At 37.0% G+C, this 72,089-nt stretch overlaps 3 protein-coding genes across 3 annotated transcripts; all 3 read right to left on the bottom strand.

The window, feature by feature from the left end:
- Positions 1–2,013: 2,013 nt before the first annotated feature.
- LOC108665368 lies at positions 2,014–8,095 on the bottom strand. Its single transcript, XM_018152117.1, has 5 exons — positions 8,010–8,095; positions 7,254–7,333; positions 6,672–6,803; positions 4,114–5,859; positions 2,014–3,428 (listed from the first exon to the last, which is right to left on the bottom strand). Exons 1-5 carry the CDS (start codon positions 8,023–8,025, stop codon positions 3,045–3,047), a joined length of 2,358 nt encoding a protein of 785 aa, XP_018007606.1. The 5' UTR covers positions 8,026–8,095; the 3' UTR covers positions 2,014–3,044.
- Positions 8,096–45,999: 37,904 nt separating this feature from the next.
- Positions 46,000–60,500, bottom strand: LOC108665367 (putative uncharacterized protein DDB_G0271606). Its single transcript, XM_018152116.2, has 9 exons — positions 59,349–60,500; positions 58,819–58,973; positions 57,805–57,896; positions 56,631–56,727; positions 55,523–55,635; positions 54,554–54,773; positions 53,510–53,755; positions 53,080–53,183; positions 46,000–50,076 (listed from the first exon to the last, which is right to left on the bottom strand). Exons 1-9 carry the CDS (start codon positions 60,352–60,354, stop codon positions 49,989–49,991), a joined length of 2,121 nt encoding a protein of 706 aa, XP_018007605.1. The 5' UTR covers positions 60,355–60,500; the 3' UTR covers positions 46,000–49,988.
- Positions 60,501–65,411: 4,911 nt separating this feature from the next.
- On the bottom strand, positions 65,412–71,185 carry LOC108665366 (vacuolar protein sorting-associated protein 4; the record flags this gene model as incomplete). Its single annotated transcript, XM_018152115.2, is given in 6 exon segments — positions 65,412–67,155; positions 68,057–68,285; positions 68,614–68,827; positions 69,229–69,373; positions 69,674–70,164; positions 71,074–71,185. Coding segments are annotated over 6 exon segments (1,293 nt in total), but the record flags the coding sequence as incomplete, so codon positions are not given.
- Positions 71,186–72,089: the final 904 nt, after the last annotated feature.

The raw sequence follows: 72,089 nt of genomic DNA, 5'->3' as shown, positions 1-72,089 counted from the left end.
ATATGAGTTGTAGAAGTCACGCAAAAAATATCTACCCTGCCCAGTGGGTAATTAAAAGATATGTGGCTGAACTATTCATTTTTATTTGATAAATTACAAGCACCTATAGGGGTCATTGTTTATAAGAACGCAATTAATTTCGCCAAAATGCAATGAGAGTTATTCCAGAATGCAATTCGTATACTACTATTTTAAATATTGAATGGATTATTCATCAGATTCAAATTACGTTGCAAAATAATTAAGGGCATGCGAGGAGACATTTCGATTAACATTTATATATTGCGATATTTTCGTGTGCTTTATTTGGTAATAAAATCACAGTATAAGTTTTACAGTCTACGGTAAAAATAGCGATACAAATCTTTTTGTAAAAGTCCGCTTAAATATGGACGATTATGTGAGTGTTTATACAGATCGTGTAGATGAGATAATAATTAGGTAGTAGAAATATGAATGAAATGCTATTATTTTACGGCGAACAAACTTGATGAGTGATGAAAAGGATTCCAACTTTTAATTAATAGTGTATTAAATCCTAACTGATATAATTATGATTTTGTCAATTTTTAATAAAGAGGTATACAAAATTTTTTCTTTTTCAAATCACTATATTAACCATTTTAATGGCATTATGGAGCATTGAGTATTTTAAATTCAAAACCTGGATATGTAAAAATATAATATTGTACAATGCCTAGGTGGTTGATCAGACAGTAGGGAACTAATTTCTAGGAGATAATCCTACAATTCTTCTAACGGCATCCGGACAGTTGGAAATTATCGGGCGTGCAAGGCCCATTTAACAATTTAAACAACTGTTGTGGAGCTATCGCAACTCGAGACTTGGCAAACACACATAACTAACATTATATAACGTACCCAATGTATGAACACCGTGCGCTTCTTCGAAACTATTGCGTCAATGTTCAAGTTTTCTCATCTTAATCAAAAATTTTGGATATTTATTTAATTTTGATTATTCATAAACTAGCGAATTTACAGCAAATACTTATGTTCCAAATTGCAAGCAGATCCGTTACGTATTGAAGGAGTTATGAGTGTTTCGGTGGATCAAAAAATACGTTTATTAGTTTTAATTAAAAACTAATTTATGAAAAAATCTGTAATAATTCCTGCCGCAGCGTATCGATAATAACTACTCATATTCCAAAATTCGAGCAAATCCGTTCAGTATTGTAGGAGTTATGAGTCCTTCGGTTGCATAAAAAATATGTTTATTAGTTTTAATTGAAAACTAATTTATGTAAAAATCTGAAATAATTCCTGCCGCAGCGTATTGATAATAACTACTTATATTCCAAAATTCAAGCAAATCAGTTCAGTATTTTAGAAGTTATGAGTCCTTCGGTTGATTAAAAAATACGTTTATTAATTTTAATTGAAAACTAATTTATGTAAAAATTTATAATAATTCCTGCCGCAGCGTATCAATAATAACTACTTATATTCCAAAATTCAAGCAAATCCGTTTAGTATTGTAGGAGTTATGAGTCCTTCGGTTGAGCTGAGTCCGCAGGCGAGTTCGCAGGCGAGTCCGCAAAAGTGTCGATTCAGTCAGCAGACATAGGATTATTTGGGCACGAATGTTGAAAACACTTGACCTATCGATAAGAGTTGCGAACTCAAATTCCATTCGAAACATGGAGGAACCGAAATGGCCTATTACGCATCTATTATAAAAAGATCGACATGACATTAACTTGCATTTGCATTGCGATATAGTATGATGTCATGCTGAAGATCTTAAAGCTTTGAACTATTAAACAAAATTTCAAGTAGATAAGAAAAATCGAAAAATAAACTGGAAACGATGACGGATTTAAATATTTACCTTAAGCCATGTTACGAAAATTGAAACTAAATCAGAAGTTCGTAATTTCATTTTTACATTTCCGAGCGGAAATGAAAACACGAAGACATGGTATTGCACGTCTCGTAAGCCTGCAGGAAACTGAGTCACCACACAAATCAAAGGAGGAAAAAGTCGCATGCAAAGAACATTTATTTAGAAAAAACGCCTACTTACGACTTATGCAAATATACAAATGAATGTTAAAGCCTCACTTCACTTTACATTTCAAGATGATTAAATTGTTCCAAGAAAAATCCGTGTAATAAGCTCTTCGGTGTTCATGAATTTTTCCAAGTGTCGTGTTCCTAAAATGGAAAAACTTCATTGACAATGTTTTAATTATTTACAGTAATTTTAGTTATCATATATTGGTTTAACGCAAATCGAAACTACTAAATTTCCAATGAAGTTCTGGACCTGATGGTTTCCAGCTCGACCGTGAAGGCAATGTTAGGTCACAGTAATAAATGAGTTACGAATAACTAGAAACTACACGTGACGTTTGCGGTTTCCTTAATTAAAGCTCCATAAATACTGTAATATATTGATATATATACATATGAAAATGAAACTTGCCACGGTAATAATATCTAAGTCAGAAATTATTTCAGTATGAGCGAACGTAAGTCAAAATTCAATACCGAAGAATCACAAGCAAAAATGCATTCATAGAATACACAACCAACACAAAATTTTGAATTTTCAAAATCAACAAAAACACTCAGGATTTAGCAAAGGTAAATATGCTACCCGAAAATACATGCTTCAAAAGGGAATGTTAACTATATACATGAAAATCAACTTCATCAGTTGGCAGACAACAAAATTTTAAGATCATATTTACAAGACCTTAATATAAAACCAGAAATTGACATCAGCCACGAGTCCAAAAGAAAGCTCTGCCAGCTGCACTGTTTCATATCTCAAGTTCGTATCATTTTAGTTTCTCCTCAACGTTTTCAATGCAAAAGTAATTTCCGCTACCAACTTGAACAGGACGAAAGATACCAGGCCTGAACTGACACACGCCAAGCCTCGACACAAAAATTTTGCTTCACAAATTTCAGAGATTCTGTGCAATATATCTTGACGTACTGGACGAAGGGTGCAGCGAACATAATCACAAGTTCATTTCACAACATCAGAAATCAAGGTAAAATCTAAGCCTTCACAGTAATTTATTGGTCACGATTTCGTAGACCATCCTACGTCTGAAGTAAGGCATGTGGTCTTGAGTGAATGTGATAGGTTTTCTCCTCGATAGATACTCAGAAAATTTGCAGGCGAACATTCCACAATCAGAACCGTTCATTTGCTGAGGAATATCCTTTGGAGTTTCATATTTCCAGCCACTGAGATCAATGGCGGATTTCTTTTTATCCATGCTCTCGTCGGCGAGATATTTCCTGAGTTCATGTAGACACTGGGGGTTGTCACCCAACATGGAGTCGTAGTAGCAGATGACGCGTTGTTGTGTGTCGATGGTCGCCAGACACCAGTGCATGCCAAGATGTACGGGCACCAACAGCAGGTCGTAGCTGAAGATATCAATCTGCAAGACGATGCAATAGATATTTAAAGCATACGCGACAATTATATCATCTAATAGTGAAAAAATAATTGGCAAATAGCCTGCCTATATCTAAAAATATCTACTTATCTAATAAAATGAACAGGTTAAACACCATGCCTAGTCATGGTCAACTTAAAACAAGTCAAAATCTTTCAACTCGAATTTGCGTGCTCATAAATGGTTCTAGGGATAGGAAACTTTATGATTACATTAAAGTTTAACGTGTATTTATTATAATAATGGTGGTGTCAGCGTTTATTTAGGCCACGTTAGCTTGTAATCGGCTCTTAACAGCCCTGCAACCTTAATGATTTTTCCTAGAATTTCCACAACCGACAGTGGTTTTCAAACCTCCACTCGCGGCTGCAATCTTAATGATCCGAACCACTCGGACAACCCACTCACTGACTGATTTGTTCTCTTTAAATTATAGTTATGGTTACATTAAATTTCAACATAGATTTTCCTCACTGACATTACCCAGATTGACCAATATTCTATGTTGTAATGCAAGAAGAAATTCCCTCTTTTCCTCGTGCACTGAAAATTTTTGTGAAAAATGCTTACGTCTAATCTGATATATTCCATAAGGTCTAATTATAAACGAAACAAGACACCTCGTACAACACCAAATCCTTTTAACTTTATTTGATGAGTTACTGACCTTTTTAGTCCAGCGCTTCACACCAGAAAATCCCATCTTGATGAGTTTTGGGTAGAAGAAAGTATTGAAAGCGTAGACTGATGGAAGCTTCTCACTCTGACTTCGTTCCATGATCAAGTTCATGTAGAAATTGACGACCTCATCGTTTAGCCAGTTGAGCCCGTCAAGCGTTGCTATGTCCCGTCTCGTGATCTGGATGTTAAATTTTTCAGTCAGGACTTCGCCAGGTGGATGTTTGCGTAAGGCATTGGAGATCACATTCTCCATTTTAGGAGTTAATTCCACCAAGACATCCTCTTCTTTAAGCTCAATCCTAGCAGCAGGATGACGCATATCAAGCATCTGAAAACGTCGGTTTACGACGTCTTCAATGGAGGGCGTTTTCCTCCGCCTCTCGAATCCTAGTTTCAAGGTTTCTTGCGACTCCCGAAGAGGTCTTTCAAGTTCTGCTTCCTTTTGCAAACGGCGACTTTTAACATCTTGAATCCAACCTTCATTAAACTTTTTGAAGATACTAAACTTGGAATGTTGTTCAAAAGAGTTCAGGCGAACTACTTTCTTGATGTTCTCTTTGGTTATTATGAGGTCATCGTCCTGACCTTCTGCGACTAAGTCAACCTCCTTATCTGCTGATTTATTCTTCACATTTTTCTCCGTTTGTAAAACAAACGCTTTTGGTTTAACATCGTCACGAACGCTGTCCACTCCACTTAATTTCATGCTCTCCTGGTCGTCTGTCCACAAAGAAATTTCATTGAGTGCAGTTTTTTTCCTTTGCCCAGCGTTCTCTTCGATTTCAAGTGCTTTTCTTCGTGACCAGTCGGCCCCCATGATGGTTTTGGTCACAGGAACTGATGAAACACTGCTCGTGCTGAACCCACTAGTGCTACTGCCATAAAAAGTGCTGCCTAAAGCTGCAACTTGCTTCACCAGCTCCAGGTATTGCTGCTTGTCAGCAGGCTTGTAGCAATCTCTGGCTGAGGAAAAATAGGCTTCTGGGAGTCCCATTCTGCTTAAACCTTTCTTAGCAAAGATGCCTGGTCGTCCAGAAGGCATGCAAGAACTAAATTGTGAGCTCCTGGGTCGAGAAAACGGGTTGCTTACACCTCGGAGCGGCTCTAGCGCAAGTCGGGCGGAAATTCTGCCGTTCCGACGAAGCAAAGAACCATTGGCAGCAGATCTACTACTCTTCAATTGGAACTTGTTCTCCTTGCGAGTTAGTCCCTTGCTCATCTTGCGTTCAGTCGTAGATGTTATTGTGGGGTGAAACTGAAACTTAGACAAACTTGGCGACTTGAAATTGTCCACAATTTCAACAGATCCAACCAAATCCCTGCCATCGCAGTTATCGTTTTCAATTCCATCCATAACTTCATCATCAGAGTCAGTGAGGCCGTCATTTCCACCCACTTTAATTTGAGGAGTGTTGCTTTGTTGTGATTTTGCATGTGAAGAATGTTCATCAAAAGTCAATCGGCTCTTGCTAATAGCTGGTGTGAAGTGATTTTTTCTGTGTCGTTGGGCAGCGATGGCCATTTCTCCTATGTCCTTTGTCTTAAACCCAGCAGGAGTTGGTAGGACGTGGATGTCAGCGTTGTCTTCCGAGTCAAGGTCCAGCAGAACAGGAGAGGATTTTCCTGACTGGAGGCCATCTCTTCGGTTGATGGAAGCCCTTGGATGAGGTGTGCCATAGTATCTCTGAGTGCCAGCAGCACGGCGCGGTGACTGTCTCGTCAGAGCAGCAGACTGAAAACGAAAGAATGTTGAGGGAAAGAAAAATTATTTTTTTTTGTCAAAGTTGAGAGAAAATACTAGGAACATATTACACATCAACCCTTTTTGACACATCATATTTGGCTTAGTTACGTATATATATATATATATACTAAAACTTGGAGCCTGAAAACAAGTCAATCAGGAAGAACAGGGCGAATTTATAAAATTTAAAGGTTAATGATGTGAGGCACATATTTAAAATGATCAAATTCTTAGCTTAGGTAGATAATATTTGAAATTTATTAAGGAAAAACATGCAACACTTAATTTGAAATTGATTTTCAGTAGACTTCTTTGTCTTAGATTCTAATGAATTCATTAACCAATTCTGCAAGATTTATGAAACTGGCATTAAAATTCATATTTAAGTGCAACTGTAGGCAGTAATTTTAGCACTTTCTTTTACAACTATCCAGAGTAATTTTTTAAAAATAACAACATAGAAAAATTTTAGCAGTGAAAGTTAATGCAGTTTAAAGTTAATACAGTTTAAGTATTAATTGCTCGTGCAATTAAATTCAATTGGTTATAAAACCATAATAAGATACTGAACTTCATCAGCAAATTCTGGGCTAGAAAAAGTAGAATAAAGAGCAAACCTAAAATAAAATTACCTCAGATGCAATAAAAAAATTAGCATCTTTATTATTAACTTGAATAGGAAACTTATTCTAACTTTCCAATTTGGAATTTTTTTCACAAAATTTCACATTGAAATACATTTTATTTCACAGTACCCGGAATTCATGCATTGGAAAGAAGTTTATATCATATAATCTTACAGAAGATGTTTTGAGGACTGATCGCCGTGGCAGGGTGGACACAGATGGCATTATTTCCACGCCTCCCACCTCATAAAGTTCATCAGACACAACATCCAAGTCCAATAAGGATTGAGGGCGAGCTGGTAGATTCTGGAAGTTGAACAAACCTATTATTACATCTGAAAGTTGACTGCAACATATTAATTCAAATATTAAAATGCAAAAGGCACTTGAAAGTCTTGTGAAATGAAAATCACAAAGAATTTAAAGGTAGGTACTTGATGTAAATTTGGGCAAATTCAGCAGAAACTTGTACTATAAGCACTTAAAATAATCTATTATATATTTATTATTGTGTTCCAATGCAGAGAGATTATTGCTACAGGAGAAAATTAGTATTCTGACTCAAGATTTCGGCCCAAGCAACACTATCCTAATTCAGATCAGGACACTCCATTCAGTGTTAAAATATGAATAATAATATATAGTTGCTATGGCAGTGGGCGAGATTCATAGTTAAACACTTTTCACACAGAGTAAAAGAAATTTTAAAACAGATGAATGCAAATAAATATATATTGTATGAAGTATGAAGATTACCTGAGAAGGAAGTACTGACTGAGTCAGATACGAGATGAAGCTGGTCAATTTAGGCCATTTTGACTGGAGAAAACCCAAGTCTGAAACATAGTTTACTAAAATAAAACCAGCAAATTGTACAGAGTAAAATAATAATGAAAATAAATAAATAAAATTGCATAACAGGGGAACAAGATTGGAAAGGACTTATGCATATGGAAAATAAATAAAGGATATGTATATATCCAATAAATTTATGAAAATATGAGCTGATATATACGACAAAGTTTCAGAATGAAAATTAATTTCAGGATAACATGAAAATAGGTCAAATGATTAACTACATTTATACTATTTTATGCTCCTAGTAATAGCAAGAAAATGAACAATTATAAATACCTACCTATATATACTGTAGGTCAGAGCAACCAGCAAAATCTTGGCAGACTCACAGGCTATATGCAAAGAAAAATTCTCCTATTTTGAGCAACATAAAAGTTCAGTAAGAATGCAAGCTCAAGATACAAAAAGGCAAACAAAATTAAAACAATTTCAATTAATTCAATAGTGATCTATTGGACTTCAAATTTTATCTTTGAAACTTGTAAGGCAACAAACATTGACACCCTCATTACTATCATTCTAAATTCAAGCTATTATCATTGCAAAATGGACTTCTAGGAATAGATTCTGATCAAATTCTAGTTTTAGTTCCTCAAAGATAAGTTTCTACAACCAAGCCAATATTGGAAACTGCCAATTTATATATATTCTTACCTTCCCTTTCCTCCATACTGCTAAAGTAAAATTTAAATTATTTGGTGATAGTCAATTTCAAAACTCAATCCTGGACAAATATTCCTCTGGAACAAAAAAAAAATACCATCACAAAACAGAATAACATTTATTCAAAGTAAAAAAATAGGTACAAATGCAGTGCCTGTTGACTGTGCTATCAGTTACCTATCTGTTATGTGACTCTTCAATGTTTAGAAGATCAGCATTCCTGAAGTGTTGTTGTATATTGAAGCCAGTTAAATGGTCAATATTTAGCTCAATAACTTCCTCCATACAAACTTTACAAAGCTAATGTATGACTTTTCAATAATTGTTTACCCAAAAGTCCTAAAATGGTAAACACCACCTTGGCCATTCTTGGAGGCAATACCGTAACTGCCCTTTTTAGTCATCCATATACCGTCAAACAAGGTAAAAAGGGACGGACATGGTAAAGTGGGACGCGCGTCCCACATTTTGTAGAAATGTTGTAGCAGCTAAACTAATCAAAATATTGCAAAACTAAAAATAGTGGCGTAAACTTCAACATTTTACCACGTTTTTCTTGACTTTGTTTCGTGTGTGTCTGTCATCAAAAATTCAAACCTTAATTTAGAGCACTTCTAACGATCCTAGTAAGCTGAAATTTGGCATGCATGTTTATGCTGCCTAACAATTCAAGACTTGATCATCAGAAATAATAACTTTAAAATTTTTTTTAAACAAATTAAAAAAAAAACACTAAAAATTCACGGTTTGGAATTGAGTTTTTTCTCAAACATCCACACTTGCCAACCCTGGAAATTGACTTGAATTGCTAAAATTGCTAAATAAAAAGTAGAAAATAAATAAATATAAAAATATTTTTAAAAACCATGTTTTTCTGGTTTTTACAAGACTAAAAATAGTGAAATAAAATAAATAAAAAAACTTTTAAAAACCACGTTTTCTTAACGGAGAAAAAAGAAAAACATTTACTCTTACATAACATTACATAACTTAAATGTTATGTAAGAGTAAATGTTTTCCTTTTTTCTCCATTAAGAAAATGTGGTTTTTAAAAGTTTTTTTTATTTATTTTATTTCACTATTTTTAGTCTTGTAAAACCAGAAAAATGTGGTTTTTAAAAATATTTTTATATTTATTTATTTACTATCTACCATGTATAAAGCTAGTGAAGAAATCAAACATTTACTATCTTTAAAAAATTGCTAAAAAATGTGTGATTTTGGAAAAGTACCTCTGCAAAGGTCTGGAGCAAAAAATATATTCACCGTATTAAAAAATTTTCCTTACATAAAAGTTGCACCCGGGTGTTGGCTTGAAAACATGATTGACGGAACTTTGCCTATCTCATTAAAAAAATGGCAGCCATGTACGCGCGATGGGGTAAAAAGGGACACTCCTCTAAGAGTAATTGGGAACAACCTTAATAATGCATTTACAGTAGAACCTCAGTTAGCAAAGGCTCCAGTTAACAAAAAAATTGATTACCAACAACAAATTTTGATTACATTTACCTCGCTCAGCAAAAAAAATTCACTTATCAAAAAATTAGTGCATCATCGGTCATCACAAAATTGTACATAGAATGCTATATATGTTTCAGGTATGTTTTTCATGATCTTTTTTTGCAGTAACTTTGCTCAACCCAATTAAAATGGTGTGAAAATACAAGCCATCCTGTAAGCTTACAGATACAGAAGAAATGCTATAAGGCTGCTGATATGAAGCTTGCAGTGGACAAGGTCGTTGTAAATGCTCAATGGCATGTCCATGGATACGGTAATATCACATCAATAATACAGTAATTAATGAATATGGTAATATCATATCAATAATAGAAAAACAAGTAAAAATCACAGAAAATTTCATTTATTTTACATATACATCATCTACTATGAAAGAGGACTTCAGAGTACTGTTAGTAATGAATGAGTACACTCTGCATGCTTCAAACGTTTTAAAATTAACTTTTATAGCAAGTGTTCCAGATTACCCCATTACCAGGGGTAAATCGAGACGGTTTTATTTTGCATCTAGCACCTCACGAATAGCATATGGAATTTTTTGGAAGTTGCCATTCGATAGCCCTCGCAAAGAGCTATAAAATGAGCCTAAACTTTTTTCTGAAATGTTTCATGGTAAGAAGTCATTAACAAAAAACGCTCAAAACTGTCCCTTTTTACCCTGTTTGACGGTACTGTTATTGTTAGTAGGCTAATTGCAATATAAAAAATAACATTTAAAAAAGACAAATAAGCTGAAAAAATCAAATATATAAAAAAATCATGTAAAAATGAAAAAAATTATTGATTTTTATTGTTTAGATTTAAAAAAAAATTAAAAATATAAAACTCAGTACCGTCAAATGGGGTAACTTAGACCACTTTTTTTATAAATGATGCCATTTTTTTACTAGCTTAATTAAACTTGAATTGAAACATGCAAAATACAGGTCTATACTCTAGCTTCACTCACCATAAATTGCTGGCTCCTGCCTCTCATAGTCTTTATGTAATTTCAAAAAAGTGATGGTCTTTGTTACCCCAGATCTTGGGGTATCCTAGACTGGGCGGTAAAATCAATTATATTTTTTGGTAAAATAACTCCAAATAACTCCAGGTTTTGGTGCATTGAACAAAAACTCATATAGTTACATATGCAAATGACAAACTTGAGGAAAGTGTCATAGTTTGCAAATGGGGGGCGCTGCCCCACAATGAGGGAAATGTGACTACCTAATGGCAGCCCTTATAAAGAAAAAACATAAATAGGCTGTCAAACATAAAAATATGTTATATATGGTAATTTTATATTAACTTCCAAGCCGGTCTATGTTACCCCGTTAGGGCTGACATTAGGTGGTCTAAGTTCCCCCATTTGGGGGTGGCGCCCCCCATTTGCAAACTATGACTTTTCCTAAAATTTGTCATTTGCATATGTAACTAGAAGAGTTCTACTACAATGCATCAAAATCTGGAGTTATTTAACCAAAAAATAAAAAAATTGGAGGGGGTACTCTGACAGGCTTTAAATAATAGCTTTTTTTTATTGGGTCAGATTTTTAATTTTTTAACCTATTAGATATGCAAACTTTTTAAATCTTTCTATTGTGTTATGTAGCCTCAGTATTAGGCCTTTAATGCCCATTGACAAAATTTTTCTGTCAAATAGTTTTTGAGTTTTGGGGTTTTTTGTTAAAAAAACAAAAAGTGGTCTAAGTTACCCCGCCGGTCTAAGTTACACCATTTTACGGTACTCACCGCAGTGAGTGACAGGGAGCACGGCCTCGGCCCTACATCATAACCTGGTCCGTTGGCTGTGCTGCTACCTTAGAGGCAGGCTGACGTCCTGCCTCTATCTCAACGCAGTCGCCTTTCAGGGCTGTTCACTTCGGAGTGCCCCAGGGCTCGGTCATCTCGCCGGCCCATTTCAACCACTTCATTTCCGATATCCCACTTCCGACCCCCAACATTGCCTCATATGCGGACAATCTGACCATCTTTGTGTCGTCCCCAAGGCTCGACGCTGCTGAGGCTTAGCTCGCTGGGCTCCTTCGGAACGTATCGGATTGGTCGGCGGCCAAGAAACTGAGCGTGGCCCCTGGCAAATCCTCGGTCACGCTATTCACACCAGACACCCACCAATCTCGATCCCACCCTGCAGCCACTATCTGCAACGGCATCACCCCCTGGATAAAAACCCTAAAATCCTGGGTGTCACCTGGGATACGCACTTCACATTCTCCCCTCATGCAAGAGCCATTGCCACAAAAGCAACGGGTCCTCTTTGCATCCTAAAAGCCCTAGCTGATACCAACTGGGGCTTCTCCAAGGAGGACATTATTGCCACCTACCGAGCCATCACGCGCCCAATCCTCAACTATGCGGCCCCCATCTGGTACCCTGTTGCCTCAAGCACAGCAGTTGCCAGCCTGCAGATAATTCAAAACACTGCATTGAGACTAGCCACCGGCTGCCTCAAAATGGCCCCGATCTCCAACCTTCACCAGAAGACTGGCGTCATCCCATTAGCCACGCATCTGGACCTGGCTTGTGCCCAGTTCCTCGCCAGCGCCCTCCAGCCCTCCATCCAGTCAAGGTTCGGTCGCCTGGTCACACCATTCTTGGATAATGGCATGATGCCTGTGGGTGCCTACGGAGAGACCAAACGGGCCCTCCGCAGAGAGATTGCCTCCCGCATTGTGGCGACTGACGCCATAAACGCCGTACTTGCGGCCCCGCCACCGCCGACCGCAAGTACGGCGTTTATGGCATCATCCCCCGCCCCTACCGCTCAGTGCTATCCCAGCTCCGCTCGGGATACTGCAGCTCCCTGGCATCCTATTCCGCCAGGATCGGACGCTCCCCCAGCTCCGCTTGCCCGGAGTGCAGGTATCCCCTCCAGTCGGTCCAGCATCTCTTTGTCTGCCCCGCCTTCCCCACGTCTCTCAGTGTCTCCTCACTGTGGGACAACCCTGTGGAGGCAGCGGCTTTCCTGGCCACTCTCCCTGCCTTCGCCCATCTCCCCCCTCTTCTCCACCACCAGAGCCTCCCCCCGGCAAGCGTGACGGTCGCAATGAACAACAACAACAACAACAACCGGGAGCGCATTTTCTTGTCGACAAAAATGTGAAGTAACGGACAGACGGACGGACAGACAGACGGATACGGCTGCTGTTGAATGAGAAAACATCAGGCTCAAACTAACCCTAATCAGCACAAACCGAGGTGTTGAGTTTTCACTGTGTGGCGGCATGATAGTCTCACGGTTGTGGGATTGAATGAAAGCTAAGTCTTCTGCTAAGGTTTACTTCAACACCGAAAGAAAGAGCAACCTGCTCGAGCCAAAGACCAGAAGCTAGAGAGCAATAGGAGAAGCAGGTGCTTCCTCTTACAGGGAAATAAGGCAAGAGACATAAAAGTTACGCTAGAATCCGACAACTTGCAGTACATGTTGCATATAGGTGATATGTTTATTCTAACACAAGGGAAGCACGTTTTTACTAACATGATACTCAGCAGGTTGGCTGATACTGGTAGCCTTGGTTAGGCAATAGGCATACTCCATAAAAACATGTAGGCACCAGCAAAGTTTATTTTTAAGTTGTTAAGTTATGTGCAAACATTACTGTATGAAAAGGAAGTTTTTCTACCTGTTTTGAAAGTTTATGTTACAAAATGGAAAAAATAGTTTTCATTAGTGAAAAATGGATTTATCATTTATATGTATAGCAATAAAGGAAAATTGGGAACAAATTACTGAAAACATCTTTTATTTTACATCTACATCATCAACAAATGAAGAAGAGGACTTCAGAGTACTTTTTGTAATGGGTGAGTACACTCTGCAAGTCTGCATGCTTTAAAAGTTATAAAATGAAGTTTTATTCCAAGTGTCCCAACAGTCGCGATGAGTAGCCCCATTCGACAGGGCTACTTGGGACACTCTTTTTTTGCTTCTGGCACCTTACGAATAGCATATGGAATTTTTTTTGGAGAAGCCATGTGATAGCCCTTGCAAAGAGCATTGAAATGAGCCTAAACTTGTATATGGAATGTTTCATGGTAAGAAGCTATGAATGAAAAATGTTCGAAATCGTCCCGAGTAGCCCAGGTTGACGGTAGGGTAAACACACCATATTCCGACACATTAAGGACGTAGCAAGAAATGAATGGTATAAAAATATCACCGTATGCACAACTCGAGTTCTGATTGCTTTACGTCACTCTCAAAATACCACACTACTCGCCAGCACAAACTGTTGCCATATTTATTTAAAAGCCTTAAGAATTCAAACCTACAAAATCCCTAAATTCCGACGCTGTGAATGACTAAATTTGGCATATTGTGAAACTAATTCTGCCAGCGCTTCAAACTCTATTAATTTGTAATTCCGACGCTTTGTGTTGGAATTCCGATGCCCTGTTTGAGCTGTATCAGAATACGACATAGCTCTGAACGAGCTTAATTAAAAAATTTAAATTTTTTAATTAAGCCTTTAATTAGGAGCTATTAAGCTTTTAATTAAGAATTAGTTTATATGTGTCTAAAACCGTCGCTTAACTTAATCATCTAGTAATTTATTTACCACTTAAAATCAGCATATACAAGTATACTTAAAGGATTCCTAATATATTTACAGACTTATTTAAAAGTCTCAAACCATAATATTCTTTCTACACAAACAGTTCATCACTATTTGGTAAAGCAAGGTCAACTATCAGCTTTGACACGTGTTTCGATGTTCTCACCAGGTGACGTGCACTGTCTCTCTGAGGATCTCGACATTTTCTCGCCAGTTTGCCCAGTGTGCATATTGCCCAGTGTTTTGGCAATACGCAATAGTAATATAGAATGGTGTGCAATACTGGCAATAGTATGACATCACTATTTCAACCATCAACCAATGCGTGGAACTAAGACACAGCTTAATATAAAGGAAAAAGTTGAGAAGTGTCGGTCATTGGAATTACCCACAATGTCGGAATATGGTGCATTTACTTTACCCTACTCAAGATTTGAACCGATTCCTTATGTATGATAATGCTGGTATCCATGATAATTTACTGGTCTACACATAGGACTCAAAAACGAACTTGAGGGAGAGGCTAAAAACTCTCTGCTTTGCCACTATGTCAGACAGGTGAGTTGCCATCTTACGGCGAGGAAGGAGTTGCATCTCTTCCGCCATTACCGTCAATAATCTCAGCTTCACAGAAATGTCTCAGTTGCAAATCGGATTGTCAGCTCTGATGCGTTTGGTGTCGGTGAAGCACCAGGATCAATTAGATCTTGACCGTCAGATGAATTGATCATTGAGGGATTGTTTATCACTGTCACAAATATAAGGAAACAGAGATGTTTGCTGGAACGTCCTCTTTCGGCAACGCCTTGATTCGCTCTCCCCTATAAAACTTTGTGTCAGCAAAAAATATACCGTAGTATACTTCTTCTTCTTGTTACTTCTTATAGGAGCACTGGAAACTGGTCCATTTAGCCCCTTGCCTAAACAGTTTTTGGTTTGCACCTAACTTTCATATAGTAACAATCTAAGTATCTAATAGTCTGAAACAATCTACAAGAAATAAAAAAGAAAAAAAAAAAAAGAAAAAAAAGAAAAAAGAAAAAACAAAGTAATAAATAATTTTAAAAATAAAAATCAAAATAATAATAATAATACAAAAATAAATAGATCAATAAATTAAAATACAAATAAAACAATAATAAAACCAAAAATAAATCAATAAAAATACAAGAAAAGGAAGAGAAAAAAGAAAGAGAATGGGAAATGAGAAAGAAAAGGGGAAAGAAAGAGAAAAAGCAAAGGCAGAACAAAGGACATAAAAGCATCATAGGGCATAGTACATGCCAGGAATAACCTGAGATTGAGGGTCGAAAGAATATAGACATAAAATAATAGAGGAAGGGATAACAGTAGAGTATATCGCAGGCATGGCACATGTTTCCCCCCTCCCACATGCAGGAGGACGGACACAAGGGCCGCCACGGGAAGGCAACACATAAGACTGCTCTCTCATTAATCTAACAAAGTCTACACAAAATAATTTATTGTCCTTATTCAGTTAATCCACATAATAACCATCAGTAAAGTCAGGTTTCTAATGCATTTCAACTACCCAAGGTTAGTAACTAGGTCATGCCCTACACTGTGCCTCACATGAGTATCCCTGTCTCTTATACACATCTAGATGTGTATAAGAGACAGGGGCATAGTACATGTCAGGAATAATCAGAGATTGAGGGTTGAAAGAATATAGACATAAAATAATAGAGGAAGGGATAACAGTAGAGTATATCGCAGGCACGGCACATGTTTCCCCCCTCCCACATGCAGGAGGACGGACACACGGGCAGCCGCGGGAAGGCAACACATAAAACTGCTCTCCCATTAATCTAACGAAGTCTACACAAAATAATTCATTGTCCTTATTCAATTAATCCACATAACCATCAGTAAAGTCCGGTTTCTAATGCATTTCAACTACCCAAGGTTAGTAACTAGGTCATGCCCTACACTGTGCCTCACATGAGTAACCTGATACTATGCAAAGGTCCAGCCTTGAGCTTTCTTACTGCCAAAGCAGCAAAAAAATAGGATTTACTTTATTAATCAATAAGTGTCAAACAAGGAACTCCTGTGGGCAGGGTTGTGAAGGAATTAGGGGGTCATGATATGAAAGGTTGGAATCAGCAGCATTCCTTACGTGAGGCAGACACACAGAACAAAAATACCTAGGAAAGCTGCTGAGAATGCTGCTGGTTGCCAGGGACTGCAAAAATGGCAGTCTGAGAGGGAAATATGAATTGATCTAGGTTAGTTCCAACATATGTTAGTGTTAATTTGTCTACGGTAGTAACTACATTTACCATAATGTTAATATATGAATGGTTATCAGATTGAGTTTATTGCAGAGCAGAGGAATGAGGCTAGAGCTTCAACAATTGCTGACTGTGTTGGCAGCAGGAAGGGGCCTCCTCCCAGGAGATTTTTCAAGTTGGGGGTGACATTAAGTACTGCCAGCTTATGTAACATTTGAGTGCGGGCCACAGAATGATTTGTGCATTCAGAAATAAGGTGGTAGATGGTTTCAACAGGGCCACAGGAGCAGAGTGGATTAGGAGCCAAGCCAAAACGAGCCAGGTGTGATCGGACACCAGCATGACCCGTACGTAGGCGAGCTACAGCTGTTTCAATTGCCCGATTTGGGTGTGAGGCCCATGGCCATGTGCCTAGATTGTCCTTAACCTGAGCAATGAAGTGCCCCTTTTCAGATCTCCTCATTTTCTGATGCCATGATGTGCACCAACTAACAGAGATCGCATCATCTATCGATCTCACCAACTCCTCCTTACTCGGAGTGGTCAATGTATGATATGGGAGGGTGTGTGCTTCTCGGGCAGCAAGATCTGCTGCTTCGTTTCCAAGTATTCCACAGTGGCTGGGAATAAACTAGAGCATTGTTGCATGGGCAGAGTTCAGCGACAACAGTTTGGCTTGAATTTTAAAAACAAGCGGCAAGTAGTGTTCAGGTTTCCTATCTTTAATCAGAAACAGTGAACTTTGTGAATCAGTAAAAATAACAAATTTTTCATCCAAAAGAAGGTTATTTTGGGCCCAAGTGAGAGCCTCCCGTATAGCAACTAGTTCTGATTCCAATACTTGCACTTCTGGGCGGAGCTTCCAGTTGAGAGAAACTCCCCTGGATGGGACTACCACAGCAGCAGATGTGGAGCATGTGGGTTCTTCTACTCGTGACCCGTCCGTGTAGGCAGCCACACAGTTTGCATACGTATTTTGGGAAAGATCATGAAACATTTGCATGATGGCAGCAGGCGAGAGGGATGACTTTGGGATGCTGTTAAAATTGGTAAAAATATAATTGTAAACATTGAACCATGGAGGCAGAGGTGAAATCAAGGGGGATGCAATGAAGCATGGACAAGAGAGGCCAATGCTGCTGAATATTGCCCTGGTATGGGGAACAAAGGAGCAGGGTACATTTTCTGGACAGAAGTGCCTGGCAAGGATGAGCTCGTTGGTGGCTGGGCGCCGCAGCCTGGAATAATATCTGCACATTAATTGATCTCTGTGGATTTTAAGGGGGGGAATATTTGTTTCAATTTCTAAAGTAGGTACCGTAGTGATTGGAGTAGTTTTTCTACAGCCTGTAGCAATTCTGAGGCTACTGTTTTGGAGCATGTTCAGTTTGGATAGGTGCGATTGCGCTGCTGATGCATAGAATGGAGAGGCGTAATCAAGCTTGCTATGGAGTAAGACCTTGTAGAGCTTTATAAGTGTCTGACGATCAGCACCCCAATGCCTGTGGGATATGGATTTCAGAAGATTGAGTACTGGCAAGCAGGGTTGGCGATTTTTTTTATTTTTTTTTTCAATCAAAAAAATCAAAAATCCACGATTTTTTTATTTTTTCATGATTTTTTTTTATTTATTTGATTTTTTTGATTTTTTTAATTTTTTCAATTTTTTTGTCTTTTTGAAGTGTTATTTTTTATGTTGCAATTAGCCTACTAACAATAACAGTTTATGGATCATAATGGATGGCTAAAAAGGGCACTTATTGCCTTCAATAATGGCCAACAGGCCATGGTGGTGTTTACCACTTAGGGATTTTTGGGTAAACTATTATTGGTAAGTCTATTCATTAGCTTTGTAAAGTTTGTATGGAGCAAGGTAATGAGTTAAATATTGACCAATTAACTTTGATGCCTCTGTACCAAAAACATTCAATTTATTGGAACCTAATACACACTAAAGGCAACAAGTTTATATACCAATTTGTCATTCATAGTACATTTATACTAAATCATGAATAACAATACCTCAATATAAATTAAAGACTGCCACTCAATATATTCAAATATATGAAAAAATCAAAAAAATCGAAAAAATAAAAAAATCATGATTTTTTATAAAAAAATCAAGTGATTTAATCACATGATTCAATCATTTTGATTTAATCATTGCCAACCCTGCTGGCAAGCATGAAGTTTTCAGCATTTCTATGTGAGGCTTCCATCTGAGGCAAGGTGCATCCAGCACAATACCAAGGTACCTGTGTTGCTGAACAAATTCTAGATTGTGTCCATTGGCTTGGATGGGAAGAGTGCAAACTTTTTTGGTGGTGAAGCACATAATTTTGGTTTTTTCTTGATTTAATTTCAAGCCCCATCTGAGTGTCCAGTCTACAAATGAATCAATTTGTGCTTGAAGTAAATTAGTGGCTACTTGGATGTTTGGGTGACCAACAAAAAATGTGATGTCATCAGCATAGGTACTCAGCAACTGAGACTCTATGAGTAGAGGGCATGTCGTTCATCATCACATTGAACAAAGTTGGGGAAAGTATTGCACCTTGAGGTGTTATGGGCCGTCACTCTTACTGCTGGAGAGTGGTGGTTACCTTGCTCCCACTTGGGGAAGTAACGCTCCCCCAGTTCTGAGTTAATGTAGTTGTTTTTAGAATCTTGAAATTCATGGTAAACATCAATATTTGTGTTATCAGTGCTCTCCATCTCATTCTCTTTGCCCTTTTTGCAGACCATTATTTTATGTGTCAATGGTGATTGATTAAAGTTCCAAATCTCCTATCCGCCATTATACTGTACTCACACTACTGCCTGAAGTTGGTGAGTAGTAGTTGCCAAGATATACCTTTTTTAAACACTGCTCATATATTCATTGATGAAGATTTTAATGTCGTGTTTTTGAGAATACCGTTATAGATGAGAAATATATTTATCTGTTATCCTGCTTGATAGTTTACTGTGTATATATGTTTTGAAGTTTGTATTGATGTTGTGTTTAATAATAGTGTGTTAGGTGTTGATAATGTAAATATTTTACAGAAGCACCTTCAAGTACTTCACATAAGCGACCCATGCCCCGTTTGTCCGGTTGTCTGGTAGCCCGTTTGCCTGGTAGTCTGGTTGTACCGTTTGTAGGGTTGTACAGTTGCCCAGCTTACTGTTTGCCCGGTTGTCTGGTAGTCTGTTTGTCCAGTTGCCTAGTTGTACAGTTGCCCAGTTGTCAGGTTTCCCCGTTGTACGGTTATCTGGTTACCCAGTTCCCCAGTTAATGGTTAAACAGTCATCCAATAGTTGGTTAGGTTTTTGATTTAGCACTCTCTTAATTTAAATTTTTAGTTCCTTTATAATGAAGTTTTGTATTAGAATTAAATAAAGTTGAACAAAAAAGAGAAAAACACCTGGTGGACAGGGATGGCTATAAGGGGAGTTGGGAGGCCATCTTTTATTTAACCCTTTAGATTTTAAAGAACCTTGAATACCTTCCATTGCTTAACTAATAAAGATGACCCATTACAGAGGTACCCCAGATTTGATAGGTCTAGACTCTAGAGGAAGAGTATTCTCCTTCAAAGAAGACTTTAAAGGTCCTTTCACTCAAATAGGCATGAAACCATCTCAAAAGTGAGCCTTGTACTCCACAGCAACTGAGTTTATAAAGGAGGCCTGTATGCCACACCCTATCAAAAGCACTGCTAAGATCTACAAAACAGACCAGCAATGCAGACCTTGTGTGGAGAGCACGATGGATAGCAGCTTCCAGTCTGGCTACCTGATCAATTGCCGACATATGGAAACGAAATCCCCCTGGGAAGCGCGCAGGGCCTGCTTCTGTTCAAGGAAGTAGGTGAGACGTTTGTTTATCATTGACTCCATTAGCTTTCCAATGCACAACAGAAGGGAAATAGGTCTGTAGGAGGAAGTGCATGTGAGTGGTTTGCCAGGTTTAGGTATGGGGATGACCACTGCTTAGTGCTTCCTTCCAAATTTGTGGAACAGAGCCAGTTTCCAAACTTTGATTGAAAATCCCTATCAGCCAGATGCGGAAATCTAGAGGGAGATGAACAAGGTGTTGGTTGTGCATCTGATCAGAGCCAGGGGATGTGCTCCTCAGTGAATGTAGGCAAGAATCCATTTCGTGCAGCTGAAATGGAGCATTTAGGAGGGAATTAACTTCCTCATTCAGGGCTATTGCTAGTGGAAGGGTTACAAATCTTGGATAATGAGCTGGCACAGGCAATGATAGCACTTCTTCATAATGGGAGGCTAGTGCATTAGCTTTGGATGGGGAATCAGAAATTATTGAGGAGTCTGACAAAATGAAGGGCTGTGTTTTTCTTTGGAAAGGTGTTTGTAGTAGCTTTATTTTATGCCATATTTCTGAAATGGGGGTATCTGAGGTTATGGAGCTGCAGTACTTAGTCCAGGAAGCTTTTTTAGCAAGCTTGACCTCCCTCTTGACCACTGCCTCACAGCGCTTGAAGTTAATTAAGTTTGCTTGAGATGGAATTGCAATCAGGGCACGCTTAGCAGCTTGTTTGGCCTCCACTGCATCAGCACACGCTTGATTCCACCAGGGTTTGTTAAAGCGTGGAGTGATGATCTCTTTCGTCTTAGGAAAAGACTGCAAGCTTGCTGAAATTATTGCATGAGTAATGTTGTGATTGCTTGCCTCTATGTTGTTGTCTGATTGTACCTATGCCTTGTTGAGCGAGAGCAGCAGGCCAGGCAGCCCAAGACCCATCACCAAACATCCAGGAGGGACGAGTCCAGTATTGCACAGTGGAGGCTTCAATTCCAATGCAGGTGACCACTGGATAGTGGTCACTACCCATGTCATCCTCAGTGTAAATTGTTGATAAAGGGACAAGGTCAGCTGCTATGAAGGTTAGATCCAGTGTTGAGAAGGAGTTGTGATAAATGCTGAAGTAGGTAGGCAGAGATGGAGTCAATAGAGCTATGGATGGTTTTGCAAGAACTGACTCAAATAAATTTCGACCTGTTGCATTAGCTACCTTGCCAGGCTCCCAATGGGGGTTATGAGCATTGAAGTCACCAACAATGACAAAAGAGGGTGCCAGTTGATCAAAGTAGTGTGTGAATTCTTGGTGGGACACAGTTTCATTTGGGTTGTAGATGTTGAGAACTGACATGGGTTTATTTCCTTGCAGAAAAACAGTTAGCCCTAAAAATTCTAGTTTACCTTGGTTAAAGGGATTTATTGCAAGGCCAGTAAAATGTTGCTACAGTCCTACAACATGGACGGGCTCCCAGCACAGGCGATGGCTGAAACAGGGCTTCAGTCACTGCCTCATCTGCTGAGCTGAGGGGGAGATCCAATAGTGGTACCTCATCCAAGCTATGGTAGGGTCCATGACTAGATTTCTGAGTAGAATCCAGCACTGTCTGGATGCCAGAGGGTTGTTCAAGGTGGAGGGTATCTCTGGTGAGTTTGGTCGCAACTGAAAGAAAGTCAGTATTGTCATTTGGTTTACATAAGGACAGCAACTTGGAGAGTAGTTCAATAAAGTAGTTCACTGGGACATTCTGTAGGGTTGGCCATATCTGCACATCTGAGGTCTGTGTAGCCACAGAACAGGTGGCAGGACCAGTGACTGCTCCAGAGTTTTACATGTTGATTTGCAAGGGTGGAGGACTTGTTGAGTGTCCCTGAGGCTGACAAACCTGGCTGCTGAATTGAGTTTAGTGGAGCAGAAGCTTTGACCAGTTTCAAGGCATCTCTGTAAGACATATTAGAGCATGAGCGAGTTTTTTCCACCTGCTTTGCCTGTTTCATCCAAGGGCAGCCACCATAGTTGGCTGTGTGTGGACCACCACAGTTACAGCAGCGTGGGCTCTCGCTGTGGTGGCAATCCTTTACGCTATGGCCTATGGGCGCCACTACAAGCTACACATCGTGGAGGGCCTTTGCAGCTAGTGGCATTGTGCCCAAAGTTCTGACACTTGTAGCACTGCCATGGGTCAGCTACAAAAGGGTTAACTTTGAACCACTGATATCCAACATAGAGGTATGCAGGTAAAGTGCTAGAGAGGAAATTGATCTTGAACATGGAAGTCCGAATTTGTTGTTTTCCTTTCAGTATTTGCTCTGCGCAGGATGGAATTCTAATTTTGAAGGTTCATATATTATTTGATCCACCACGACCACTTTTTCTACCCAACATCGTTATTTGAGGCATAAAATGAACTTCTTAAAGGCTTAAAACACGTACGCTAACTTGCTCAGTTTCTATAAAGTACCTAATCACTTGGAAGTTGTAAGCCTGCACCTTTCACTCAATAATTAAAATTAGACTTATAAAAAGTATTAGTTAGTTGAAAATTTGTCTCTTAAGTTGACCACAATGAACTAAACTTCATTAAGTAATTATAACTACGCTGCAAAGCAGAGTTTTCCACCATGCACACGAGCAGACATAACATAGTTCAGACGAGCAGAACTACATATCACGTGGACTAACATGCGACTGAATTAAATACCTAGCTTCTTTCCCGCATTCCGCTCCCTGCATAATCTAGCGGGATGATCAATGCGGACGGTAACTGAGTCCAACTAATCATTCGTACTTAGTGCAAGAGAACAAGAGAATGAATAATTATGTTGTTTCTGATCAAATGAACAAAAACTTTTCTGTTTCTGATCAAACGAACAAAAACTTTTTCTGTTTCTGATCAAACGAATGAAAACTTTTTCTGTTTCTGATCAAACGAATGAAAACTTCTGATCAAACGAACAAAAACGTCTGATCAAATGAACGAAAACTTCTGATCAAACGAACAAAAACTTCTGATCAAACGAATGAAAATAAACTTGTTGAAGATAATTCTGAAATCGTAATGTCTATTGAATTCTAATACGGATCGTTACGTTTAACATTGTATTTCCAAAAATCAAGTATTGCATTTCTTTTAATTGAAAAACATTCTTTTACATCAAGAACAATGAATTTTTTCTTACAGCTCCTCACGAATGATGAATGAATGCTCCTCATATTAATGAATGACGATCTTACTCTTATAGCTAAAAATTTTAAATTGAACTATTTCGTCATTTCAAAGACTCCATTGATTACAGAACTTTAGTTTTCGGAAGTGTATTCAAGAAATTTTTTTGAAATAGTAGGAACATTTCCATTATCATTCTGAAATAGAAGCGTCATTTCCATTCTTATATATAAACAGGATTAATAAAATACCTATCAAATCCATCCAACGTCATTCAATTTGTGATGTATGAACGACAGTTTTACTTTGATTTCAATGATGCTCATTTTTACCGGTTGAAGCTGTAGAATTAAATTAAATTTAAAAATTAATTATAATTAAATTTTACTAAATCAAATTTGATTATTTAATACACTAGATGGTACATGCTGTAGAATAAAATTCTATTACAAAAATGTTGAATTAAAAAATCTGATTATATTTTTTAAATTAAAAATTAATTTTTATTAAATTAAATTGGATTATTAATGCACTATATGATACGTGCTCTATGTTTTATATAATGAAATAGATTCCCATGTTAAACAACGAAAATTTTCTAAAAGACACAAAACGTGCAAAAACACGGGATGGCAGACGAAATCATTCAGAATTTGAAGTGAATTTTTCAAGATAAATTCAACATAATAGGGCAAAAAATGGGAAAAATTCAAATCTGGAACGTATAAATGGGTTTTTATAATTTAAAAAAACTTTCAATCATTTAAATCTCGGTATGGAATGTGAATCAAATCTATTTATTGTAAAATCAAATTAGACGCAACCAAAACAAAAGCACGTGTGACACCATCTTCTCATAGGTAAACATAGAACGCACGATGTGTATGTACACAGTGAAAAAACGGCAGATTATCTCATAATTTTGTGTGATATTGAAAACTTTTTTTGGTATTGTCCAATCGTGAGAATTTTTTGCAAGTGTGGATGTGTTTTTTTTTTTAGAACGTATTCATTGCAAAAACTTGTCCGCTAGCCTACAGATAAATGACTAGTTAAGTTGTTGAGGCGTTGCCAACATGGGATTGGATGTCAAACCACGCGCGATTTTGGAAGTGCAGCAGTTTCTAATGAGTTCAGTTTATCAATTTTCACTGCAGTGGAAGGTGGTGTAACGTGGTAGGGTAGGTTTTTTGATACATTTTCTCATGTTAACATGAGAATATATTACCTATACAGAATTAGAATTCCACACTGGCTCAGCCAGACTCAGCCTCTGCGCTCACATCCTTGTGCCCTGCTTCCTTGAGAGCAGCTGTTAGTTCCTCATCAGATATGTCCTCTCCAAATGGCCCAATTAGGCCTACTCCAGAACACATTGTCTGGTTCAAGACATTTTTGTAACTGACAGGCTTCCTGGTGTTTTCATGCAGTAAAGTCTTCCCGTTAAAACTTCAAAGGAAGACAACACTTCACATTCCATGAGCCAAGTTTATTTACACATAGAAGTTGATTCAGATCATTAGGGGCATACTCTTTCACAGTCACCACAAGGAGCTGGCATCTGGAGCAGGAGTTCTTAGTAAAGTGGCTAATGCCCACTTGACCAAATGGTGATTTAGCCAGAGCTGTGCTAATAGCAATATCATTAGAGAAGAACTTACTCAATGGGCAAGTGCCAGGGCCATCAGGATCTGCAACAGGTTCTATCAACTTCTATGATAATTACTTTATTGTTGGAGTCAGGATGATTTGGGATTGGCATGGATGCGTGTTGCTGAGATTCAAATTGATCATGGCTTCATTGGCGTTCAGAAGGTTGTTGTTATAGCTTTCCAGCCCAGGTTGAGGTAGGAATAGTGGCAAAGCAGAGAGTTTTTTAGACTCTCCCACAAGTTCAATTTTGATTACTATAAGTAGACCAGTAAACTCGAGTAAAGTATCATGGATATCTTTACAAAGTTTATGCACGTGTTACCCCAAATCTCTAATTTTACCCTTAAACAGTCAAACGGCAACAATAAAATTTGTCTCTACTGTAAGTTCAGCACGTGTTAATATACAGTCTGACCGCTTTGACATGACCGCAACTATGCGCGATCTTCACCAAACGTTTTGTTTATTTGTTTACATTACGATGTTTATGTTTTTTCTGCAAGATATTTTTGGCGAAAACGGTAAAGCAATGCGGATTGCGGAAGTTGAAAATTTTATGAAATGACATGTTTGCGAAGTGCAAACCGCGATTTTTTAATCAAACAAAAATTTATGACATTCGAGCCGCGAGATTTCATACCTACTGAAATTATATGATATTAGAGCCGCGATATTTCAGACAAAAATAGGACTTTTCCAGACTAAATTAGAGCCGCGATATTTCAGACAAAAATAGGACTTTTCCAGACTAGATGGATATTGGATACCACTCATACCAGCATTATCATACATAAAAAATTGGTTTAAATATTGAGTAATTGAAGAAATTAAAAATGCACTGATTCTAAAAAATCTCTGATTTGCCACTATGGTAGCCTGGTAGGAACTAGGAAGCCCTCAAATGTATCTGTGTCGTTAACATGTAAGTTGTCCATGTAATGTAGTAAATGTACCTCAACCTCTGCACTAGGTAGGACAGTGTCATTGACTATTGAGGCTGAGAGGCGGCATTTGAGACCAGGTCGGTATTGCACTTGCAGAGAGAGTAGGCTTAGAGACTAGAGAGTGATGCAGATTGAGAGTTGGTCTCGGAGCAGTCAGATGATACTGAACTGAAGCAGTAGGCTATGATCTGGCTATCCCCTTGTAGGCTTGTTCCTGCGTTTGGGCATTTTATCCGTTTTTTGTGTAATTTGACGGATTCAACTATTAATGCATTGAAAAATTCAACTATCAATGCAATAATCTCAATTAACTATTCGTCGTCAGACGTCGATAAATGGGCAGAAAAACTTACACACATCCGTTGTCGTCCGTAGCTTCCGAGTCTATAGTATACTTAAGCCAAGGATTGTACATTAGACTTAGTTGCTTCATCTAATATTGAGATTCCGGTTCGCTCATAAGACGGATTTTTGTTACACCGAAGTGATCATGCAATGATTTTGTTTAGCGTCCATCCCATTCTGATCATCAACTGTACTTGATACCTTACTGAATTATGAAGGAAGCTTTAACAATTGCACATAGTAAACCAATTTTATGATAATAATTCGTGTCTGCAGATGTTTTTTCAGAGAATTGTAATAACTTTGCATAATTCAATCCCAAAAATTTCTTACTTTGCGTACATTGACTCTCCTCTTACGGCCAATTTAGGAAGATTAGGGTTTTTCTCACTACTCTCCACGAGCTTGTAATTTGGTCTTCATCGAATTATTCCTTAGTTTCAGTATGGAGTGCGTATTTCGATGTTATGATAATTCATATGTTTTTCGACTGTTAATCCTTAGAATGTACTGTGGTACATGAGCTTACGCAAATTAACTTGATATATATACAATATTCCGCTAGATGACCAAAATTAAGCACAACCCTGCTGCTTGTTTTGCTATTCACCTGATGACAGGTTTTTGTTTATTATCGCGAGGGACAGTTTAACACGTTATAATTAAATATCCCATTACCAAGCCCCCTCGTTTCCAGCTGCCTACCGATTCCAGTCTGCATAAGGCCAAATTTACTAAACCAAAGGAGACATCTTGAGATTACAGAAAGTTACTTAGTACAATTGAATAATTCAAAAGGTACAAACTTGGTACGCATTGAATGATGCCAGTTATGAGTACTCTCAATCAGCATGCTGACGAAATGCTTCAGCTGATCTACTGTACACTGATTAATATTCTGCGAAGATGCCTTCAACTATCATGGAAACTCCAGCTATTTGGTCACTTTAGGCTTTAGGGCAACATGTGAGACAGACACTACCTAACACATAATCTTAATGGGTTTGATAAATGAAACACACATTCAACGATGTATTTATTGCATAACGAATAAAAACATTGTCTATTAACCAGAAGACATTAACATAAGAATTTTAACGAGATTTATAAAATGATTGGTGATAATTTGTTTTTGGGAGTGGGAATTTTCACTCTGAAAAAAGAGGCATGTTGTCTAGGAGGTGGAACACTTTCTTGCTTAAAGCTCGAACATAGAGCAAACGTACGTCCATCTGACCTTTAAACGTTCCAAACTGGGACAGGGTGACAAAAAGCCCATCGCTATTTGAACAAATTCTCACTTATTTCTGTCAATATATCATTATATAATACATTATATAATACGAAATGTATGTACAACCTAGATAATTCCTCTTAATCAACATTATTCGGCGATATTCCCACCTTTCTGTTTATTCCACTACATTTAACTCCTAAGCACACGTGGCGGCCTAGGTACATGGAGCGACTAAAGTACACGTACCGGCCTAGGTACACGGAGCGACCAAAGTACACGTGGTGGCCTAGGTACACGGAGGGACCAAAGTACACGTGGTGGCCTAGGTACACGGAGCGACCAAAGTACACGTACCGGCCTAGGTACACGGAGCGACCAAAGTACACGTACCGGCCTATGTACACGGAGCGACCAAAGTACACGTGGCGGCCTAGGTACACGAAGCGACCAAAGTACACGTACCGGTCTATGTACACGGAGCGACCAAAGTTCACGTGGCGGCCTAAGTTCACAAAGCAGGCGATATCTCATCTGTGGTTGGCGGAATTGCTAGAAAAGCCTTCAGTGATTGGATGATGGCGTCACAAACTATTTAACTATTTATCACAGTATGCTCCTGATCGCTGATACCACTGCAAGTGGAGGATGTAGAATCGGAAGAATCATAGGGAGACTCAATTGGATGCTCAGTATACGCTACGAATACGACTTCTTCAACTGTGTTGTTGAAGTATACGCTTCTAGTTGCGTTCCTGACATCGGGATGTTCTTGTAAACTACCACATGATGGTGTTCTTGAACTTCTGTTCCTTGCTGCCAATGAGCAGCTCTCCGAGAATGTTCGCAAGTTTGGGTTGGCGGTTGAGTTAATTTTGAACACAAGGTCGTACCCAACGTGGGTTGCTTCTGATGATATTTTACCCGCCGGCTTTGGAGAGTGAATAAGATTCATATCATATAATGGAAATATTTTCGGAAATTCATTTTTCTTGGACTCGTGCATTTTTGATGGGATCAACGGCGCTGAAGGTAGAGGTGACCTCAAGTCCCCAACATCGAGTGAGCTGCATTGTTCTGGACAACTCAGCGATAAAGACGAGAAATGGAAACTGGACGGTAGAACTGCTTTTCTTTGGAGCGGCTGCAAGGAACTGAATCGTGAAAACTGCCTTCGTTTGAGTAACGGAATCGCTTCAGGTAGTGAACCAATATTCAGTCGCTGGACCTCTAAGATTAATTCGTTGTTTTTCCCCATTTCAAGAACTCCTTGAGTGACAGACATTTTCTTGGGTGAATACAAGCCTATAAGACTCGTTTTCATGGATGAATCACTTGTATCTTTTTTCATATTTTGTTCGTCGACTTTCAAGTTCTCTTCGCCTGAACCTTCTGCCTGTTGGCGGTCGCTCTCAATAACTTGTTTCTCCACCATAACTTCATTTAATTGACGCTCATGCGGCGTTCCACACTTTTGATCTTCTAAAACTCCATCATGACGACACGAAAAAGACATTTTACTGCGACTACGAAGTTGTTTCACGTCATTCAGACCTGCCGCTGGTTTAGTTCTAGACACGTTGTTATGTAGCGCTGCCTCTACATCAACTCCAGTCGCATTCTGGGACCCATTGGACTTCATCACTGCGGACTTTCTTGTTATGAACGAACTGCTCTTGTAACGAACGGGGGTCACCTGCGACAGAGGGCGAGGGAAAAATGAGATCTATATTTGGAAGAATTATTCTTTGAATATTTTCAATAATTTCATTAAACTGAGATCTTTGCCAAGCGACAATAAATCTAAATTATTCATTTCAAAATATGATCGAAATAGGGATAAAAAAACAGCAGTAATAACGCAGGAAGCTGAATGTAATATCCCTAATGTATTAAGTAATAAATTTAAGAAAACAATATGATTGTTTGCGAGATGAAAATTTCGCATTATTTTAAGAAACCTTATTCATTATTTAAACATTAAAGAAACATTATTTAAATATTATTTTAAGAAATGAAATAAAACGCAGGGTTTACGCACCCTGGGGACCACGATGCGTGAGGCGGTGCCTCTCTGTACGCAATTCGCCGCCAGCATCTCCTGGTACTGAGATGTGACGCACAAGATCGCGTAAACCTGAGCGTAATTACAAGCGTAAATAAAGGCGTAAACAAGGACGTAATCAAGGGCGTAAAAATGCTCGTAAACAAGGACTTAGAATAATTTTCTGCAGGACTATAAAGCAAGAAACCTTTTTGAACAGGAGCGTAAACCTACGCGTAAACAAGAGCGTAAACCTACGTGCAAACAAGAGCGTGAACCTACGTGCAAAAAAATACTTAAAAAAAAATTTTTTTTAAACCACGTTTTTCTTGTGGACTAAAAAGTAGAAAATAAATTATGGCTCGCCCTAAAAAACGTGTGTCGTGCAGATTTATGATTAAAGCGAAAATCCGCACGTCATACTATATTATATATATACTATATATATATATATACTTTACTCAATTAAGCTAATTTAGGTCTCTAATTGCTAGTTTTTATGATTGTATCTGAAATTGTTAGGCGAAAATAGCCTGCATGCCGAATTTCAGAGCTCTGGAGCAATCAGAAGTGGGTTAATTTTCGTTGTCAATGTTAACAACAAACAAACAAACAAACAAACAAACGCGAAGATAAGCTAAGAAAAACGTGTTAATAAGAGCGTAAACCTACGTGCAAACAAGAGCGTAAACCTACGTGCAAACAAGAGTGTAAACCTACGTGTAAAAAAGAGCGTAAACCTACGCGTAAAAAATATAACTCAGTACTCACTGTGGTGAGTGACAGAAAGCGCATTTTCTCGTCGACGAAAACGTGAAGTCACGGACAGACAGACAGACGGACGGACATGGCGAGCATAACAGTGCATTTTTTCCATAAATGAGAAAATGCGCTAAAAAAGGTATAAACCTACGCGTAAAAAGGGTGTAAACAACATCTAGGAACAATTTTTAATAAGATTATGAAGTGAAAAATATTTTTTTGCAAGCTCCCATGCTCTAGAGCTCAGCAAGTTTACTATGTAGGGACTTAAGTCTAAATAAATTCCTCAGAAAACACAAAGAACTCAAGTTTCTTTTTAAATTTTGGACTATTGTAATTATTTATATGTATGTAATTATTTATATTCAGAATATATTTTGCAACATTTATGAACATTTTGGATTCGTATTGTGAAATTTTTACATCACTCACGTTGAGTAAGGCGACGAAAATGTTGAGTGTGTGGTATAGGGCGAACTCTGGTCCTGACGCCTGGGAAAAAAGAGACATTTTAAACACAATTAAAATAAGATTATTACTAATGAGAACTGTTAGCAATATTAAACATCTGAATATTTATCGAGAGAAGTTTACTCGAATATTAATCGTGAGAACAATACTCCATTTGATCAAGTTTGAACACGTGAACAAAACCGAATAAAAAACTTACTGTATAAAAAGTGCATTTTTGTTCGTGGAAAACAACTGTACGTACTCGCGCCATTAATTTAGTAACTACCACTTGGTAATTTCTCCGAGTGTACAGGTAATAGGTACTCACTAGAGCCTCGCGTCTAGGGTGTGTCCAGTAGTGTGCTAGTGAGTGCAGGATGTACAGCAGCATCTAGGTAATATGGTACTCACTAGAGCCTCGTGTCTAGGTTGTGTCCAGTAGTGTGCTAGTGAGTGCAGGATGTACAGCAGGTCCAGCAGCACAAAAGCCACCATGTTTGTGAGCCACACCAGCAGCAGTGGTCCGCGGTTCTGGATTTGTGCCACCAATGCAAAACAACAAATCAAAATAACATATTTTTGCGATCCCTTTTGCTGACAATACAGAAAAATAAGTAGGTCCGGATAACTCACTGGTGAGAGTCCCAACTGTTGCTCACGGTGACACACGAAGGGACAACCATTCTCTCATTCGCTTTCTTTCATTTTATTACCACGTTTTTCTTAGTTTCGCTTCGTCTCTGTCTGCCTGTCATCAAAAATTCGAACCTTAATTTAGAGCACTTCTGAAGATCCCAGAAACTTGAAATTTGGCATGCATGCTTATGCTCCCTAACAATTCAAGATTTGATCATCAGAAGTAATAATTAAAAAAAATTTCAAATGAAAATTTAAAAAATTAAAATAACCCTAAAAATTCACGGTTGGGAATTGACATTTTTTGTCGAGTTTTTTTGTCGCTAAATTTTACAATTGTTAAAATTGTTAAAGTAAAAAGTAGAAAATAAATACATATAAAAAGAATTTTAAAAAACCACGTTTTCTTAGCGGACAAAAAAGAAAAACATTTACTCTTATATAACATTACATAACATTTTACATAACTTTAATGTTATGTGGGAGTAAATGTTTTTCTTTTTTTGTCCGTTAAGAAAACGTGGTTTAAAATTTTTTTTATTTGTTTTATTTCATTGTTTTTAGTTTGCAAACACCAGAAAAACGTGATTTTTAAAAATGTTTTGTATATTTATCTATTTATCAATCTCGTTTCATTTATTTCATTCTCTCACTCGCTTCGAATGAGAGAATGAAGCGAAATGAATGAGAATTTTTCATTCATCGTTATCATGACCCACTCCTCATATCTCTATGTACAGATATAATCACGGTTGTTTTTAGGGGTTTATTTTTAACTGTAACTTACTTCTTTCAGTTCAACTGTAACTCTAACTCACGAGTCTCAGGCCAACGCAGAGCAGCACAGATGCTGGAACTCCAGTACATGCACACAGCGACGAACCCGCCTCCACGACTGATGGAGAAAGTTTAATAATAATTGTAATAATATTATTATTTATAGATTTCAATATGTAAATTATATTATTTAATATAATATAATAATTAATTTATTTTATTGATTAATAATTGGCAATTTTGTTTGAAACATTGGAAGCACCGAAATATTTTGTAAAATAATTCAACATGAAAACATAACCTACAACATAACCTGTCCTAACAAATAGTATTGAATGTAACGTCAAAATAGTGACAAACAATATACTATAATAATGAAATTTAATTTAATAATAAAATATATACAATAACAAAACAATGCTTAACCACCAGGTTTATCGAACTGAAAAATTTAAATATAACTCACAGTTTTCATGAATCCTTTGCTTAAATTTACGAAATTGAAGTTCAAAATTCAAACAGTTTAAAACAAGACGCAAGTGATAAAAGTTTAAATATCGAAACCGTAATTTTCGTAAATTCTGTAAGCTTAGGTTTGCGAAAATGCCAATAACTAAGATTAAACTTCAAGTAGCAGTTTCTCCTAAAATAACTCCAAAAATAATTTTAAAGTTCAAAAATCCCTATACCACTTCAAATATAATTATTAAAACCACGACCTATTTAGTGTTCAATAAAATTAAAAATTAAATCAAATTGTTAAAATGAAGCCTTGTCAAATCTTCAATATACTTAGATTTGATAAAATGCATAGCCGTTCTAACAATAGTTATTAAAATTGTATTCTAAGTTAATAAACCCCCCTTTAAAAAACTAACAACATAAAATTTTGTAAAACGCTAACTTTTAAAACTGAACTTGTTTCTCTGATGTCAAAGTTAAACGCCACCACCCCATGAAAAATTCACAATAATGACGTTAATAATGAAAGACGTAAACATTGCAGGTTGAAGTGCAGTACAATTTATTAAAAAAACGATGATTTTTTTATTTCACAATTTTTTTTTCAAAATATTTGCTTAAAATAATACCTTGATGTCAGTTGGAAATTTTTTCTGTTGTATTTGCTTCCGAAGAAATTTACAAAGTATTGAAAAAATTTCTCCATTTATAATAACGTAAATTTTTTCACCGCTTAATCACTTTTTAAAGTTAATTTTAAACCAGCTTTGAGGCCACTTTGGAAATAAACGCAAACGTAATACGTTGAAAAGTTCATTCTGAAAAAGTTGAAATTTGTTAATAAATTACGGAATCACTTCATATACAGCATGAAGACCGCACGACTAACAGTTGATGACTACAAATTGAATGAATAAAAATTAAAAATGCTTATCAATTTGTGCTTTTATAACCTCTTGAATGGAATTCATCATAGCTTTCGCTAAAACAACTTTACAATTTTCCAATTAAAACAGTTCGACTCATCAACATCAATACGAACAGTTCGACTCATCAGCAAGAATGAGCAGGTGCGATCAATGCATTTGAATAATTGAATATGGACAGTTCAGTACATAAACATTAACAGGAATGAGCAATTACGATGTATATTAATAATTAAATATCGACATTTCAATTCGTGAACATGAACACGAACGAAAAAACATGATAAACTACATAAATGTTTCACCGTCGAACAATGTCTCGTGGCTTTAAGAGATTAACTGAAATCGAGTAGCTAATTGGTTTCAAGTGACCATTTTTTATAAATTGCATATGCCAAGAGCATTCATTTTGTACCAAGATAATCCAATTAAGCTCCAGGTTAATCCTTATTTAAGTTATCGCCGGGCCTAAATAGATTACAGCGTTCTGATTAATTTGTTTTTAAAATTATTTTTGTACACTTGAGCACAAACCTAACTTCAACGACTGAATATATTCAATGGGCACGCGTTAAATCGAATAAGATTCTAACACGTCAAGTGAACTTCAGAGCAACTAACGAGGCGAAGATTATAAAGTCTACATTCAGAGAAATGAGTGAAACTACGTCCAAATATATATTGATGCACTTTTTGCCCTCATGTGGGTCATTCAAACCCAGTTTGGCTGCCAAATGGGGCACGTTATGTTTGTTCATTGCTTGTGTTGTGACTAAGAAAGTTATCACTATTTGGACAAAATGACGAACTCATTTTTACGAGTGTACGGCAATTAGGCGGCTTAGATGAACCCTTGGCCTCGTCAAGGGCATTTGAAATACTAAAAATAGGATCGTGGATAAACCATTCGTTACCAGGAGCCAGATATCTTGAAACAGATTTAAAATCATACACGGAAATCAACAAATAATGTTATCGTCAGGGAATATCATAGCTGCAGACGCGATAGGATCATAAAATATGAAGGTTATATGCTGCGTGAGGATATTTAATGTTATGTCCAGTTGTCAATATCGATATTTTCTTCAAATAAATCTATTATATACGGCGGGGAAATAAGTGTCATAGTGATAGACGCTTCAGATTCCCTGACGAACAAACGAAATTTTGTTTATAAGAAAAGCAGATCAACGAATCTAAAGCCTTTATTAAAATGGTAAAAGTATTATTTACCTTTTTAATGAAGTTAAAAACTGAAAGAATGGAAATAAAATTCACAGGTATTGAAACCGAAAATTTACGCGTCTAAATTCGACATGTATTGAACTGCAACGAAGTTCACTAGAGAATTTAATATCAGCCATTGAATACTTTCATTGTGGAGGTTTTATTTTAACCTAATGAAGTGTAAAAAAGTTAGTATGTCCTATATCAACGACCATTATTACAGCTTTAAAGTTACTATGAATCGTTCATATTTAAATTAAACTTAATTTATATTCCATATGAAAGGTCTAGCAGTTCGGCGACTATACCGGTCCCTAGGACCGCAATATAAAAAATAGTTACGGGTTCGTAACTCTGTCAGCCAATCACTGTTAGCTTTTTAAGCTAAACCCGTCAATCAAAGAAAAGAAATAGACCCCTCCGTGTACTAAGGCAACTGCGTGTGCTTAGGACATTACGTGTACTTAAGCCGCTACGTGCGCTAAGGCCGCAACGTGCATTAAGGCACCTAGGTGTACTTGGGCCCTACGTGTACTTAGGCTGCTACGCACACTTTGGTACCTATGTGTACTTGGGCCCTACGTGTACTTAGGCCGCTACTTGTTCTTAGGCCGTTACGTGTACTTAGGCCGCAACATATATTAAATATAATTTTAATATCATGATCAAAGAAGACTTCAGAACAAACCTTGCGTTATGAAGGAGCCGAAGGTGACGGGGAAGGCGATGCTGGGCCTAGTCGTGGTCACGTCAGTGAGAGCTTCGGATGAGCCGACGTACGTGCTATTTTCTGAACGGATGCCAAAGTCTGAGTCTAATCCACGAATTTCTGAGTGATTTGAGTTAATACCAACGATTGTTGTGGCGTTGACATTGTCCTTGGTGCGCCTGGTGTTAGTGACAAAGATTCCAGAGTCCTTGACAGAAAGTTCGGTGCTGCGTTTGTTGCTGGAAAATATTCTAGAGTCTTTGACAGAGCGTTTTGAACGTCGTGTGTTGATTACATCAGTGTTCACCTCCCGAATTTCTTGTGACGATACGTTACCATTCACTTTAGGTTGTTTATTCGAGACTGAATAAAGCCGAATTTGTGTGTGCACTTTTGCAGTTGGTTGGATTTGTGTCCAAGCTGGCCGCACTTCCGTCGCTCTGCCGGCAGCAAAGTTCTTTGTATCAGCGATCAAATTAACCAAAGTTGCGTGGCGAGCAGCGACGGCTGAACGCGGATATGTAGCGTTGAAATTCAAGGGTTGATACCTGCGAAATAAACTATCAGGTGTAATATCTTGTATTGAACGTTTAGAAAAAGAAACGAACATATTTGGTTGAAAAATTGTCAAGCTTGTATCGCTTTTTCTTCTTGACAAAATATTCGGGGGTTTCTTTTCGATCTTAGTGCAGGGAAAAGTTGTTTCTAAACTTCGGTCTTCAGTCATAATTGGCAGTTTGTTCCTGTCAATGTATTTTGTGCGTCCGTTATTCTCGAGGAACAAAACTTTGGAACTTGATAAGAGCGCCTTGGAACTCACAGCCTCAGGTATTAAATTCAATTTCGAGAGCTTAAGAAACTTTTTTTTAAGACGAGAGCCTCTCAAAGTTCGCTCGAAAGTTGCGATGTTGAATCGGCTCAAAACCGAGCCTTGGGCAGCTCTAGACTTCAACAAGATTTTACTATTATTTTGCGAACTTTTGGAGAGCCTGGCCTCATAAGTAATATTTGACGAGATGTTGTCCAATTTCTTTTCAGTAAAAGTTGAAGAACGCTTTCTTCTGAACGTCCCATTAGGCACTAGAAGACTTGTTATTTCTGGTCGAGAATTAGAAAAAATCCTTCGGAAGGAAGTTGGAAGAACCGGTTCAGTTATTTGCGAATAGTTACTCTTTCCATGTGTCTGTGAGTGGTTTGAAACTGTGGTCACGGAATCGTCCTTCTCAATTTTCTTTACTTTATTATTTATAATGTCTCTGTTGTGTTTAACATGTCCAGATGAATCCTCCAATTCATGGTGCTGGTGAGTTTTAAGCTGAATTCGTTGCGTAAAATCAGCACGAGAAATGGAAAGGTGGTGGTTGTTCAACGTGTTGTTCGTTTGTTCATCGTCGATGTTCTCCATGTAAGGCGAAGAAGAGTTGAGGTCAGAGTACTCGTAGTAGTCCAGGCCTTCGCCCTCGGGGTTCCAGTGAGATATCAACAAAATTAGGCTGAAGTAAACCTGGAACGAGAAGAAGATCGGGCTGAAGTAAACCTGGAACGAGAAGAAGATAAGGCTAATTGATTATTGATAAGGATAAGGTCATTATTGATAAGGATAGGTATCTGACTAGTATGACTTCTCTCATTTCGGACCGCACTAAGTTTATCGAAATTTTAGATCCTATACAAAAATTCACTTTGAGAGTAGAAGACAAAATTAACAACTTTTTGCGTAAGGTTAAAGCCCTCAAACTAATTACCGANGTAAACCTGGAACGAAAAGAAGATCAGGTTGAAGTAAACCTGGAACGAGAAGATCAGGTTGAAGTAAACCTGGAACGAAAAGAAGGTCAGGCTGAAGTAAACCGGGAACGAAAAGAAGGTCAGGCTGGAGTAAACCTGAAACGAAAAGAAGGTCAGGCTGAAGTAAACCTGGAACAAAAAGGTCAGGCTGAAGTAAACCTGGAACGAAAAGAAGATCAGGCTGAAGTAAATCCGGGACGTAAGGATGAGACTGACTTAAAACTGGGACGGAAAGATCATACTGAAGTAAACCAAGGAGGGACTTGAAAAGAAGACGTAGGTATGTAAACTTAGAAAATGTTTGCTCCGCTAAAAAATAACTTTAGTTATCACTTGTCTTATATAGTAGATAATCGCACGTCATATAGTCAATCATCACACGTCATATAGTAGATTATCATACGTCATATAATAGATTATCAAACATCATATAGTAAATTATCACATTTCATATAGTAATCACATGTCTTCTTATAAATATAGCTCTTATAGTTGTAATAAATGCGAGCTGGAACGCTATAGTTAAGGATGAAAATTCGCATTGATTCTCGGGTTAATTTACAGCATTCTTGTGTTATAATATTTACAGGACACTTGCTATAATATTCGTAAATAAATTACGAACTTTGTCCATATAAAGATGCAAATATTAGTTAATAAAAGTTGACCTTTGATTTAAGTAAGTTGGTGCCTTAGAATAACAAATAATATTTTAGCGTCATGTTATTATCAAGTACATATTAATTGTGAAAGTTGATATAAACATTGTTGGGGTTGATATTAAAATACAAAAGCAATAATGAAAAAAGTAATGAATGAGAAAGAAATGAGTCTCTTTACATATAAAGTCTTCTACAAATCTGTTTTGGATCGCACTAGGTCGGAGTTATCAACACAATCAGTCAATCCCTGGTCATGCATGATGAACCTGATGTCACGAGTAAATTATGTTCAACGAAGTAGGAATGTTCGAGCCCACGATAGTATAAATAACTCATCGGGAATTAAGAGTGAACGATATTTAATTAGAGCAACGAATTAGAGCAACGCATTAGAGCAACGAATTAGAGCAACGCATTAGAGCGACGAATAAGAGTAATGATAATTAACTAGTATGAATGATATTTAATTATAGAAATTGATAAACCCAAACAATGAAGACGTTAAGCGAAACATTGCGTAAATGATTAAAAAATCTCATCAGTTAATCAAGGGCAAAATGTAACTAGCAGTACCAGAACGAAGAAACAACTGAGGAAATCTACAATAAATATAACTGTCCAGGGAATAGTCTACTAAATGAGGGAACCATCATGAGATTATTTAATAAAAATATAACAAAATCACGGAGCATTAATCAATCAGTTCTTCGTTCGTTTCCCAACAGTGAAATTCTAGGAATTTCCTATTGGGTATAAAGCTTGGATTAATTTAAATGTTTTTCGGTTAACATTTCCAGCCGAGGACTCGACAGGCGGCGAGCAAAAATGAACTGCAAAGCCGCTTTGATCTTCAGGATTACGTAACAATTTCTCAGTGGAACTTACAAAACTTCAAATAAATTCAATATTGCATGCCATGCATCAAATAATTTCAATATTGCACGCTGATTTTGATCTCAACGGAGCATCGACTGGAAGAACTCAAACTCATCAGCCGGCCAATGAGCTGAAGAAATGTCAGGGTTGTTTCTCTGATCTGGTAGTAATCTCATGAATATAATTAATATTTCTCTGATTTGGAGAAAATACCGTTAATATAATTAATATTTCTCTGTTCTGGAAATAATTTTCATATTGTGAATCACCAACAAATTTTCAATAAGCACGCGAAGGCGCTAGAAAAATCTAGATACGAATATATAATCGCTGGATTTTATATGTAAATTTTAGTTCAGCTATTGAAATTAGCTCCTAATATTATATGCACTAAAATAAGTGCATAAATTCACCACAAACAACAGGCAGAAAAAATTGAACAATTGTGGGAAAAAGCGTAAAATTTTTAAAAATTATGGAATATGAGAGAAAAAATTGAAAAATCATGCGAATAAGCGGAAAACGTTGAAAAATTATGGGAATAAGCGAAAAAATTTGAAAAAGGACAAAAGCCAAACGGCACCTGAACGATTCAATCAGTGATTGAGAACACTTTTTTGGGATAAAACAGAACTGCATAATAAAGTAAGTACTAGAAATCGAACAGTTTTGAAACGCACATCGCATCACTTAATCCAATATAAATTGGAGTTAGAAACGGATTAGTAACATAAAAATGTAGTTCTCACCCTCTTATCGGAAGAGTAATGGCAATTTCTCAACATTGTTTAATCGAGCAGGAATCGCAATTCCTCCAAATCGATCAATCAAATAACAATAGCAATTCATCTATACCTCTCGGTCGAATAAAACCTGCGAATTCTCATATATCGTAATCGAAAAACAATTTCAAACCCTCCGCATCTTTTAATCATTTAATGGAACAAAAATTGCAAATCGTCCACATTTAACAATAGAATATAAATTTTCATACCTCAAAGTTAAATACCATATGCAAAATAATACTTAACAAAAAAGGCAATTAGCAATTAACCAAGATGGCAATTAGCAATAACAAGATGCCATTTAATAATTAACCAAGATGCCATTTAGCAATTAACCAAGATGCCAATTAGCAATTAACCAAGATGCCAATTAACAATTAACCAAGATGGCAATTAACAATTAACCAAGATGACAATTAGCAATTAACCAAGATTTCAATTAGCAACTAACCAAAATGGCAATTAGCAATTAACCAAGATTGCAATAAATAACTAACCAAGATGCCAATTAGCAATTAACCGAGATGGCAATTTGCAATTAACCAAGATGCCAATTAGCAATTAACCAAGATGGCAATTAGCAATTAACCAAGATGCCAATTAGCAATTAACCAAGATGGCAATTAGCAATTAACCAAGATGCCAATTAGCAATTAACCAAGATGCCTATTAGCAATTAACCAAGATGCCAATTAGCAATTAACCAAGATGCCAATTAGCAATTAACCAAGATGCCAATTAGCAATTAACCAAGATGCCAATAAGCAATTAACCAAGATGCCAATTAGCAATTAACAAAGATGGCAATTAGCAATTAACCAAGATGCCAATTAGCAATTAACCAAGATGCCAATTAGCAATTAACCAAGATGCCAATTAGCAATCAACCAAGATGCCAATTAGCAATTAACCAAGATGGCAATTAGCAATTAACCAAGATGGCAATTAGCAATTAACCAAGATGTCAATTAGCAATTAACCAAGATGCCAATTAGCAATTAACCAAGATGCCAATTAGCAATTAACCAAGATGCCAATTAGCAATTAACCAAAATGCCAATTAGCAATTAACGGCCTCTTTAACTCACCAGAGAATATATGGCGCAGGCGTAGCTGCCCCTCTTGACGCTGCTCCAGCAGCAGCACGAGTTGAGGATCGCCATGCTTTGATTGAAGTCCTTTTAAGGAATATTAATGGAAATAATCGCCGATAAATTAGGCCAATTATTACAAATTAGAATAATTACCCAATTGGATATTACCTCTTTGAAAAATTTCTGGAGTCTGAACTTGCAGGAGAACATTACTTTAGTTGTCTTCACGGTAGTTTTCATAATGGGTGATAATTTTTAACCATTTTATTAATGTTAAATATTTATTTGGCGATCCTATTGAAGTCAAAGTTGCAACAAATTGAAGTTACTCGGCGATATTGTCTTATTGAGAATATTGCAGTGACTGACACTCAGTCATTGCGGTGACCGACACTCAGTCATTGCAGTGACCGACACTCAGTCATTGCGGTGGTCGTAAGATTTAAGACGGCCTTAATTCTTGGTTCTTCGTCGGTGAGTGACCAATAAAGTTGAGGAAATGGACAAAAATTTCGACCCTCAGTGAGAAATAAAGATAATTAAAGATAATTAAAGATAATTAAAGATGATTAAAGATAATTAAAGATAATTAAAGATAATTAAAGATAATTAAAGATAATTAAAGATAATTAAAGATAATTAAAGATAATTAGAGATAATAAAAGATAATTAATTTGAGTACTTATAGTCATGCAAATGTTAGAGATTAAACCGTATATAATAATAACCATAATAGGAACAATGGTTAAAATCACATTACACAATGATTTAATTTCTAGCATTTATTTAATGGTAGTGAATGATACACTGCTACATCAACATGATCTAAGGCTCTTACAATGAAAAGAATTCAAGAATATTTGCACACGAATTTTTTTTCAGAACAAATGTGAAAGATCATGTGAATTTTCGAATAACTTTTTATAGGTTTATTTGTGCCATAAAACTTATGCCATATCAAATAGCCAAAAATTTACGCAGGATTTTGCGAAGGTGAAATTTGAAGCAGCAAAGCGTTACAACCTACATGCAGTCAGAAAAATAAATGGGGTCATATTGTCCAAATTATGACATACTTTCTGCACACTAATACGTGCACTTTCGCCAGGTAATACTGGGTCTGGATGACTCACATCAGGACAAGAAGTACGATGCTAATTGGATGAAGATTCGCAAATATATCTGGTGGCACTGCCACCCTCGCTGAGACTACTTACAGTTTATATACATTTTAATTATTAAAATCAATTCTTTTTTTTTGTTGGAATGGTGAGTGTGGGAGGCCTTTAAAAAAAAACTTACAGACTGCATATCATTGGTCCACTGATTTTTTAGTACCTTATCCAAATTTGCAGCAATCACATTTATTTTTATTTTTAACCATTTAATTAATATCAGAATTTTTTTGAGTCGTTATGATTCTGCTGATTATGTTTTCGACCTGACGCTTTGGATTATATATATTGCAGCATTGCTGGTTGAAATTACATCATATATTAAATTTCTGCTTTGATGACATAGACAAGAATATCCAAAGTATTCATTTCAGAATTTCATACGGTGGGGCTTTAATTAAATTTAGAGATCATACATTTTTTAGCTATACGGTCCTACCATTTCTGAACGACAACATCAAGTCATAAAAGTCTGACTGTCTACATTCCGCAAAACTTTATTGCTTTTATTGCGCTTTTTGACTTGCCGTACACAATATTACAGAGAATTTAGACTAAAAAAATTACAAAACACAAAGTGTCATATGTATGGCTATGGACATCTAAAAAAAATATGTAACAATAATTATACGCAAAAATTCAAATGAATAAGTGTTGCAAAAAATTACACTTTAAAAAGTGTAAAAAATCTAGGAATTCTGCCAAAAAATTCTGATGAATAGTTCAACTCAATATTTCGTTTGAGGAAGAGAGCGACAACCTCACCTGACGCTGTCTCAGCCCACACTGAAGCTCATGTCCATAATTAATGAAGACGATGACATGTGCTTGACACAAGTACGCAGGCGAAAATGTGGTAAACATGATTGCTATTTTAAATTTGTGCAATAACAAAACATATTCATAAATTAGCATATTTGCGAGTAGCATATTCGGGAAAACTTTTCATTAGGATTATACTAGAGGTCGCAAAATAATTTATCTAAAATCTATCGCAGAAGAAGACTACTTAAATAACTGAATGGAAAGAAAAGTTCATTGACGTAATTTAAACGGTCAGGCCATCGGCTCATTAACTCTACGGAATAACGAATCAGCATTTAAGTATTTGGCGTCGCATTTGCTCCATTTACTAATATAATTGACAAGCTTTCAGCATCGATAATATTAGTTGAATATTGATTAAAAATAATCCACTTAGTAACAAATAACTGATATATAATTATACGCAAACTTGTAGTCGTTACGGAAATACTGCACTCATTAGTAGACTGTAGCCAGTATGAAAATATTTTATATTTGCATATTCACCTTTTTTAAATAATAGGACAAAGAAGATCAATCGATTTGCTAAAGATAAAAATTATATTGAGAGACAGAAAATATAATTTAATTTAATATAATATAAAAATACTATTTGCTCACATATAATAAACTCTGCGAATGCGTGCAATAAATGCCCATCGCATCAGCTTCCATGAGCCAAGACATGTGATGTGAACAAATATTCATGCATAATTCGAGGCAAAAATAATCTATTTTTGCCTCAAAAATATTTTATTCCAGGTATTGTTTAGCCTCATTAGATGCTATACTAACATGAAGTCTGGAATTAAATTTTCCAGCATGTATCCTGTTATTTCCTGCAATGCAATACCACCGGGCTGAGCTCTACTTTTTGACGCACGTCTGCCGGTCTACTAACAATCATTATGACTTTTATTTTCGCTCAAAGTTAGAAATTACTCCAAAAAGTAAAGTTTTTAAAGACCCGCTGAAGAGGGTCTGGTTTCCCCCAAATGTTTCATATCACAAGCCCCACTTAGAAAACTGCATGGGTCATGTCCAAAGAGTCTTTGCACGTAGCACTGATACACCCTTTTATCTGTTGTAAACTGGGTCAAGGTGACCCACACGATGCAGAAAGTGCGTTGTTATTTGGATTAGCCAATTTCTTTGAGTGTTGTGGCGGCCATATTGCATTTGGCGCATGCGAGGCGTAAATAAGACGCTGGAATATTTTAATAAAAATATTTATATTAGAATATTTCAATGCGACAGCAATGCAGCCTCACCTTCACTATAGGGACAGGGCAACACAATTCAAGCTGCGGGCGGCCGCCGAAAAATGACGTAAAATGTCAATAAACTCAGCTACATATTCAATGTGAATTAAAGCCAGCGCAATACAGAACTGTTGTTCCTTCGGTGGCCGCTGAAAACACGACCAAGAATTGCAATTGTGGATGCAATATGCGAGCAAATTCCGATGAAGATGTCGTTGCCGGGATGATATTGACGTTTGAAGCCGACAAACTTGATTGTAAACTTCTGCAGCGGTCTCGTAAACACGCGTCAAAATAAATATATATTTCAAATCCATTCGCATGAAAGTGATGCGTTCTTTTAAAAAAATCTGAACAAATAAAATTTAAAAAAGGCATAAGCGCAATCTTAAAGTCTTATAAAGTTAATGAAATATAGGAAATATTTTTAACTGATCAATCCATCATTGATTACTCAATGGGTACCTCTCTGTCTCTCATACAATAACTACTCTATTTTTCAGCTGGTTTCTATACGTACGCCAACTCAATCTAAATATAATCTGAATATAATAAGATTAAATACAGGCAATTTTTAACCCAAAATTGTGAAGAATTTTCCTCACCTACCCATTAGCTACATTAATTTTCCTTCCAAAAGTTTCTCTTAGCAGAAAAATTTCCATAAAAATGATGTTCCAGAGTACATTTTTACCCGATACCAGGCAAAATGATCGCGTATTTAAACGTAGCCATTAAAAAAGTTCATACCTCAATCGCGCAAATTCTTATACTCTGTGTGAACCATCCTGTATGTAACACAAAAATTTTTGCGTTTGTGTGACCGAGCGACCATTTTTGAAGCCAGAAATAAACTTTAGATTGGATGACATTCGATGTGATAAAAATGACGATGTCTGCAGTGAAAAAACCGCCAGTCGGTGTACCGTGAAATGACCGTTGCTAGACTTCAAACGCGCGCTCGGCTTTGAAGAAAGTAAAAGTATATCGCCAAACAGGAAAATATCTGCAGTGTAATATCATACATCAATGTAATATCATACATCAATGTAATAACATACACCAAATATTTTCCGTGATACTGAAGCTCCAAACGCGAAGTGATCGAACGAATAATTACAAAATACGGTGATCAGTTGATATTAGTATTAATGTTTTCAGAGTAAAATTATTTAAAATTATATGGATTTGTATGAATCCATTGTACAAAAGGATTTTTAAAATATTAATAATATTTTGATTATGCCAGCCAGTGTAAGAGAGGCTGATTCACGCACACGTCTTAATGCGGTGAAAAATTGAAATGAATTCTTCTTGAAATGCATATTCTTAAAAAAATACACGAAAAAGTGTTCAATTTCGATTTATTGTATAAATCGAATAAATCGATATTGTATAAATTGAAATGGTATATTGATATATAATCGATATTGATATCATTGATATTGATATAATTGATATTGTATAAATTGATATTGCAATAAATCGATATTGTATTGATTTATTCGATTCACCGACTTTCAATTAGTAGACCGTCTGGTACAGCTCTGGTGCCATGACCGACCAGAGCGCAGCTCCAGCCATTCTTTTCGCCAAAAATTCATTCAGAGTCTTCAAAATTCCCGTTCTAACGGTTAATTCTTTTTGTGGGGGCTCGACAAAATTGTTTTTAATGATTTATACTTTTGCCCGTGCTTCAAAAATACGTTCTTACGGTCAATGCTTTGTCGTCCTTTTGAATTTCCGCGGAACTTCTGTCTTCAAGACGGACCATTGCAAGCGGCGCGTAGGTACTCAAATTATTGTCATTGTTAGGTCACCCAACATCACAAGCTTTTTATTAATAAAAACTTCGAGCTATGTAACACATTACATTATTTGTAACATGTAACATTACGTTATCATTTTGATGTAATCTATACAGATATTAATTGCTGCAATAGATATACATATAACAAAAATATGTTCTTGTTATTTATATATCCGTCCAGTTAAGTCATCGAAGTCGTGCAAGAGAAGTTATGCGTGCAAACAAAGGTTCAAATAATCGTTCTTTAGACTCACAATTTTATTGAATGACGATATAACTTCTTCACAAAATAGGATTATAGTGCACATACTTGATCCGAACAAACAAAAGAAAGGTTAATTCTATCATTTGGAATCTAAGACAAACATTCAACAAAAAAAGCCTTCATCCTGAAGGAAGTTCACCAGGAAGGACATAAAATAGTTGGCATATAACTTGAAGTTTCATTTCCAAGTCTGTACGCCAGAACTATTTTATATTACAGCGATAGAGAGATGCCCTTAATAAGTATTTTATTAATTCATCAGCTAAAAGATCAAAGTTAATTACCTTGAGATGCTATAGCCCTCCAAGAAGAGATTCTTTAAAAAGGAGCATCACTAGGATACCACACAAGCGCCCGACGACACCTTAGCATCTACAGAAATAAAGGAAGGATTCGTGCAACCAAACGCACTTAACACCATATCCTATAGAAGGATCTTCAAACTCTAGAATAACGTTACGATGTAAGAATGTTTAGTAACGTACTAACCTTCATCAAACTCTAGAATAACGTTACGATGTATGAATGTTGAGTAACGTAATAACTTTCATCAAACTCTAAGGTGAACGTTACGATGCACGAATGTTCAGTAACGTCGTTACAATCACCGAACTCTAAGGTGAACGTTACGATGTATGAATGTTCAGTAACATTGTCACATGACTAATCTATCATCGCGACTCTATCACTGCAGGGACGAGAAAAAAAGCAGCCACAGTGTGAACCGAAGCAAAAAGTCAAGTCGATATTCACCCAAAATTAGAAAACTACTTCCAATACACGAAAGGTAAAAATTCCTTCAAAGGTTTGAACACGGCAACACCTTGATTACTACCATAGTAATACCTTGGTAATTGAACACCGGTGATTTAGATACTGTGGTGCTTCAAAATAGGGAGGCTTAATGTTTAATTTTAAGCTTATAGGGACATGCGCCGGCTTACTTACATCCTGGCTTATTCTCCAGACCAGCAATATTCAAAGACATTTAATCAAAGTGCATGGAATTCATTCCCAGTAGCAACGAGCAGCGAATCTAAAAGAAAAATTCTGACTGTCAAACAAACGTTTTTAATCAGTGTTCATTGGATCGCTATTAAATAGCGATTTACCGTCAACCAAAATTAGTTAGTACCCTGAGTAATCAATTTCAAGATGAGTGAAGAGGATGAGTATTTAACTTGAACGCTCATTACCTCGAAGAAAACTTCAGGGGCGTTTACTAGAACCTCTCGACACTCTAGACAGTAAAACGTTTACTCCAAAAAACTAAACAGTATAGAAACTAAAACCTCAAGTTTAGTATAGAAAATGTCGTTAAAAAAGCTGTTGATGGGCACAAACATAGGAAGCAGTTTATTATCTGAAACTATTTCAGGTCACATTTAAAGAAGAAAATAACGTTAACTACTTATAGATTAGTTTCAGTCTTGAACTGTAAATAAATCACGTTAGTTACAGTCGACCGTTTCCATTCATTGAACTGACAGATTCCATCTGCAAAAATTGTTTTTATTTCTAGAGAATGTATAGAAAATGTCCACAAGATATTAGGAAAAGGATCATAGGAACCACTCAGTCGCTCAGACTCATGTCAGTGTGAAATGTCAAACTCAAGTTTTCAAAATTATTAAAAAAAACAGCTGTCAGAAAACTGCAAGTTGACAAAGCGAATGTTGAAATAAATACAAATATCCATAGAAGCGCCAGCACACTTTCTAGTATGGATTTGTTTACACTGTGCAAAGTAATGTGTAGAGCAGGAAAATAAAAAAAATCTTAAAGCGCTAGTTCCAAATTAAAGGAAAACGTTCGTGGACAAGTTAGAAACGAACAAGATTCTTCTAAATAAATTAGAGAGTACGTTGAAATACTCGAACACGAAATAAATCGAGCGATAGATGAGCCCACAGCAGTATTATGCCTCCACTTTTGCATTACATTGCAATGTTGCATCAACGGAGTCTTCCGAGTACAGCTGAGCCACCGCTTGGAGTTTAGAAGTAGTCGAGTTTTCCACAAAAAACAACTTTGTCTGGTGTTGGTTACTACCGAAGCATGAGGTGCTTGTACACGAGGTCAGCAGTAGCAGCCTCTACAACTTTCAAATGCCAACAGCCACTAATTATCCTGCTACTGGCCTCGTGTAGTTACTGGGTCCTCCCGTGGCCAGTAGTGCAAGGCTACTAGCACGGTAAGTAGTGATGATTAGTAGCTGGAAGTGGTACTGGCCGCCACTACTGTCCTCGTGTACACGCACCTCAAGCCTTCGTGACATGACAGGTAGCGAAGAATGGTGGACAATCAACGCTGATAAATGCTAATTCTTATCTGCGTACGTGATAATTATTGGTTGAATTGACAGTAAATAATCAAAGAGAAGATTAAGAAAATTCCGCAATGCAAACGGTTAAAACAAAAGATAACTTTTATGACCCTGAAAATTTTATATCAGTTGCAACGCTGTTATGTAAGTGAGTGAGAAGGGACTCGTTTGATGACTAAAAAGGTGTGAATTGAACCGAATTTAAGTTTTTTTTTCGTGAAAATAATAAGTATATATTGGATAATGTTCTTAAACGGAAAAGATGGTGCGCAGAGTTGGGTTAGATGGGAGGGAAAACTGAAAAAATGGGTCGACAGAGACTGAAAAGTGATCGAAAAACCGTCCATAGAAAAAGGATCGGGAGATCGTCACCTGAAAAACGATTGAAGTAAAGTCGATTGTAATACGATTGACTGATCGTCCACTGAAACACGATTGAGGGGTCGTCCAATGAACCACTGAAAGGTCGCTCACCCAAGTGTACATATCTTCTAACATCAATAAAGAGAAGTATTCGAATCCTTTTAACCTCAAAAACTGATTTAATTATCGTTCTTAAAAAAAAACATTCTACTTGCCAAAAAAATTGATTCGGTGCGTAGATAGGTACATGGGAAGACAAGTCAAGTGAATCAGGAATGCGTGGAAAGACGATGCAACCGTTGGAAAAACATCGAGAAATTCCAATAAAAGGATAATATTAGTAGAAATGAACATAGATACTGATGAAATTAGCGGCAGTGTTAACATAAACGAAGGAGTAATCGCACTTGAATGACGTGACAAACAAATGAGAAATTAACATACCCACAGAGATAAGAAAATAAACAACTAAAATTAAATTAAACTCGCATTAGTAAGAGTTAATCCACTTGAACATGGAGCTTGAATAACTCGACGAAATGTTACAGTCAATCATTTAATCTAAATTAAATACCTTAGAAAAACAGGAAATCTGTGTAATTTGAGTAGAGAGTATTATGGCCTAAAACAATGTAGTTTTTGAACCACAAAATCGATTATTAAATATATCTTCGACAGCTAGTTCAGTCTCAGAGCATTAGAGAATATTCAGTGCAACTGCGTGACAGCCATTAAAATCACGCAATTCTTTCTTAAAGATTACACCGAAACCAAGAGCAAACGGTGAGAAGATTTCCAATGCTCAGTCGAGCTTAAACGATCCGAAGTGGAAAAAGTAAGGAAAACCTCAACGATGACCTGGGATGAATAAATCGCACACCGTCAAAATTAACGGAAAAGCATCACATAGAAGCGGTGATCTGGAGCCAGTTTTATTATGTTCACGGAGAATAAATGGTCAATTGAAGACCAGACGCCGAACATTAGTAAAGCATGTCAGGTAGTGCTGTACAGGACCAGGGAGTATCGTCGCTGATACTCGGTTTGAACTGCTATGAAATCTTGTTCTAATTTCATAGACAATTAGGGACGCATATCAGATTACAAGAAATAATAGAAACAAAGTTCAGCGATACAAAGAAACGGGCACCTGATTGCGGAAACAATACAAATTTCAGCGAAAAGTAGGGTTAGGAAGGACGCGCGTCAGAATACACACAAGAATAGCAGCAGAGTTCGGTGCTAGAAAGAGATGCAGCTTTAGAGAGCAGCAGCAGTTCAGGTCATGCTCATCAAGAACTGCTCGAACGCGACCCCTTCATCGCCGTCCAGCTCACACACTTGCGGCACCACCTTCGACTGTGACCTGAAACATGTCATTCCGTCAATATCTATATTGAATGTATAGACATTTTTAGAGGGAGGATATATTTTTAATGTATATAAATTATTAGAGGAAAATACATATTGAATGTATATAAATTTGAGGAGGAAGAATACATTTTGAATGTATGTAAATTTAAGGAGGGAGGATATATTTCGAATGAATAGTATAAATTTATGGAGGAAGTATATATATTATTATAATTATAACATGGAGGATAGAAGAAATACAAAGTCATATGTTGTATATACCACATATTGTGCAAGTTAAGAAGCATAAGTTTTTTTCATACCTAAGGGATTGAAGATATAAGAGATGAAATAACACTCTTATTAACATGATTACAACGATTTCTCATATGCCAAACTTCCTTGGCAGACTTTGCCTACCACCATTTGCAGAGATGCTATTTTTGATGAACATGTTTTTAAAAATAAAAACATTTCATTTTCGTAATATTTTTTGATTCTCCCTATCTTTCCAAAAACCTTAAAAAAATAAAAAAGAAAATGACTTTACTTGTATATTAAAATTTTTAAAAATGTAAAAATAATTGAAGAGGACAACGTGTTACCCCTAGGCGTCAGAGCGTTAAATAATAAACGAGTTCGCTGAAAAACTAAGGCTAAAAGGACAATAAATACACCAACTGACATACATGAACTGAGTGAAATGAATCTCCGCCAGAACTCTATATACAGTGGGGGGAAATAAATATTCGTACACTTGAAAAATCGTATTTTAATGTATGTAAGTACACAAACTGAACAGGAGAAGTGATTTATATTATGTATAGAGGCGCATTGTATTCAAAAATAGCATCAATAGAAATTAAATCTCAATGCAACAAAAATTAATGCAACATGTTAACTTCTTCGGGTCAAAAAAGTATTCGTACAAAACAACTTTTGACTAATATTTCACACCAGAACATTCCAGAATGTACTAGAAACATATAGCACGTTCCAGTAATGTAATCAGTAACCATAGTTAACGTATTTTGCAACTACCAGATCATTCTGCAACTGCCCGTAGTACAAGAAGGTCTCAAAAATGGCTAAAGGTAAAGAACTAACAAGTTCCCCAAAACAATTAATTCTATCGCGTTGGAAGGAAGGAGAAAGTTATAGGAAGATTGCTAGCCACTTGAATGTTCCTTTTAGTACAGTTGCTTCGTTCATTGGACGCTTCAAGACCCGTGACAGCGTTGAAAACCAAAGACGATCAGGTGCTCCTAGGAAGATTTCTGCACGATCTGCTAGATTATTGGGACGAAAAATCCAAGAAAATCCACAGATTACTCGAGGAGAGTTGCAAAGTCACCTGAGTGCCTCAGGAATTCAAGTAACCAAACGAACGATAAGCAATGAACTTCACAGAAACGAATTAAAATCACGCACCCCAAGAAAGACCCCACTCCTAATGAAACGACATCGAGATGCCAGGCTGAAATTCGTCAAGGAGCATAAGGACAAAGACTATGCTTTTTGGGAAAAGGTTCTTTGGACGGACGAAACAAAAATTGAGCTTTTCGGTCGAAATTATCGTCACCATGTGTGGAGGAAAGACGGTGAAGCCTACCTTCCAAAGAACACTGTGCCTACTGTAAAGTTTTGTGGTGGCAACATCGTGATCTGGGGTTGTTTCTCCGCAAAAGGTGTTGGTAACATATCACTTATAGATGGTAGGATGAATGCTGCAAACTACCAGAGCATCCTGGAAAATAATTTGACGACTTCTGTTGAGAAACTAGAGCTACCTGGTGATTGGATTTTCCAGCAGGATAACGATCCTAAGCATACTGCAAGATCCACAAAGAAATGGTTCGCTGATAGAAATGTACACGTTATGGAATGGCCAAGCCAGTCGCCGGACTTGAATCCGATTGAAAATTTGTGGCGGTATTTGAAGATTCAAATTAAGAAAAGGTCCCCAACAAACATTGAGAATCTTAAGGTGGTGTGCCAAGAAGAATGGTATAAAATACCAGTCAGCATCTGCAAATCATTGGTCGAGACGTATAGAAATAGACTGGTATCTGTTGAGCTGAATAAAGGGTATTCAACCAAGTATTAAATTAAAATAATGCGGATTTATTGTTTTGTACGAATACTTTTTTCACCCGAAAAGTGAACATGTTGCATTGTTTTTTGTTGCATTGAGATTTAATTTCTTTTGATAGTATTTTTGAATACTATGCGTCTCTATACATAATTTAAATCACTTTTCCAGTTAAGTTTGTGTACTTACATACCTACATTAAAATACGATTTTTCAAGTGTACGAATATTTATTTCCCCCCACTGTACTTTAACAACCTGAAGCTGCTGAACAATAAGTAAAAAGATGAGCATTTGTCTGCGCCGGAGCGGAAAAGCCAAAGCAATGTCCGCGATCTCACGATCATATCAATAGTTCTCTAAGGTAGATATCACCCGCAGAACGCAGATACGTTGCAATAGCATACTTTTCTCACGCTGAAAATTTAAATCAAATGTCCTTCGCTCAACCTGGCCGAACAAAAATTTGCTGCTTATTGCTTAATGCACACAGCTTTATTAGTAATGCAAAAATACGCGCAAAAATAGCACAGGTATAATAAAATTTGTAGAAAGCATAGGCCGTTCTCTAGCACGCAGAGCTCGATTACTAGAGTACAAAGAACGCGGGGGGAAAACCACAGAGCACAGGAACTGAGGTACACTCAAATTATTGAAGGGGTCATAGGTTACTGTCAAAATAATGACACACTCTTCCTCGAAGTACTACAAGCAAAAATGCGAACTCGACACTGATACGCTCCCTTGCCAGGCCAGCCAGGACCGTGTTGACCCACACAAGAGGAAGAAATGCATCGCTGTTCGGACGAACTCTTTCTAATTTTTCTCACGACTCTAAGAAAATAACTTAATCAATAAATAATTGAATTATTTAGATAATAAATAAATTAGTAGAAAGAATAATTTCTCTCATAAAATGACTCACGACTGTCGGGAGGCGGAGTCATCGGAGTCGCTGGGGTAGTCCTCAGGGCAGTCTTCTTCTATGCGCTGAATGGCGCCGTCAGGACCGTAGAACACCGTGCCCAGCTGCACAAGGAAAATTAGATGTAAATAATGGATATTTCAGGGGTGAACACAGACACGGCATATTTACGGGTTAAATACTGGATACTAGAGGGGTAAATCCTGGATACTAGAGGGGTAAATACTGGATTGAAAGTCTAACGATCACCAATTTCACAGTAAGAAATTCATCTCCATTCTAATCGCACTAGTTATCGAAACAGGACGACAGTAATTATATCGGAACAACTAACATCAACTAAATACAAGTATAACCTTAATTCTCAGCTACCTCAATAACCTTAACCTCCTTAATAACCTCAGTCCTCAATAACCCCACTGCCGCTCACCACTGGCAGACCACCATTAGCTGCAGCAACACTTCTAGAAGCAGATTTTTCTTCACTATCCTCGCCAGGCTTAGCGTCCCCGGCTTCGTCAGGATTACAGCCCCAGTTTGCAGCTTGGAATTCCACGACGGACATGAGGAGGCTCTTGATGTTGGGCGGCAGTGACGTCATCGTGATGTCGCGTACCTTCGTCATCACAGCGTCGATGTCGTCCGTCTCACCCATCGCAAGGTAGCGCCCGCTCATCTGGGCACCAACATGAGAATAAATAATCTGTGTTGAATTTGGGTGAGGAAATATATGAACAAGCGCACATATGTTGGATTTAAAAATTTGAAACTCTATTTTAAGCTGATATTTTGGAACTTGATAAGTTGACAGGTTTGATAAATCTTGAATATATAGACCACCTATTCAAGAATTCCACCTTGGATGATATAGTGTCGCCATTTTAAACCATTTGTCAGGTTCGTGTGTTTGAGGTGACAAACTTCCATTTTTAGTCCAACATGATGTCTGTGTAGTTGAATGCTAGACGTAGATGACAGGTCTTGCTTAACATTCATTTTAAAGTTATAAGAAGTATTGAATAATGGAATTTCAGTGGCCATAATAGACAGTCCACATAAAGAGGCACATTTGGTAGTTTGGAAATTATTGAGTGGACTTCAACCCTATGCGAGGAGAGGAATGTATGACAATATCATTCCAGACTGAATGCCGTCTGATTATTCGAACACTTAAGCAGATACCCCACCCAAATGCCATGCTTGACGCTCAGGACAAGTTCTTTCGGGAAATTCAGCTCATGGCCAATCAATAAATTCATCAGATTCAGGTAGAAAAAAAATCAAATGGCTTATCTGTGGTCTTGTGTAATGCAAAAGAAAAAAAATTCTTTTAAGTCAGCCATCCGGTGTTTATTAAACAACTACAAGGGGCCTTGGTGCCCTGAAAACTGTCCTCTCAACTCACTTCTGCGACACCACTTTTAGGATGGACAATTACAATTACAACAACAACTTTACACTTCGAGCTACAAACCTTGAGAACTTGAGCGACACACTTGAGACTCTCATTGGTGGAGACCTCGAGCAGCAGGTTAAGCATTTCACAGAGAGCTTCCTTGAGTTTAACGATGGGTCCCCCCGAGGGCATGAGGAGCCTGGTGAGGATCTCAGCCAGGAAATATGTGAAGCCGATGAGGCGCTCGTAGAACTGGACCGCGAGGTACTCATGGCGGTACTCGAACTCTTCCTGGCATCTGTGGCAGCAATGTGGGGGTGAATGAGGGATGAAGGGGTGAATGAGGGATGTAGGGGTGAATGAGGGATGTAGGGGTGTATGAGGAATGTAGGGGTGTATGAGGGATGTAGGGGTGAATGAGGGATGTAGGGGTGTATGAGGGATGTAGGGGTGTATGAGGGATGTAGGGTGAATGAGGGATGTAGGGGTGTGAGGAATGTAGGGGTGTATGAGGGATGTTGAATGAGGGATGTAGGGGGTGAATGAGGGATGTAGGGGGTGAATGAGGGATGTAGGGGTGAATGAGGGATGCAGGGGTGAATGAGGGATGTAGGGGTGAATGGAAGGAATGTAGGGGTGAATGTAAGGAATGTAGGGGGTGAGGAATGCAAGGAAATGAATCATAAATGGAAATGCCGTAATCTGTATTGGTTTCAAAGGTGTTTTCAGAAAGCTAATAATTTTCTCATTGAAATAATAAAACAAAATTGAAAAATACCTGGCACTAGTGATGAAATATTATTTTAGATGAACGTCTATGAGATAATTTAAACCTGTGTCAATGCAACCTCCTGTTTACTTGGCATTGAAAACAAAGCAGAATATTACATATGCGCTATTAGACATTAAACAGAATTGCAGCAAATGCCGTCCTGGTACAGAGAGTAAGGGCTAAAATTTATTAAATTCATCGCAAAATGCACCCAAAAACCAGGTAGCAGCAATATAAAAACCAATAAACTAAAACCCATTGAAGCAATAGCTCACCGATGCAGTAAGATGCTCTTGAAGCTCAGGCCATTGTACGTCTGAGCAACATTCTTGACGAGATGCTCGCACAGCTTGCCTCCAGTGAACCGGAAATTAGGCTCACCGACACCCTGCATGAAAAATGTTGTATGAAATGATTTTATTAATAATAACTCGTGTGAAATTAACCTCACAAATACCGTAGTAGCCTACAGGACAAATGTGATATGGAAATGATTTTAAAAATACCGTAAAAACTCTTGCAGAAATTAACCTCACAAATAACCTCCAGGACAAATGTGATATGGAAATGATTTTTAAAATAATAACTCTTGCAGAAATTAACCTCACAAATAACCTTCAGGACAAATGTGATATGGAAATGATTTTAAAAATAATAAGTTATGCGGAAATTAGCCTCATCAACACCCTGTAGGACCAATGTTCTCTTGCAACTTTCTTGAGGGAATAAATGATCATATTCTCACCATAGACATACGGTACCATGACTCCACAGTGAGAAATCATACAAAAGAGCAATTCAACACGAAAATGATTGGATATATTGTGTTGTATGGCCCAATGTACAGATATAGGGAAGACCATATGATATTGCAGACAAAAAATTGCAATAAACAACAATGTCTTTTAAATAAACATATCTCAACTTATAGGAAAACTATGGTAAGTAGAAATTTAAATTCCAAAGGGAGTTATGATTCCACTCCTGATGAACAACAATGGGTGCAATTAAGATGAAAATTATCTTGTTTACTTAACAATTTGAAATCGATCAAGTTAAAATTTTTCAGACATCATGGTTGCAAAGATTGGTACACACAAAAATTAAATGAAATCTTTCTAAGTTGAATATAATATTACTAACATGAAATAAAAGATAATGTTACAGGGTTCAATGGTTAATGTGATTCTCATCTAAAGCGTGCACTACATACAAATAAAATCACTTAGATGAAATTCCAGTTACCTGTACCTTACCCAAGTTCAAATGAAGTCATTGTCGCATGCATAAAACTTGAAATTTTTCAGGGTTCGAAATAAAATTACATAAATTCAAGAAAGAGGCTCAAATAAAATTTCCATTTATCACATTGTACACACGCACTTGTTCAAAGATGACCGTCACAACCTCCCGCATGAGATTCTCTTCCTCGATCTTCCATGAGAGCAGCCGGGTGAGCTGGGGTGCGATAGACTCGTACCTGTACAGCAATGCTTGTTAATTAATGCTTGTCATTGCCCGAGAATGCTTATCAATGCTTGTCAATACATGTCAATGCTTGACAATGCTTATCCGTACTTATCTATGCTTGGGAATAGACTGCAAGCAATCAATCAAGACCGCAAGTGCGACCGTCAATGACACACAAGTTGCCATCCAGAAGGTAGGGCAACTGAAGGCCACATCCCCTACCTCGCCACTCGTTACCAAAAAAATGTATAAAACTGGTCAGAACTCAGCTTTGTAGGATCAGAACTATGCTTTGTAGGATCTAATAACCTCATGAAGATTAATTTGTTTTGATTGCACTAGAAATTTGTCGCTCAGTTTTGTTTATAAAATAGATAGAAAAATACATAAAATAGATTAAAAAATTGAAATAAATTATAGAGTTAGGCTAAAGTTGCCAGGAACATATAGCCCCTGCGGTTTGAGTTTTCCCCATCATCCCAAATTGCATTATACCGAATACAGATAGTAATTTTGAAAGTCAAGTCCACTAATTAAAACAATCCCAGCCGTAACCGGGATTAGCATAAAGAATGCATTCAAGTCCCTTTATAAGTACGTATAAAGGAAACTAGGAAGCTTCACAAAAGTTACACTTACCAAAACATTGATCATTTCACTTGTTAATCTAATTCTCGTTGAATTTTCTATGTCCCGTGATTCCACCTTTAAAAATGTTATATATGCCAAGATAATATCCACCCACCAAATCAGCCATTAAAAATTTCAAGTCAGATGCTTCTAGCATTTATATACCGAATGCATACTTTCACAAATTAATAATTTAAAAGAACACAATTCTGCATCCCCCGACTTGATTTAAAAACAATATACATTCAGAAAAAATGAATACATTTGAAAGTGATATGATCATTATGATGCAAAAAAATCGTTACTGAAATTAACGTGCTAAATGAACTTTGAGAAGGACAAGCCAATATTCAGTACTAGACATTTAAGAAAACTTCTCAATAAACGTGTCTAAATAAACGTTGAGATGAAGAACTGGCTCAGAAAATGTGCATGAAAGTGTACCTATATAACATACTTGCTAGGGCTAGTGGATAGCGTCACAACTGCCGAATCCACTTGAATAACCACGGGATGGCCGGCAAGCTCGGGCTGGATCTGAATCAAGCTCTGTAAAACAAATGATTATGTTAGGACATTGCACATCTTGAGAAGAATGTAAATAAAGACATTTATTCAAGATTCAAATTAATGTTTGCAAATAGTAAATGATTGCTTTATATGTGATGCAAGACTAACAGTGAACAATGAACTTACATTATGCATGCTAATATTTTTATAGAAAAAATTAAGGCATGCTGATGGGGAAGAAGAGTGAAATCTCAAAGTAAAAAATTATGCAAGTAAAAGCTAAGATTTGAATCAAGAGGCACGATGAATAGATAAATGTAATTTGCTTTATAACCAGGCAGATTCACATAATGTTTTTTAAATTTAGGATCTCATGAACTCAATATCATGTGTTCAGTAGACACACATCCCTATTGCACACATCCCTATTGTGTGCAATAGGCTCATAAATTAGTACTACCGTATTTCCTGGCCCTGAAAATCGAGTGTTTCAAATGCAAAACTGTTGATAGTAAGCACTTAAAAGCTGTCAAAATTATTGATATGTTATAGCAAATTTTTAAAAGATACTTTATTAGCAAAACTCAAAATAAATGAGCCCATATATGACACCAAAATGAAATTTTTTAATAGGCTAAACAGCAAGGAAACAGCTATGCAGACAAGAAGATTCAAGTTCTCTATAATCCACTATGAGGATCATTTTTTACTTGATCATCAGATTACATTTATGATAACAAATTGCAAGTATTAACAGTAATATTTCATCAAAGTGTAGACTAATGAAAAACTGGGAAATTTTAGAGAATATTCTAACTAAATCTACCTATACGGTACCCTTGATTTTCAATAAATGACAACAATCTCTTACCCTGAGGCATTTTATAAAATCTGAAGTGACATAATAATGTAAAATATTAGTAATGAGGACACTTTTGGCAAATTACAGAGAAATGCTAACCATGTGGCCACTAATCTGTTGAGGCATCATGGTGTTGGCCATCTTGGAATTGCCATTGGTGACTTCCAACTGCTGGCTATCCGCACCAGCAAAACGAGGAACAAACACCGCAGCATCAGCTGACAGCATGCTTGCATTCCGACTGCCAGACATATCTGTAAGATATATATTTTCAGTTAATAATTAGTACTACGATAACACAAAATATATATTTGCCATGCTGATAAGAATTGAATGAAGTTATTTATAAATTATATTCATATTTAATAATGGTATATAGATAGATATAGAATTGTGCAGATAAAGCACCTCATCTACACAGGATTTTATGACGAATTAACACATCATTTTAAAAAAAATGTGTGCATACTATGATCCTAGAGATAGCAATTTTGTCCTAAAAAATTGAATGATTTCTGACATCATGACAATGCATTATTTGTAAGTAAATTGTACTTTAGTTGATATATTTTCCATAACCTGTTTCCTACTTTCTAGGACTCAAGCTTATAGTTAAGGTAGTAAGTTACCTGATTGATTAGACAAGACAGATAGCTGAGCTTGTTGTTGTTGCTGCAGTTGCTGATGATATTGCTGTTGTTGCAATTGTTGATGCTGCTTCTGCAGCTCTAAATGCTGTTGTTGGATAAACTGATGTGGAGGTTGCTGGGGCGATTGTTGCAAATAAATGGCATCTGGATTTTGCAATTGAAGAGAAGCTAGTTTTTGCTCAATTTCTAAAGCATTCATTGCAGAAGCTTGGTTATGCAATTTTTGCTGTTGAGCTTGTCTTAGATACTGAAGTCGTTGCTGTTGTTCCATCTGCTGTTGCTGCTCAAGCTGCTTATAATGTTCCTGTTTTATACGCTCTAGTTGGGCTTGTTTTTTCTTTAGTTCTTCATACTCAAGAACTTTCTGAGGATCCATGTACTGCTGTAGAGGAATATTGCTAGCTGCAATTCCACCAACAGAATATAATTGAGGTGACTGTGAACTGTGTGAATGCTGCTGTTGCTGTGCCTGCAGAAGCTGCTGCTGACTGACATACTGAGCAACACTGACAAGTTGTTGATTAACCATTTGCTGTTGCTGATTTGCCATCTGATGTTGATTGGCTAACTGAATCTGGTTGACTAAGTGGTGCTGATTAGCTAAATGCTGTTGTTGGTTTGCCAGCTGCTGCTGATTGACCAAGTGCTGCTGAAGAGCTGGAAGAGATAGTTGTTGATGTTGAGATTGCACTTGTTGATTAGCCAATGCCATTTGAGCATGCATATTTTGGTCCGTTGGATTTTGTAAAGCCGGGCGGGAATGAACAAGTTGAGACTGAGTAGTTTTCAACTCATTAGAATACTGTGGTTGGCCACGGCTATCATTGAAGCCTTTTACGTTTGCGTTGGAACCAGGTGGCTGCTGAAGACCAGCGGCTGTCAATTCCTGAGGAGTGGTGAGAGGTCTACGTAAATCACCCCTGTGTTCTTCTCCGGGGGCAATCCCTCTACCTCTTCCACGACCTAATCGGCTGGCATCATCCATCTTGGACACTTTAAAATTTTCAAAGTTTATTAATATTCAGGAACTAAGGAAAGCTCTCGCAACAAGAATATACTATTGTAGCACAGACTCACTTAATGAAGGCAAAACGAAAGTGCGAGTATCGTCGGTGTTCGAATGCAGAACAAGTTGTTATGTCCGCATTTGGAAATCCGAAGTCAGTTACCCTAATTGATACCCGAACATGATGAAGCATTACCCTATTTTGTGAATTTTGGCACGAAATATATGAATGATATCACTAAATTGCTGTGAAAATTATTTTGAATGAAAAATCACTCATTACAACATGTTACTAGGATTGGGCAAACTAAAAAGTTCAGCAGGCATTCGTTGAGATTTCTATCCTTTCATCAGGTTTCATCAGCAGATGAATCGTAAACAGTGATCATTCATATCAAAAGTTCAACAGTACTTGATAATTTCAATTTACCAGCATAATTTTCCACTTTATAGCACAATGCCCAATAAAGAATGATCAATGGCAGAGAATTTCTGGGGGAAATCTTTACCCTGAAGTTGGAAATCTAGGCCTATTTCTATGAAAAGTGACTAATTGATGACTATATACGGACCATTTTTGTACCTAAAGTAATTTATGTTATACTATTTCCGTTCTCAAATATTCAGCAAAACTATTAGCATTCAAATTGGGCTCATTTCTACGTAATCATACTCCGTTGCCCTGTACGAAGTGCTTGCGGAACCTGATGGACATGTGTGAGGAACTCACTAATAGACACAATTGTTCATGTAATTCCTACACTTATGCACGCACAAAAGAATATGCAACCATGAACTAATACTTATTTTTCGAATCTAATTTCCCACGTGGTAGTGGTATTTCATTTTATCTAAATTGATTGAGATTATGGCCTAGTGGTTCAGAGTACCAAGATTGGAGCAGAGAGGTGCGGGTTCGATCCCAGCTCTGTGCGCCAGTTTCTCGTCAGGATCGGCGAGCAGGCAGAGCGGTTAAGCACAGCAGAATTGTAGCAGTGTGTTGCGAGTTCGAAACCGCAAATTGCTGCGAGTGTTCTGCGATGTTAAGAATTGGCGACAGGCCTACGGCCCACTAAACGCTGAAATCGCTATTATTATTATTACTGATCTGCTATGCGCTTTCGTTCCGGAAGCGCCGATTTGGTGTCTATATTTTATGTATTAATCTAAAAATGGCGGGTCATATATGGTTGAACATAAATCGTGCCAATGATAACGTGATGATGTTCGTGATAACAGTTCGTGCCAATGATAATTTTTATTTAGGATTCGTGGAATGAGTGCATTAATTTTTTAAGACGGAGTTTAAAAAAACAGTAACGGCCGTGTGACCAAGTTATTACAAACAGCAAAATATGTGTAGTGAGCTGCAACTTCGAGGTTGGGGAGCCTTAGTAGAACAATAACATTATGCGGCATTAAATTCGGCGGCAGACCGCGCATTGCTCAACATTCAACGGCAACCGTTATTATAATTTACTCGGCAGTTCCTTTATAATAAAATTTATTTTAATTTATCAATTGTGTTAACTTGAGAGCTTTGTATTGAAGTTAGCTTCGTGCTACCTTCAATATCTCTTTCCTAAAGTTATTCCAGAACGGTTTGATAATGCTTACGTTGCGGTACTTCAATGTTTAATCAAATGTAGCTCTTTTAATTTACGAGTTGCTGCTCCAACCCACATTGCGATTTGACGTAGAGATCAAAAGAACTTATGGGGGCATTGCAATGACTTAATAACTTCTGCGCTTTGAAACCACTAAGAGGAAATCAAAAGATGCTGATAAGAACAATCTTACTCGCAAAGACTGCAAGCCAATTATTTAAAAGTTTCAAATCAAAGGGAACTTCTGGTGTGACGACGCTCAGCATAGGACTACCATAAAATACAGTCAACGTTGAGCTCATTTTCGTTGAAAGATCAAGAACGCCGCCAAAGTCACCGTCTCCATGTTCACGATATTTAGTTACGCCTCGAACTTTAAATCTTACGCAAGCGCCATTCTGAGACGATTGCTCTGACCTGCTACAAGAAAATTATACATACATGATATGAATTAATAAGATAGGCTAGTAAAATGCAAACGTTCCTGATACATCGATACTTTATTCGTTTGAATCGTAGAAGTTTGAGTTCAACAATGATCGGCTAAGCTTACATAACTCCAATGAACTAAGCAAATGATTAATAATAATAATTATATATTTTCTATTTACAAAATATGAACCTAGGCCAAATCTTCATTTATTATAAGGCCAGTAGATGAGTCATAGTCTAGACAGGCTGCTAACTCTGAACCATTATAACATACATAAGCCTCGGCTATCAGGTTCACTAATCTATCGTGTATCATAGAGAATTAATACCTAGTGCAAACATAAAAAAATCAAAACTTGACACACACCGTTCTCTTCAGAAATTGTATAGCTCCTTAAAATTCGTTTTGACTTGTTCTTCAATAGTTACAATATAGGCTCTCTTAAACGAATAAACTACCTGCCTCTTAGTCTGTTATCCGACAAGTGTTATACGGAGACATGAAATTCTTGTGATATACTGATAAGCTCGCAAAAAAATCATTGGACCAATAATTACCATAGTGTTAAAGAAAGGAAAGTTTCATACAAGTAAAGGTTACGATAAGCAGTTCTGTGAAAGATGAACGAACGTTAGACAACAACGTATGAATTTTGTATAAACGAACGTATCAATTTTGGGTTCCATTGCGGAAAATAATTATGAGAATTAAACTACTTTGCTACTACCTGCTACGTTGCTCATATAACCTGGTGGTAGATCAATAGTAGATAAAGTAGAGCATCTTAGAAACCATATTCTGATTTACAACGTCGCACAAAAACGGCACTCAAACTCGCAAAATTTAAATATACCAGGAATATGAACTATCCTTCGTAAACTAGGCAACAGTGATGATACGAGAGCGTGAATTACAACTCAAGGGCACATACGAAATGGATTTACACTTGAATACAATTTAAAGTGTAACTAACTAAATAGCGTGGTGTACGATGGATGGATTTCTGGTCAGAGACGCTAGCTCAGAGTTTCTGAGATTAATATTCCACAGAACCTTGTGCTACATGCAATGGTGTGGACTGTGCAGGCCTCATTGCCAATGCATACTAATGGCAAAGAGAGTCTGTCAACAATTAGGAACAATGTCGAGAGATATGGAGTCTAGGTAACCATGTCGCTGAGCAGTGGTAATAACATGTTACTCAACAGAGGCTCTAACATGTCACTCAGCTCTGGAAATAACATGTCAGTCAACAGTGGCAACAACGGAGAACAAACCCTAGACGAAGCAGGGGAAAGTGCGCGGATATACGGTAACACCCACCAAAAAATACACCGATATTTCAAAGACCTTTCACAAAAAAAAAAAAAACTTAATTGGTTTGAACAAGTTGCTGAAAGAATAATTCATGATCCTCAGCAAACGACAAGAAACTTCCGGAATCCCTTGATGTTTTCCAGGGTCAGGAACATTATTCCAACAATATATGCTTCCAGAAGTAAAACCTAAAATATACTGAGTATTAAACTGTGTCAAGTACTCAGTTGAATAAAATTGGTTGCAACAGAACATTTACTCTCATCTTGACCGGAATTCGTCCGTTGCACCCAGATGCGCATTAATTTAAATTAACCAAATCTGTGTCGTCACTGCTGGACAAAAATGAGATGCTGTCTACAGAATACATTGAAAGACAGACCTACGCAGAACCATATGCACTCTAATTAGAAATTCAGACAAGACGTGACAGCATCAGCGCAAGGAACATAATATTTCATCAGCAAGGCATAAGGTAGAGCTCATTTATATCTAAACAACACGGCAATAAAAAAAAAAATGGATCACTTCAGTTAATAAAGTATTAATAAGAGCCGAAAAAATAAACCATATAAGCAAACAAAACTACCTTGAAATCAATTAGCGTTATATTAATTGCGAGATCTGGAGGTTACCTCTTAAAGGAGATGCAACTTGTTCAGAATTGAGATAAAAATGAATTAATTTCAAGCGAGTAGGCACAACCACATAATAAATGTCATCAGTTATCCTAAAATCTTTTGTCAACATGGATGTTTTTCCTGCTCCTCGGTCAACTGCATTGACCTTCACAATTATTTATGCAATATTAACTACTATTACAAGGTGGACGTAGAACAGTAATAAATTCGGTGGTGGTGGTAATCTAATCCGCAAGAAATGAAGTCCTGCTGCATCCAACACCAACAGCACTTCGTCGTTCATCCCCAATAGTATAATAAACAGTACTAGCGCGTTTACACGAGGTTAATCTATCTTCAATAAATCAATCATTGAGTGGCCAGAAGAAGGCAGCAATATCTCGGTCAATATTTGTTAACTGAAGAAATAATTATCAACGTTTATTGATAAATATCAACATTTGTTGATAATTATACCTGGTGTAAGTCAGTCAACCCCTCAAGTGGTTGTGTCAGCAACGCCTCTTCGGCTGTCATGTCGGCACGGGTCAACAACATCCTTTAATTTTCAAGAGATGAGAAATTTCATAAACTTTTTTATCAAATTTCTGGTGAATGAACAGTGGAATTTGCAAGGAATTAAGCTTTTTGCACAATATTCTCGAAAGTAAGCGTATTATTATTCACCATAACATTGAAATTTGAGAGTATGATTAAATTTCTAGAATCTTGAACGAAAAAAAAATATATAACAGATTTCGAGTCTTCTTTTAACTAGAAAAGACCTAATATTAATTTTTTCTCACTCATTCATATCTAGCGCAGAGAAAAATAATCCTTGGAGTTACGAATAACGCAGTGATGGGGAAAAATTTTTGAATGTAAATGAAGAAATAAGTATGAAATGACGGGATTTCAATAGTCCACGTACAGAGTATTCAGTTCCACTACGATCATGATCGCTGCTTGCGCTGCTAACAGCATGAATTCGCTCTACATAACTTTAATCAACTCTAAATAAAATATTTCCTACAGTTATGTCACTAGTTATACATTTCATAGTTAAAAGCAAACGGTAAATCCAAATGTGCATCTTTGCTCTTCCGAGGTTCCACAAATCCGGAATGGGTGAATAACTTTTATTCAAATTTTCGAAATTTAAAACACAACGGCTATTAAGGTCTTCGGGAAAAGCAACTAAAGCACTCAAGTTCCGTAATGTCAGGTCTTTTGTTGACTTTGTAATTTTACAATGATTCATGTTTTTAATTGCGCTATCCCTATCATTATATATCATAGCTCTGCTTTATTATAAATGTTCAAACGGATCACATTATTAGGTAATATACTGTACAACATCTACACATAAGTTTCTCAGACACGCAAGGCATACACAAGTGACATCAAAAAATCGATGAATTCATCTTCATCGAGTTAAAAACATTTCTTCAATTTATGTTCTTTGTGGAGTAGAAAACAACAATGATATGAACGTTAAATAAATAATGAGGACTGAATAAATCACCAGAATATACGAGTGGAAAGCACTAGCACTGAGAAGACGTAAGACTGCTTTCGTTGTTAGAATAAACAGCTTTCGATCGTATAAAATAACACCTCACAAATTGAAAGAATCCTGGAATTCAGTATCTCTCAGGGTTATATAAACATTTTATTTCTTTATTGTGGCATGACCTAAGTACTTATTATATTCATTTGATTGCTAACTTAGTAAATAAATCTTTTACGTATGTAACGTAAATCCATGATGCTCTTAACGATTCCAGAAATGTTTTATCAAGTTAAGAGAGCTGAAGTAACAACAAATGCAAGACTAAGAAAATTAAGCTGGATATAAACTAAACTATCTACGACTAAGAAACTTATTATGACTTTATTCAACCATTTGACTACTTCAATAGATCGGATAAGGGAAAAGGTCTTGATTGTATGTCTGCTTCACGCAACACAAATTCCAACAGGTTTTCATAACTCTGCTCAATCACAATAATATTGCCGAAAATTTTCGGTCCTGCCGCCACTTTCACGTCCACTAACTTGATATCACTAGAGAATATGAAAATTTTCTAAATTATCTTCATTTTGAGGCCAATCATGAAGTTTGGTTCTAGCACAGAAGCTTCGTACATGCTTGCGTACTGCTATTGTAATAAGCTTAGTTCTTCCAAGCTTTTTTCTCTTCATAATCATGAGAGCATATAATATAAACTTGCTTTTATAAAATGGTATGCCCATATTTTTTATTTAAACTACATTCGAAATACACACAAGAAATAATGTGTAATATTGTGAAAGACACCAATTCAAATTATGATATATTCTCGTTTTATAGTTGACAGTATTTGCAACAAATGCTGGGTTCATAACATATTCTCCAAATGAATGAGCTAAAGAATAAATGGCTGAGTTAACTCGGAGCAAAACCAAGATGGTAATAGAAGTAGTACAAGTTCACGTTCAGAGTTGGACAGACGAACCAAGTACAGTAAGAGTACATTTATGCAACCGCAGCCCTTGACATACCAGAGAAATGTTCAATGTTGTGGTGGTTATTAAGTTTGTAACAAAGCGTCATCTGCAATAAGGCCTTCTGGGTGCCGGCGCGGCGAGCATGAGCGGCCACCTTCCAGTGAAGGACGACCACCGAAACAAAAATGTGAGTCTGAAGCATGGACAATTTTCAGCCTTCTTGGCCAAAATCCTCGGTGAATTTTTTCAATTTTTCCAAGTCAGCTTCGTTCACGGAGGGCTTGGAATCGGCAAGTGATCGCAGCATGTCGCTCTGGAAACAAGACTAAAATGAACACTCAAATCCTGAGGCTGAGTTTCCTTCTAGTATATGCTCGTTAACGAACCTGAAGGTTAGGAAGAACTCAGAAAACAAACTTGAAGGACATAAAAAGTTGTAAAAGGAACATGAATCGTAAACAAGAAAAAGGAAAATGGATGATACTAGGTCGTAAACTTAACCTGAAAGATAGCAAGAATGAAAGAACGAACTTGATGGATGACACGAACAAGAAAAATAAACTTGAAAGATAGCAAACACAGGAAAAACAAACCTAAGATCATAGTAAGAGCAGGTACAACGATAAGGATATCAATTTTTTTTAACATCCAAATGATGTTTCCAAAGGAAAGACATTCAAAGGAGTGAGAGTGAATAGCAAGGAATGAAAATAAAAAGAAGTCTATGACAGGCATCCATCACTAATGAAGTGCCCATAAACCCATTCAATTTATTGGAAGACACAGATGAAACTATTGAAAGATCCGATATAATTGATGTAAATATTTAAATAAGTTGAAGCAGCAAATTACCAGTTAGCTTGTCAGTTTATAATCTTGCAGACAAATCCCTACTAATATCCTATAAGATTTTACTACAGACCTTTGAAACTTTTCATTGCCTCGTTCATTTTATTATAGTGTGATTGCTCAAGAAGCTTGTTGATCAGAGAGTTCAGGTTGAAAAGCTGCAAGTTATTGTCTGACGGAGTTACTAAGGCTTATTTATGCTAGTACGGCCGCATCACTTGTTCTCGTCTCGGTGGTTACTATCTCGTCAGAGGAGCAGGACGTGGCTGGTGTAAATAAGGACTTACCAAGTGCAGGTGGCTGAAGCAGCTTGTCCCTGGGACTTGCTCCTATCCCAGAAGGCAGGGATTTAAATAAAGACTTACCATGGTCACGGTTGGCTCAAGAAGCTTGTCCCCTGGCACTTGCTCCCATCCCATCTCGATGGCTCCTTTCTCGCCAGGAGAACAAGGCGTGAGGAGGTCGTGGCAGATGACGTTAGGATCGTTGCGTGACGGTCCCGAGACTCGCTTGAAGTGTGTTGCTGTCTGCACCTTACGTACGGGCTGCATCAGCGAGTCGCGCACCACGATGTTGATGTCAGCTCCAGAGAACCTGTAATGCATGCCACCATCAATAAACTGAAGGCGAATATGTGCAAACTCAGCTTAAAGTAACTGAAAATAACAAGTCATTTCAGCATATAAGTGAAAAAATTCAAGCATACAAGTGAAAAAAACGGCTTCATCATCAAATCCGGGACCATGTGCACGATGTCGGCTCCAGAGAAATCTATAAGCATATGCCACCCTCAATACAAATAGCTGAAATGCTAGATTACTCAGGAACCCTCCCTCTTTTCAACCCCCCCCCAAAAAAAAGGCAAAAAATATTTCTCTCAAACTGCAAAATATTAAACAGTATCCAAACTGGTTTCTTTTACCCTTCAGTCTCTCTGCCAAGTCTTCTAAAGTCTTCCTCGGTAAGGCTGTGAGGGGTGTCACCAATGCTGAGCTTGAAGAGATTCGTGCGGCCAGGTTCATCAGGCAGGGGAATGTAAATACGCTTCTCAAAGCGTCGCCTAATAGCCGAGTCCAGCGTCCAGGGGATATTCGTTGCCCCTAACACCAGCACTCCGTCATTTGCTGTCCCCACACCTGCAAGGGTTAAGGATATAAGTCCAGCGTCCAGGGTATATTGGACGTCCACAACACCAGCACACCATCATTGGCTGTCACCATACCTGCACAGTTCAGGGATGTTACTCTAGCTTCAAAAGGATAGTGGTGGCCACCAGCACACCAACTTTTTCCTGTCCCCACAACTGTGCAGCATAAGCAGTTGCAGTGCTTCATTAAGAGCAACTAGAGCTCGTAGCAGTAGCATTTAGAATCGTAGCAGTGCTTCATTTGGATTGTCATAAACGTCTACTCCAACAAGATTAACCCAAAATTGTGAATAGTTCAACACATTATGTAAAATTTGTGTACCAGCCAAACAAATAATTAGTTTGTCACAAAAGGGATTTTGGACCAAATGGTATGTTGCTAAGACCAACCTTGCATCTGAACCAAGAATTCTGTCTTTATTCGCCTGGCACTTTCACTCTCTTGATCACTGCGGGACGAACATAGAGAGTCAACCTCATCTATGAAGATGATGGAAGGCTTGTGTTCCCGCGCCATCTCGAAAAGCGTCCGCACCTGCAAAACAAATTTTAGTGCATAAATACTTTAGAACAAAGTGCATATAAAAGGATGCACTGGTATGTCTAAAAATCATAATGAATAGAGATTGCACAAAAGTAACACATTTGAAAAACTAGAATGTACCAATAGGCACACGTTTTCATAAATTTTCAACCAGAAAACTATAGAATAAATTTAGAAGATAAACCTCAAAATAACTAGGAAGTAAAAGAAAAACGATACAACAAGATTGCAGATTCAAGTGAAAAAAGTTTTCAAGGTTTTAAAGACATTGTGGTATGGCAACCATCTTACCTGCTGCTCAGACTCTCCCAGCCACTTTGAGACAAGATCTGCAGATGATACTGTGAAAAATGTGGAGTTATTGGCTTCTGTAGCAACGGCCTTGGCCAAGTATGTTTTACCAGTGCCAGGAGGTCCAAACAAAAGAATGCCTCGCCAAGCAGTTCGCTTCCCAGTGAACATTTGTGGGAATTTAATGGGCAAGATGACAGCTTCCTTTAGAGCAGCTTTGGCTCCCTCCAGCCCAGCCACATCATCCCAAGACACATTTGGCTTCTCTACAACAATGGCGCCTTCCATTTTTTGTGCCATTCTTTTTCGTGCTGGATCTTCATCATCCGAATCATCCTTGCTGTCTTTCTTGTTAGAAGATTCGCCATCTTTCATAGGCTTCTTGCGGTTATCACCTTTGTTAATGTATTCTTTAAGCTTCTCAGCCCGGTCAAGATATTGCTTACACTTGGATCGGATGGTTTCCTTGGCTCGGTCATTGGGTACCTCATCTGCTCAGATATGGGTATAGAAAATTAGTCATAGTCATCATAGTCAGAGACTATGATACACTAACCATGAACAAAAAACAAATTTTTACTCATAACCATTTAGCAAGCAAGCATTGAAATATTCAGAAATTAAAATTTCAGAAACTAGTTCATGAAAGTAAGAAGTATTACACAAAATATTTATTCATATGTATTTTTCAAGATTTTCCATATATGAGGTTTAAATCACACTTGAAGAATTTATTTAATGTGGTCACTACATGAAATATTTTCTTTATAATAAAAGAATGTTATGCAGCTGAAAAAAATAATAACATGAAAATTCAATTTAGTTCAATTCAATCAAGTTACCTTAAATAATTAAATATATATTGATACTTCCGCATTTAAAAAAAACGCAGAAAGAGCATCAATTTCATCGTCCAAGTCAAAACTTTAATTTAAATGCTTATATTTTAATGTTTGGGCATGGCAGGTAGTGATGCTAACCCAGCTATGGATAGAATGATGATCAGATAATTAGTGATTGATTGAGGCATTATAAGAAGGCCTCAAAAACAAACAGGAAGCCATGGTGGGTTAATGCCAATGAAAGGGTTAAATAAAAAATGTAAAAAAATGGATGAACCACATTAACTACAAAAGAATTTGTATATCCTTTCCTTAGAAAAATGACACTGCTAACATTATATGTAAACTATTCACTATTATACATACACTATTTATAAGTTCCATGAAGAAATGCAATTTATAAATTTTTACATCAAACTAATGCAAGATATTACAATAAGAATGGACTGTCATAAATGGTAAAAAATTCCTAATGGAATAAGATATAAAATTTGTAACAAATGGTAGGATGCAACATGCCATTATCACTTGAGAAAAACCTATAAATTGTTTACTTACACTTCATAGCATGAAGAAAGTATTCCACTGCAGTCTCATAAAGATGGAGAGCTTCTTTATAGTTCTTACTCTTGTCTTCTTCTGTAGCCTTTGTTACCAAATCGATCGCTTTCTGGAAGGACAAAATTAAATCAACTTCTTTTGGTATGCACAAAAATGTAAACTTGACTTTCTTAATTTGATTTAAAGGGTCTTGCCTTCCAAGAGGTATATATATACATTTTATTAATAATTTTGAAAAATAAAAAATTTCTGCACATAGCTTCAATACTGCTAAAATGAATTATCAAGCAGAAGTCACCCCAGAAGGAGACAAAAACAACAATAAGTGCCAATAATTTCACTCCTTGCTTAAGCCTTTTCCCATTTATGTGTGAAAATTGTGGAAAATGACACATTCTTTACCAAATATTTTAAAAATCACTTATTAAATGAATACTTTTACCCAGGATCTTCAGAAAATTCTTCATGATACAGTATTCTAGATTATTAATACTAAATAACTGGATAGAACTAATGTGACCCATTGTTGCAGGGGGAGCTGTATTGCTTTTTAGCCCAACCCTTTGGCTTTCTGCTTGTTTATTTAATGTCTGGGCTGTGCTATCTCATTACGTAACTGTTAATGTAATTTTCTTCTTTCTGTTTTCTCTCTAGTCCAGACAAGGATGTAAAATGTTTAATGTAAAGTACCATAAAATGGGGTAACTTTGACCACTTTTTTTTTTCAAAATGATCCCATTTTTTTACTAGATAAGTTAAACTTAAATTGAAACATACAAAATACAGGTCTATACTCTAGCTCTACTCACCATAAATTGCTGGCTCCTGCCTCTCATATTTTTGATGCAATTTAAAAAAAAGTGATGGTCTTTGTTACCCCAGCTCTTGGGGTTTCTTTGACCGGACGGTAAAATCAATTTTATTTTTTTGGTAAAATAACTCCAAATAACTTCAGGTTGAGGTGCATTGTAGTAGAACTCTTCTAGTTACATATGCAAGAGACAAATTTTAGG

The sequence above is a fragment of the Hyalella azteca genome, unplaced genomic scaffold, assembly GCF_000764305.2.
Source record: "Hyalella azteca isolate HAZT.00-mixed unplaced genomic scaffold, Hazt_2.0.2 contig13906, whole genome shotgun sequence".
Taxonomy (NCBI): Eukaryota; Metazoa; Arthropoda; class Malacostraca; order Amphipoda; family Hyalellidae; genus Hyalella; species Hyalella azteca.
The sequence above is the reverse complement of the archived record's forward strand: the minus strand, read 5'-3'. Positions and strand labels throughout refer to the sequence as shown.

What these genes read in the sequence shown, in the direction of transcription:
- LOC108665368 (XM_018152117.1), bottom strand. An exon ending in CAGTCCTCAAAACATCTTCT is followed by an intron (nt 5,860 to 6,671) that starts GTAAGATTATAT and finishes TTTCGTTTTCAG; the next exon opens with TCTGCTGCTCTGACGAGACA. An exon ending in TGAAGCGCTGGACTAAAAAG is followed by an intron (nt 3,429 to 4,113) that starts GTCAGTAACTCA and finishes ATCGTCTTGCAG; the next exon opens with ATTGATATCTTCAGCTACGA.
- LOC108665367 (XM_018152116.2), bottom strand. Translation starts at nt 60,354, where the DNA reads ATGGATGATGCCAGCCGATTAGGTCGTGGAAGAGGTAGAGGGATTGCC. An exon ending in TGTCTTGTCTAATCAATCAG is followed by an intron (nt 58,974 to 59,348) that starts GTAACTTACTAC and finishes TATATCTTACAG; the next exon opens with ATATGTCTGGCAGTCGGAAT. An exon ending in TGACGGTCATCTTTGAACAA is followed by an intron (nt 55,636 to 56,630) that starts GTGCGTGTGTAC and finishes TTTTTCATGCAG; the next exon opens with GGTGTCGGTGAGCCTAATTT.